This window comes from Gordionus sp. m RMFG-2023, chromosome 2, assembly GCF_954871325.1.
Source record: "Gordionus sp. m RMFG-2023 chromosome 2, tfGorSpeb1-WG-v2, whole genome shotgun sequence".
Classification (NCBI taxonomy): Eukaryota; Metazoa; Nematomorpha; class Gordioida; order Chordodea; family Parachordodidae; genus Gordionus; species Gordionus sp. m RMFG-2023.
This window is the reverse complement of record NC_088776.1, coordinates 37,206,055-37,278,143: the sequence shown is the minus strand read 5'-3', so window position 1 is coordinate 37,278,143 and position 72,089 is coordinate 37,206,055. Positions and strand designations below refer to the sequence as shown.

General features: G+C 26.1%; 1 protein-coding gene across 3 annotated transcripts; it reads right to left on the bottom strand.

The window, feature by feature from the left end:
- Positions 1–49,491: 49,491 nt before the first annotated feature.
- On the bottom strand, positions 49,492–62,096 carry LOC135923164 (probable serine/threonine-protein kinase clkA). 3 transcript variants are annotated; one of them, XM_065457762.1, is made up of 6 exons: positions 61,945–62,076; positions 56,609–57,323; positions 55,703–56,172; positions 51,265–51,769; positions 50,040–50,283; positions 49,492–49,816 (listed from the first exon to the last, which is right to left on the bottom strand). In XM_065457762.1, the coding sequence occupies exons 1-5, from the start codon at positions 61,984–61,986 to the stop codon at positions 50,051–50,053; spliced, it is 1,965 nt and encodes a 654-aa protein (XP_065313834.1). In that variant the 5' UTR covers positions 61,987–62,076; the 3' UTR covers positions 49,492–49,816; positions 50,040–50,050. The 3 variants fall into 3 exon arrangements, with proteins under 3 accessions (XP_065313834.1, XP_065313832.1, XP_065313833.1); XM_065457760.1 differs by having other exon boundaries at positions 49,496–49,816; positions 61,856–62,096; XM_065457761.1 differs by having other exon boundaries at positions 49,501–49,816; positions 55,703–56,169; positions 61,856–62,095.
- Positions 62,097–72,089: the final 9,993 nt, after the last annotated feature.

Sequence of the window (72,089 nt, the reverse complement as noted above, 5' to 3'; positions counted from 1 at the left end):
TCCTCTCACTATATTTTATAATTCAATTAATAAAGTTTTTCCACTATTCAGTTAAAGATCAGTAGCGTCCATTGGCGTACGCAGCGGGGGGGGGCAGGGGGATAAATCCCCCCCCCCCCAAAAGCAAAAATGCAGATGCCGGACATATTTTTCAAAAATATTATTTTTTATATTTTTATATTTTATTATAATTATTCATATCTATTTCTTTTTAAATTTTCATATTATTACCTTACTAATTTACTTTATCAATTAATTTCATTTTCAAGTTTTCCCTGTGGCGTAATATTTATCTATTATTTTTAAATTTCCCGGTATTATAATATTTCTAGTCATGGATATTAGACTTTTTTTAAAAAACGCTGAAGGTGAAAATCATGCCAAAAAGCAAAAAAGTATAGTATGATAATTTAATAAACAAAAGCTGTGAACTGATGATTTCCTCAAAAGAATCAATTCAAAAGGAGATATGATTCCCATTTCATCAATAATTGATAAAAATAGGGTTAAAATTGCAAAAGAAAATAGAGGCAAGATAAAACTAACTATTGAGGCTATTTTATATTGTGGCTTGCAAGGCCTAGCACTTCGTGGCCACAAGGATTCAGGAAGCTTAAATTTTCATAATAATAATAACGAAGGTAATTTCCGTGGACTTTTAAAATTTAAAGCATTAGGAGATCCTGTATTAATGGAGAGCCTCATTAGTACCAATAAAAATGCTACTTATCTTAGCCCTAGGATATAAAATGAGATAATTGATATTTGCAACAATATCATTTTAGAAAAATTGATTGTTGAAATCAATTCTGCCCCATGCTTCTCAATTTTGGCAGATGAGACCACGGACATTGCTGGTATTGAGCAGATGTCGTTGTGTGCGCGATATGTAGATACTCATAAAAACATTATCAAGGAAATGTTTCTCCAATTTATTCCTGTTTCAAGCATGACTGGGTCTGCTTTAGCTGATGTAATATTTGTGAATCTTAAAAAATTAAAAGTAATAATTAATCTTATTATATAATTATTTTAAAAAATATAGCTAAATATAAATATGATACGTGGGCAAGGGTATGATGGAGCACGTGCAATGAGTGGACAATTCAATGGGCTTCAGGTATTTATTAAAAAAAATGCCCAACAGCTATATATGTCCACTGTGCTGCCCATTCACTCAACTTAGCAATATCGGATTCATGTTCTTTACCATTGATATCAAATTGCTTAGGTTTTTAATTATTAAATTAAATTTTTTACATTTATATCAGGTAAAATATCTAGCATCTATGAGATGTTTAGATACCCCAAGCGTCAAAATATTTTGAACAAAATTATATCTGAAACTCCTTGCCCAACAAGGAGAAAAAAATTGCAAAAAGCTTGTCCAACAAGATGGAGTCTTCGACATCAAGCAGTAACAGCTTTTATCGAGTTAGAAGAGCCGATTATTAATGCTCTTATAGAAATATCACAATGTCTGAAAAAGATATTTCTTCAGAAGCAAGCAAGTTACTGGATTCAATACTTATACCAAATTTTTTTTTCGCATTAGAATGTATTAATAAATTATTTAATTATACAACTATTTTATGTAATACTTTTCAAAAACCTGATATTGATTTGATTGAGATGATGAGAATAGCATAGACAATTTTATTAGAACTCAAAGAAATTAGAGCTAATGCTGATGAGATTTCATATTTTATATGTTAATGTTGAATCAAAAGCAGAGCTATACGAGTTCAATATTTGTCTTCCTCGACTTACAGTAAGGCAAACTTATCGTCCAAATATTAATATAGGGTCAATAGAAGAATATTAAAAAATAAATGTCTTTATACCTCTTTTGGATACATTTATAACCCAAGTAAATGAAAGGTTTTTAATTTATCAAGAAACACTTATCAATCTGCAGATATTACTTCCGCAAAAGCCCTCTGAACCTTTTTCAGATGGTGATAGAAAAAAAATAAAATATTTGGAAGATTTTTATCATGAAGACATTAATGTATCTCATGATGCTTTATTAGCTGAATGCCAACTATGGTATAAAAGATTAACTATGGTTGATATAGTCCCAAAAAATGCTATGAAGCTTTGCATCATTTCAAACATCTTTTAGATTATTTTCCCAATATATTGAAATTATTATATATATTAGCAACTCTTTCCATTAGTACTGCAACTAATGATAGAACATTCTCTTCTTTAAGAAGATTAAAAACGTACCTAAGAAGTACAACTTCTGAAAGTAGGTTGAATGGTCTGGCCCTTTTGAATATTCATAGGCATTTGACGCCAAACACGGATGAGATAATTGAAAAATTAGCTCCCTCCCAACGAAAATTGGATTTTACATTATAAAAATATAATGTTTCTATAATATTTTTTGTGCTATCATTTTTTAATGTCATATATTTTTCTTTTACATAAAAAATATAATTATTCATATTTCCAACATTTAGATTTTTTATACTTTATATATAAATTTTAAAAGCTCAAAAAAATTTAAATTTCTATTATGGATTATTTATTTTATAGTCATCATATCCTGGTTATATCCACTTAATATTTTATAATTCAGATTTATTTAAAGTATTTATATGCCGCCGGTTATATTCGTTTAATATTTTTTAAATCAAATTTATTTTTATATTAATTTAAATTTGTATATTAGAAATAGTTATTAATCCTAATAAATTTATGCTTTATATTTTTAAATAACAATAATTTTATTTAAAAAATTTTTAATTATCCCCCCCCCCCACACCAAATTCCTGCGTACGCTACTGGTAGCGTCAATAGTCGCACAGGAGCTTGATCTCCCTGATAACTACCCTGAATAATATAGATTTGATATTAATTTTATAAGTCTTATTAATTTATTCACCAAGGTAAGTATTAATTTCAAAACTTAAAAATATGTATTAAACACAAACAGGTTCAAAATCGATCTTCATATTAAACAATTGACATCAAGATATTACAGAATAAATGACTATCAATACCTTAGCATCAAATATAACTCTTTAAACGATCCCACTATCTACCCCAATATAAAAATTTTGCCCATTATATATGTTTATGGTTCGCTAACCACGCTTTAAGTGTATACTTCAAGTTTGCTCTAGACCCAACAGTTTAAAAGATTATCATCAAAACGATAAATCAATTCAAAGAGATATTAGAAGACGATTTATCTAAAAGATGAATTATTTACAAATAAAACCCATTAATTCAAAAAGGTCATAATTTATAAGAATATAAAAGATAGATAAATATAAGTTAAATTTAGTAAATATATATTATAGTTATAATTTGCTCGTGTAGATTATTCATTCTGATTACTATTGACAAGAGGGGGGGGGGAATCTTGTCTTGAGAATGGAATTGCTAGTAGTGGGGAAACTCTTGCCCTAAGAATGGACTCGATAGTAGTCTGTCTTGTCGTCGGTAATATGATAATAATATTTTAGAATGTGAATAAAGTTTTTTATTAAATAACAAATTTTTATTATGTAAAATTAACTGATTCTATTTTATAATATAAAATCTCTTTTTATATTCAAAGTAAATCAATATCACATAAAATAACGTTTTCTATAAAAATTAATATAATGTAAATTAATTTAATATATCACACGATAGCCTTAAATTTTCATTATCTAAAATAAAAAAGTGTATTAACACAATAAAAAATAAATCGTTACGAATATGTAACAATTACAGAGTTTTCTTTTTTAAAATTTTAAGATATCTATTAAATGAATATTAATTTGTTTCTAATCAATGAATTTGACATAGTTTTGGAAGACATCATTTAATTATTCTATACCTCTAACACACAATAATATCAGTTCTTGTTAATATAATCAAAAAATTTGCAGCATATTCCTAATAATACCATAAAATTAACAAGAATATAAAACCACTCCTATTTTGGCACATGATATACATTATAACCATTTTATTGTATAATAAAAATTAATGAGCATGCATAATTTAATTATAACCAATATTATTTTTAATGTCAAATTAATATATTTATGATTTGTGCTTATAGTATTTATATATTTTCACATCATTTATTAAAAAGTTAAAAATTATTTATTTTATAAACTATTTTTTTCATAAATTAATCTATTTTTATGTAAAAATTATAATATCAATACTAGAGGTATGCAATAGGTGGGTGCCCGTCCGTCCACTCGTTGCTTTGAAAAACTTAACCCGCTAGTCCGTCTACCCATGATTTTAAAATATTAGCCTGCCTATATTGATAAAATTTTATTTAGCCTCCCCGTGCCCGCCCAATGCTTAAAAGGATTAGATTGGTTGGTTGCTCTTTATTTTATTTTAATAAATTTTTATTTAAACTTATAAAATGTGCAATAATAAAAAAATAATTTTACTTTTTGCTAATTATTCTCAAAAATAATCTCTCAATTTACCCGCCCCGTTGTTTTAAATATATTTTTAACCAACCACTCTAGTATTTAAATTTGTTAACCTCAATAAAAAGCATTTTGCTACAAACCTCTAACCAATCAAATATATAAATATAAATTATGTATAAATAGTATAATATATTTAATATTTTTTTATTTGCTAATTATAAAAGTATATTTATTAATTGTGCTTTTAAATTGAAATTATTAATCCATTTTTTTTGGAAGGGGGGGGGGAATCTTATTCTTATATTTCCAATATAAAACTGGAATTTTGAAAAATGAAACATATATATGTTGTATTCCATATTAAATCAACTGAAGATTCAACCAGACCCTCTTCGATTTTTTTTTAAAATTTGTATGATGGTATTATATACAATAACTAGTAAAAATATAAAATTTTAATTCTCAACTCAGCTTACTTCAGGAGATATGGCCATCTTTAGAAACGCGGAAAATCCAAAATAGACTATATTTAATTTTAAATATCTCAAAAAGTAATTAAGCTAAAGACATAATTTAAATTTTATTGAATAGCTCTAGAATAGCCATTTAATATGATATTATTTATTATATTAAAAATAGATCTATTACCAAAAACCGGAAATAGAAAACCGGAAATGGCTCTATAATAAAAAATCCTCTTTTTTATCTTTCAAATTTTTTTACAGATGGATATTATATTTCTAAGTCTTTGTGCAAATTCCTAGATTGGGGCGAGTACTGGGCCAAAAGTTATTACACTTTAAATATAAGTAGTATGGCTCTTATATTATACTAAATATAGAGTCATTTTTTTAAAAAAAAGTAGGCAATATATGTAAATAATAGCATAAAAACTAAAATCCTAAAAAATCTAATTATTTTGCGTTTTTTAATATTTAAAAACGCAAAATAACAATTTTATAATTCTGACGAAAACAGTACTTATATGCCAGGTTTGAATAATTTTATATCAATGAAGTTAATGGAGAACCAAGTGCATAAGAGATTAGTTTTATGTTATATAAAAGAATTATTTACCAATTTGAAATTAAGTGTTTGTTATCATGAGACCCAAAACTGTATTTTAGCAGAGGGTCTGGAACGCATACAATGTGCATCTTCACATTTCATCAAAATTTTAAATTAATTATAATTGGTGGTAAATTATATAAGTTAACTGCACACCAGCATGACTATCCATTTTCTCCCTTAAAAGAATATAAATACTACATTGCACAAAGTCTAAGCAGCCCAGCCTTGCTGTTACTTAAGGAAATGTCAAATGTATGTCGGTACTTTGAAGAAAGACTACAATTATTGTTTGATAATAATGCCATAGATTATATATCATTTAAACAATGGTTGGCGGCAAACCGTACCATCCTCGAAACGTTAACTAAGTCCGCCAGCGAATTTGTAGTATTTGATTAAAAAATCAAATATTATAATTCTTCATGCATTTATTTCTTCGGAACAATCTTCATTTTTTAAGTAATAAAATCGAATTTGAAGGATGGGGAATCTAATAATATCCGATTTTGCAGAGAACTACGCTTTTGTAGTACAAGATCAGGCTCAAGGTTACCATTGGACTAATATTCAGGCCTTCATCCATTTATGATTTATTACCACGAAAGCGATATCATCAATCATGTAAGTTACGTGGTTATATCAGATTGTCTAAAACACAATACTTGTTACTTTTATTTATTTCAAATAAAATTAATTCTATTCTTGAAAGAAAGATTTGATAAGATTTCAATAATTTTTTATTTTTATGATAAAGCACCCATTATAAAAAACAAAAAAACTTTGTAAACCTCTACAACCATTATAATGATTTTGGGATCAGGCAGAATGGCATTTTTTTGCAACTGCACATGGCAAAACTCCTTGTGATAGTTTAGGGGGAATTACTAAGAGGTTGGCGGCTAGAACAAGGCTGCAAAGTCCTTATGAATATGATATACTAACTCATATGGATTTGTATAATTCTGCGAAATTTAATATCCCGGGGATTAATTACATATTTATTAGCAACATTAATTTAAGAATGGAACCAATCTTGAAAATAGATTTTTAACGGCCAAACGAATTACCGGAGACACAAAAATATCATTCATTTATTCCAATGGAAGGAAAAATCAAAGTCAAATTTTATTCTAATTCATTAGATTATTTAATGTAATATTATTTAATAAATATGTTTATCACAATATTAATTTCCCATTGATATTCATGTATTATAAAAAATTAGCTAAATAAAGTTATAAGTATTTACAATTATTTTCTTTCTAAAATAAAATATCTAAACTTATGTGTTAAATATGACATACTGTCTATAAGTGATCTGCATAGGGCCTAATTTATCTAACACGGCCCGAAAGATTTATAAAAAATATATCAGACCCTCAAACGATTTTTCTTTTTATTATTTTCGCAAATTACTATACATTTGATATTAGCATTTAAGCCATACTACTTATATTTAAAGTGTAATAACTTTGACCCAGTACTCGTCCCAATCTAGGATTTTATACAAATATTAAGAGGTATAATGTCTATCTGTAAAAAAATTTTTGGACCATTTCCGGTTTTCTATTTCCGGTATTTAGTAGAAGACTTTTTTTCAATAAAATAAATTTTGTATTATATTAAAGGACTACTCTAGAGCTATTTAATAAGATTTAAATAGTGTTTCTAGCTTAATTATTTTTTGAGATATTTAAAAATAAATATAGTGCATTTTGGAATTTTGCGTTTCTAAAGATGGTCATATCTCATGAAGTAAGCCGATTTGAAAAGAATTTTATATTTTTATTAGTTAGCAACCAACATACAAATTTTTAAAAAAAATCGAAGGAGGTAGGATTGAGAATCGACTTTTTTTGGTTGATTTAATATGGAATACAACATATATAATTTTAATACACTTTCTTGCATATTAGCTTTTTGATTCACATATTCTTAAATACTATGCGATTTAGATTTTATAGAGAACACATTTTATTATATTAATATAAATGTAAACCAGATCAGATTAGCCAGGAACGTTTACTTGTTATAAACAAAATTCTGTGATTTGAAAATCGTCATTTTTAATTTCGCTAAAAATTTTTTTAGAATAAATGCTATTTTTATAAGGGTATGAGATCCAAAACGCGACATTTAAAAGAAGAAAGGAAATTTTTTACATGCTAGAAAATCACAAATATTGATCGATGTTATTGAGTTTTTAAAAAAATCACTGAAAATAAGGAAAGTTTTTTCACAATTAAAAAATATGTTTAATAGAAAAATCTAAGAAATCTCCAATTTATAAATTTTTAATAAACTTAATTGAGATATAAGTATAACATTCCCTAGCATCTATCAATATTATTTTCGGGATTTTCTAGATTATATATAAGACATATTCCTCAACGTTTTCGTTCTCCGCTATTCTGTACTGAGACTAATCTACAAAACTGCTAGAAACCATAATTTGTATATTTTAATTATAATTTTCATAAAAAGTATAAAAAAATAATATTTAAATTAAAGGTAGGAGTGTGTCCTAAAAATTTCTAATTGGGAAATAGTTTATCTTTCAAGTCATAACTGTGAATTATACAATAAATGATATAATACTCTAAATAAAAATTTAGATATTATATCAGCTTGGAAAATGATGGAAGATGCTTTTACGTATTATAACTTTCACAACCATCCAAATAAAATTGACTAACAAATTTAAAAAAAAAATATTCCTGATTTAAAGCTACCAGATAGCATTTGGATACAAAATGACATGCTAAAAATAAAATAAGTCAAACAAAGGATGTACAGCGATGAGTGCAAAAATATACCCATGGATTCGATTGGCTATATACTGTTGAAGTATTTTTTCCTATAATTTATTAAATTATAAATAGTTTGACTGAACGGCCTCAAAAATAAAGGTCAACAATATGTTACCATTATTTAGAGCGTGTAATGGTTACAAAAAGCTCTTTGTTACATAATTAAAATAGAATAAATAAAAATTAAAGAATATGGTGGAAAAGTCCAAAAAAAATTGTGTAATTTAATAACAATCAAAATAAAAAGACTAATTTTTTTTAATAAAATTTCAATTCTATTTTTTTATTCTATAAATCATATTTGCAAAAAAAATAGCAACAAATAGTAAACCCATTATTTTAAACATGTTTTATCCAAAAATATAAGAAATAATAAAATTCATGAGGGGAAACCAGGGCTTGTCGGCGCAAGGGGCTTGTCGGTTCAAAGGATTTTATTCTAAAACCAATAACGATTAAAAGTTGAAATTTTGTTCTAAAATAGAAATCTATAATATACATATTTGGGGATGAAAATAATTTATAATATTTAGCTATTTAAATTTTTATTTGCTATGACATGTTTTTGACGTAAAAATTACATATTTTCACTTAATATTATTAGGTTGTATTAAAAAATTAAACATGACAAAATGGACATCATATAAAAGTTAAATATATATTTTAATATTTGGGAAAGTTTCAGATTGATATATAATGCTAAAATATATGTTAAGATCAAATTAGTAATAATACCACCATAGAGGTTAGTAGAATCGTGGCTAGTCGGCGCAATCAATCAATTTTTATTATATTATTATGGTACCCAAATATATATGCAAAATTCATAATATGAAAATTTTTACTAAAAAAGATTATGAAGAAGCTATAAAACTATATGAAAATGATATCTCATTAAGAAAAATATTATCTATTACAGGTTAAAAAATAATATTTTATAAATGTAATATACAAAATAATAATTATTATATAAATTTATTAATAATGTGATTCCATAATACATTTCAATTTTAATATAATATCAGACCTAAGTAAATATCTTGCAAACTAAAATCTTCATATATATATTGTGATATATTTATATATTGTCATAATATAATATATATTGTCACAGATATTATATATATTGAATATATAAATTTTAGGCTGATAATAAGATCAATTATTTAAAATTAATTATATCTAGCAAACAAATATTTATATATATATCTAATTTAATTGACAATATGATATATCAAATTAATACATTTTATTAGATATGAACATTTTAGCATATAAATTATAATTTTGGCTTGATAATAAAATCAAATGATGTTATATATTTATTTAAATATAGAATTAAATAAATTTTGAGTAAATTTAATATTAATAAAAAATAGAAAAAAAACATTATTAAAAATTTTATAAAAGAGGTGTGCATTATATGTAAACAGGATTATAAAAATTTTCATAATTTTAAAGATTGGTTTCAATGTTGAGTTTTTAAAGGTTGAGCGCATGGGTCCTCTGCCAAAAAAAATGTTATTATATTTGTTATAATTGTGAATTGAATATTATATAATAAATAAAGCATCATAGTTATTTATTATAATCTGATAAAAAAAATTTTTTTATCTCATAAGAAGCCTAATAAACCACTTGATTCGACTAGCCCCATCGATAATCCGGCTAACCTGGGGCTACTAGGCTCAAAAAATGACTTTTACTAAAAAAAATTTAGAGAAAAAATTATTAAATATTTAAAAAAATATAAAAGTATATATTTATAGGTAGATGTTTAAGGTAACAATTGGTATTTTGTAAGATCTTATACGATCATTAGTTTCGGAGCTATGATGTTTGGCAAAAATTGCGCCGACTAGCCCTGGTCTTCCCTATATTCATAATAAACCATTAAAGAAGACCAGTCAAAGGCAGAGTAAAGGCAAGCTGAAGGCCCGCAGAATGAGAAGTTTGAAAGGAGAGGAACTCCCATAAAATGACACCGCTAGAAAAGTTACCCGTGAGGTCGCAGCATCGCCAGTTTGCTCTGGGTATGATTTTGGAGTTAAGCCTCTCTTTAGAATCATTACCAAGATGTTGCAATCAATATAAGACAATGTCACATCCTAGTCTTAAACTTATGGCTACTCTTGATTGTTAAAATATCTTAGTAACATCTCTGTCATCTAGTCTATCAAGGAACGGTTCCTGTGTTAATATACGAAATGCAAAACTCTGGTTTCTTGTATATTCTAGATTTTGAAATCATTTTTAAGAGATCTCCTAATTTTTATGATTTTCTTAATGACTTATTTAAAATTTAGGTATTATTTTTCCTAACTAGCCATCTATGAATATCATATCAATATTATCCTTAATATTTTATAGAATATATAAATAATATATATAATTTTCCCTTTTTTTAATTTTGCGTTTTATACCTCATATCAAGTTTTAATTTCTTTCACCAAAAAATAGTTTGTAATTCTATTCTCCAAATTATTTAAATATAGAAATTATATAATTTTTATTAACTTTTAAATAATTTTTTTGCTATTGGATTATATTTATTGTTTTTGCTATTGGATTATATTTAAATCTTAATGTTTATTAAATAGTGCATATCATATTAATGTTATATAAATGAAGTTTATGTTTCTTAGGTATATTTATTATATTATGCAGGATTTTTCTGTTTTCAAATAGAAACTCAAACTAACGCGTTCATTTATTTGAAAAAAAGCATGAACGGCGTTCCTTTTATTTTTGACGAATTTTGTACCGCGTTCCTTCTTTTAAAGGTGGCATTCAATTTTTGTTAATGAATGTTGAATGTTAAACAAGAACGCATTCGATTTTTTAAAAATTTACAGCACTACAAAATTTCTATTTTTCGTTCTCTGAACAAAGTCTATTTTAAAACGGGTAATTTTAAAATTTAATTCTTAGTTTTTAAAGAAAGATTTCTTATGAATTTATTTGAATAAAAAAACCTGTTTACGTATTTTATGCTATCATAATGTTAGTATTGTACGGAAAACCTTGTATATCAATCAATCAATCTTTTAATTTATTCATGTTTAATCAGTAATTAATTTAATTAACTTTATTAATGTAGATTATAGTTATCTTGCATTTCAAAGAACAACTAATTAAAATTATTGAATTAATTTTATTAATTGTTGTTAAGAAAAATATTGTTAAGAAAAATTTAGGTCGTAGGTGTTCGAGAATGTAAATAGTTTCGTCCTATTGTAGGGGAGATCAGGGCTAGTCGGTGTAAGGGGCTTCTCGGTTTGGTGGATTTTATTTAAAAACTAGACATGTTTAGAAATTCAAATTTAATTATATAATAGCGTTGTATAATATGTATATATGAGGCGAAAACAGTTATTAAAAAATTTTATGATAAAATGTGTTTTTTAGGTATAAAAATCAAAATGTTCATGCACCACAATATTAGGTGCCATTAAAATATGAAGGGTTTAAAAATAATAAAATTGACATTATATGAAATTTATAACCCTCTTTTCGCGTTTCAGTAAGTTTTATAATTATATCATGTTTAAATATATTTTTAGAAGGTATTACTTACATTTGTAACTAGGGGCTAGTAGACTCAGGCTAGTCAGATAATCAAATTTTGCTCACAAATATGATATATTATAATATATTTATATAATAAAAGGAAATAAGTGTCTATTGGCCACTATTATATATTTCAATAAGTATCTATTGGCCACTATTTTATATTTAAATCAATTCTATATGATAATACAATAGAATTTTTAAAAAATAAAATAAACTTATTAAAAATTTTACACATTTATTATAATTCAATTAATATCATATTTTGTCATTTTTATGTGATATTTTTATGTAAATGGTATATTTATATCATTAAAACATTGTCCTTAAAAATAATGTTATTCTATAGGAGACTTAATAATATAATTGAATCTACAAATCCCGGGTTTGGGGCTTGTTGGCGCAAAAATATACTTTTACTAGAATCAATCTTGAGAAAAAGGTATATAATATTTAAAAAATATATCAATGTAGAATTATTTTCAAACCTATGATGATTTTGACAAAAATTGGGCCGACTAGCCCTGGTCTCTACTGCTCATGACATCAGATATGTGTAAATTAAACTTGTTATTTTTAAATAAGTTTTTATCAATATCTATCAGGCGCATAGCCAGAGATGCCCCCCCCCCCCACCGTGCGAAAATATTTGAAAAATTAACAACGGTTTCATGAATTGTGAAATGTAAAGTATTTTATTTCAAATAAAATAGGTTATATTATGTTTCAAATACGTTTATTTTAAATATTAGCAAAAAGTTAATATATTTATCTTTTTTCACAAAAATTTGAAGCATATTGTCTTACATTTTTTTAAACCTTAAATACTGATGGATATAAGAAAATTTTATCAACCAAAAACCTAAGAGTATTATAATTTGATATAAAATATATATAACCCAAACCAAATAATTGTTCCAGAAATAATAATAATTGATTATTTATCTTCACAATCTGATGCACAATGATTGCAAATAATATTGAACAAACTGTAGAATTTAAAAAAATAGATAAAAAAAGAAATAAGGTCTTCATTAGGTTAGCAATTTTTAAACAGAATTTGCTGAATAGAATTATTTTTAAGACTTCTTGTTTAACGAGAAGAAATAAACTGCAAAAAGAATGCCCAACACAATGGAACCCTCAACATCCAGCTATTGCAGTATTTTTGGATCTAAAAGAACCTTTTGATTGCCCATTGGAGATGGCAGAATGACCTGAACTAAAAATTTGATCTGAAGCATACATTATTAAATTCAATATTTTTTTTTTCGCATTGAGATGCATTAATAAAATATTTAATTACACAATAATTTTATACAATAAAAAAAATATAATGGATTTGGATATGGTTACACGAATATTATTATATGGCAACTAAGAAAACTAAGAGATAATATTGACCAATAATTTCAAGAGATTTAAGTGAATGTCGAGCTAAAGCAAGATTATATGATTTCGAGATTTGCAAGCCTCAATTGCAGTCAGGTAAATATCGTTTTATTAACGTGGATTCAATTGAGGATTATTATAGAATAACCGTTTTTATTCCATTTTTAGATAAATTTTTGACGTGATATATCAAATAGCTCTATCAAATTTAAAAATATATTACCTAGAAATCCGTCTTAGTATATATTAAATCTTGATATTGCAATTAAATATTTCCTCAATTTTATTCAGATATAAGTGTATCTAAGGGCTATATCCGGTGGCCAATTAATTTCAGAATTTAAATCCTTGGCATGAAAGATTCATTTTAATAAATAATCCTCCAAAAAACGCCATAGAAACATTGCATAGAGGGGTGAACTGGCCAGTAAGCCTAGCAGGAAAAAGTTAGATGGGGCCATCATTAATTTGGAACTTTTAGGTAAGAAAAAATTTTCTTTTTAATTGGTATAAAATCTAACTTTTTTAGACAAAATAAATTTTTATTATTTACAATTTTTTAAATATAAATTTAATGGTGAGATTATTAGCACTTAAACACTACTATAAAGGAAATAAAAATGGATCTAAAGGTTTGTCCCTAATAGTAGAAAAATAAAATCATTTTTTAATTTGATTGGTTCTTGAGATGGGGATCCAATAGTAATTAAATAGGGAAGAATAATTTTCCTATTATTATTGTCTTAATATAAGTAGCCTCAGGTAAATATTTAATTTATTTATATAACAATATACTTGCAATATTTACGGTTTATATATACATAGTAATAGGACATTATTATTATAGTTGTACATAAATATTTAATGGGAATGGACCAAAAGGAAATTAATGACTAGCACAAAACAAAAACTCCTAAAATAAATATTTTAAATATATATATATAGTTTTAAATAAATGAAGTTTCTTTAGTATTCATTATAATTTTGGAATAAAAATAAAATATTTAAAATTTTGAGGCATACAAACAGGAATTTTAAAATAAAAATTATCCTGTCTAGTCCCAGAAACTTTTTCCCGTCTCTGATTTGAAATACTAATTTGTAGGAGTATTTTTTCTTGTGCATTAAGTATTAAGAAAATTTATAACTCCCTCCTCCTAACTATAATGAACTATATTTTTTTTTAATTAAAAATATGGCTTAATACTCTATGTTTTTAGAATTTAAGTGAACTGATTTGAAATTTAATTTATATTAAATCAATTTAATCAGCTTTACTTGTTATTGGTAATTAATTTACCTTGTACAACCTATAGCATAACCCAATAAAAATTTTTAGGATTTTCCAGGGCCAGATTGGGGAGATTGGGGACTCCATTATATCATTTGTCCATTAATCTTTTTACTGAAAATGTATTGAATATTAATAATTTTTTCATTTAAACATAACAACTAGATATGTTTCTGACTTTAAACTTAAATATAAAGAAAAAAATGGAAAAAATATTAAATTGTTGATATCCAACTAATAGCTATTTTTAAAATAATAACCAATTTTATATTAAAATCCATATTTTTTATATTATCAAGCATACAATATATATAGTAAAAACAAAGAAAATACAAAAGTGGAGCAGAAAAATTGATTATAAATCTCGTAAAGAACTTAGATAACTAGTGAAAATCAACAACTAAAGTTATCTTTTTTCAACATAACAAGTACACCATCATCAAAATATCTTAATTTTTTCAAGAGACTTCTTCGGACTCTTCTTTATGTTTACATCTAAAAAATCCATATTTATTTATTATATTACATTATAGGTATCTAACCCATGATTAGTTTTAGTTTATTTTCTAATATAATATCTGATTCTCCTATATACAAGCCACAAATTTAAAAACGCACACATTGGCATATTTAACAACAAGAGATATAGCATCTACAACTAAATCAACAAACTGTTAATTTATGTCCGGCTGGGACTTATACTATTTTATTTGAAACCTACTACACTATACATTTAAAAGAAAGTTAGATATAAAATTGGAATGCTATGATCATTTGACTTGGATGAAATTGTATCATCATAGGTAAAGGGAGTGAGGGGGTCTCTTGAATAAATTAACAGTTTGTTGATTTAGTTGTAGATGCTATATCTCTTGTTGTTAAATATGCCAATGTGTGCGTTTTTAAAAACACCCCAACTATGGGGCTTATTTTAGAAATGTTCTAAGGGGCTTTTGGCCTCCCAGTCCGCTCCAGATTGCATACTTTAAAATATATTCTATAATTTTTTCCAAATTTATTATTTTATAGTTTGGCAACATTACCCATTAATATGGGAGGACCTTTTCTTCATTACAGAGAATAAAAACCTATCTCAGAAGTAGGAAATCAGAAAATCGATGGAATAGACTAACTTTACTTAATATAGATAATTATTGAAAAATTAGAGCAATCGCAAAAAGATTAAATTCCCATTTCTGAAAAAAATCATTTCAATAAATATAAAAGTTATCCCCCCTCCCTCCGTAACAAATTCCTTACTACACGCCTTCTGTCCATACATGGATATTATTAATAAAATTAAATCTTACTTTACTTACTAAAAAAAATCTATATATGCTAGATAAAAAAAAATTTAAATACCAGTTTTATGTCACCTCAATTTTTGTCTATTTCGTACCGTCGTTAGGGAATGTTTCCAACTTAGGTAAGCCATAACGGTGCATTGCTCCGAACCGTTATAATACATACGCCTTACCCAATAATCTATGCCTTTTTTCTTTCTATTTTGTTTCCAACAGGCATGCAATGCAAATGTTAAGTTGGCCAAAACCGATATACTTAAATTTTAAGTCGTGATCCTTAATTCACACCCAATCTTATTTTCTAACAATGCAGATAAACACTGAACAAATCGCTTAAGGGGAGCTATAATATTTTTATTCGGTTAATTACCGCATTATTATTTTTTGTTAGACAAACATAAACCTTAATATTTAATTTAATATATTCAATTAGTTTATGAATATATTTACTTAAAATTTTACAGAGTATGTGTTCAACCATAACTTTGATTGTTGAAAATATAAGATATTGTTAAAGTTGATTGAAAATAGTTTTTCTATAATCATTATTGTAAATTTAAATTTAAAAAAATGACTTTAAAAAAAGTAAATTTTAAAAATTTTGACACTATTTTTTATTATGAAAAAGAAAATAATATCAAACTCTTTCAACAAAAACTTCCAAGAGTTGGAGACTTTAAAGAAATATATAAATCATATTATAAACTTTATAATGATTTGGATTATAACCTTAAGAAACGATATGAAAATTTCAACGCATTTTATTACAAAAACTTTTATAGCTATTATTATCATTACGCCAATTCCTATTTTATTTATTACAAAACTTACTGCAAAAATTCTATGAAGCTTTTAAGGAATAAAAAAGAATCAAGAAAATTTGCTTTTTTCGAAAATTATTCAAAATATATTGATGATTACAAGTCCGCACACAATTCATGGCTCTGTGAGTATTTTGAGGAATGGTGGGCTTGTCATGAGGCTCACAGAAAGTCGATATAAATATTGATTTATAAGAATTCACTATTCTTGAATATTGTTCATACTCAATATATCCAAATATCGCTATTAAATAAAATTAATTATCAATAATATTTAGTACTGGCCAACATTTGTATGTGAGGAACTAATTTGAAAGTAACAGGTCGAGATTTAACTCTACCCACATTCTATTTTTTTTATTCCCCACCTCTATAGAAGCCTGTGTACTTTACCCTCTGAACAGTGGCGTAAAAGAAAGGGGTTTGGGATTGAATCTCCTTGCCACATGGAAAATATAAATAGCTCAAATTGTGTTTTCAAAATATACTTGTATAATTATCTCTTTTTTTAAATTGGCTTCTTAATTTTTACTTATATAAAATCATCTCAGAAATATTTATCAATTTGAAAAAGTGCGTGAAAAAATATTTTGCATTAAATTTTCACATAAAAATTTTGATAAAAATTATATACAATTGAAAAAAGGAACGCTCTCCAAAGATACTAATTTCCTATTTTCCAAAGATGCCGGAAGTTATTTATTAAATTTTATGCTATCACTACTAAATTAATCAAAGCTACAGCCAGAGTCATTTTTTTTAATGATAGTAACTTTTTATATTTATTTTGTTAATTTGATTTATTTATTACAATTGCTTTAGTGTTTTCTATATTTTCTATTCAAGCTGAATCCTGATTGCAATTTTAGAAATTTTCATATTTTGCTAATAACTTTTTTATTTCTATTTTTCACCAAAAGGAAGCATTAAACTAAAATGTATACTAGTTAAGCATTAAGGGAGATTGGGGTTAGGTAAACCCCGGTGCTTGGCAAACCACTTATCTCATTTTAATATTAAATATACCAGAAGGTTAAAATTTTATCCTAATCTAGTTTTATTAGTTTGCATTTATAGATAAAAAAAATTTTGAAATATTTAATTATTAAAAATTTTCTAAAGATTTTTACATTACAGAATTTATTTTTATTAAAATATATAATCATTTGTATATAAATTAAATTTTATAGCAAAGTTTAAACACTCCTCTATAATTTGGGAAAGTTTTATAAGTATTTATTAATATCTAGATATTATTTCAATCATAATTTGTCAATTTAGAGCTAGCAGGGCTTGCCAAACCATACACGTCAATTATGGCAGTTAATAATGAAAAAAATTTCAAAATCTTGTTGTAAGGAGTTGGCGCAAATCGAGACTTGCGAATCAAAATCATATAATTTCACTTCCTCAACAATTACATAAATCTCGTGATATTCTTGGTCGATATTATCTCTTAGTTTCTAAAATGATAATATTCGCGATTCTCATAACCTCAACCATTATTATTTTTTTGAAAAATATTGCATAAAATTGTTGATTAATAAATAATTTATTAATATATTCCATTGCAAAAAAAATCCCCTGTCATATTGTATCTAATAACGTATCAGCTTCTACGGTCAGGGCTTCAGGCCATTCTGATATTTCTCCGAAGGCACTCAAGATAGGCTCTTCTATATCCAAATATTCTGTAAAGGTTTTATATCAAAGGCTATATATTGTCGCACATGCTTTTTGAATCTTTCTTTTTGTATAGTTAGAAGTCTTAGTAATAATTCTATTGAGTAAATCCCAGCGCTTTAGATATCGGAACTAATACATTTTAGAAAATTTGCCTAATAATATTTAATAGAAGAGATAAATTAAATTGAATATATTTGGTGATAAAATTTCCTTATATCTATAGTTTTTAAGGTTTAAAAAATAGTAAAAATATATACTTTAAATTTTCGTGGGATAAAATATTATTAATACATAAGAAAGAAATATTTTAATTATAACTTTTTACTAAAACTAAAATAGAATACCTTGTAATTCACAATTCATAAAAACCATTATAAAATGCACTAAATAAGCACTACTTAATGCCTTTGTATAAGTTTCAGAATTAATGTTTCCAAAATCTTGGCTCAATTATGCTTAAAGCGCGACGTAATCTTTTTCATTTTGTTTATAACCTGTTTCAATTTTGTGCTTCTGATTGAGGTATTAATAGGTATAGTCAGATTTGCTAGTAACATTTTTTTTATACTGTTAGTGTCTACTAAAGATCTGCAAAAGTAGGCCGGGCCTATTTTTTTTTAAAATATCGGGTTCGGGCTGAGTCGGGCCTATTTTAAAAAAATCGGGTTCGGACTGGGTCAGGCCTAATATTTTTTAAAAAACTCGGACCGGGTCGGCTCGGGCCTTGAAAATTTTAAATATATCTAAATTTATCAATTTTATGTTGAATTTTCTATGTAAAATAAAAATATTTTATTTTATTTATAGAAACCAGACGCCAAACATATATCTTTTATTTTGAGTAATTACAAAAATTAATTTCTATATTTGAATAAATTCGGGCCGAGCGAGGCTGGAAAAACTTTTTATAAAAAATTTCGGGTTCGGGCCGGGCCGGCAAAACTTTTTTAAAAAAATTTTGGGCCGAGCCGGACTTGAAACTTTAAGCCCACTAGTGTCTACCACACATATTAAAATAGTATAAATTAAACACTAAACATTAATAAAATTTTCAAAATAAATGCTTTCCGTCTCTTTTTAATCGTAAGATTGACCAGTAGTTTGTTGCTCCTAATTTTTTTGGCTACGATACTGATTATAACACTTATAGGTACTAATTAAGCATAAATAATTGACATAGATTATAAACTCATTAAATATTTAAAAAATAACCACGGAGAAATCATAAATACATAATCAGAATTAATCATAAGGAGAACCTGGTCGAAGGCGAAAATGGGATCTAGGGAAAACGCTACACCACTACTCTTGGAAGATATGGAATTGCTCCCAACTACCTTATATATGTAAATACTAGCATTAGCTATATATTTTTTCAAAACAGATTTATAACAATATAATCATAGATGTAGCCAAGAGAGGAAAAGGAGGTCAAGACCCTCTACTTATCATTCAAAATAATCCCCTTCCCTGAAAGAAATATGCCTTAAAATTTTAATGAGAAATATAAAAAGAGACCTTTTTTATTATTTATATTTTTTTTCTGGGGAAAATAAAACTAAGGCGTGGTAAATCATAATAGCTTCTTTCACTTTGAGTTGTTTAGAGGAAGCTATATAGACTGCTAAATAAACATCTGTTTAGAAATAATCCGAGCGTTGAAACGGCCTAAATGTTGATTTATCGGAAATCTGACAATTAATACATGAATATGAATTAAGGTGGATAGAACCTTTATTTTAATACCTATAAAAAAGATTTTTTTTTGATACAATGATTACTCAATCCCTTATTTTATATTTTAAATCTAGTTTTTTTTATACAAGGACACTATGTGTAACAAAAACTATATTTTAGTACTATGATAACTGTTTAAAAAAAATTCAAGGATTCTCAAATAAAACTTTACCATTTAAAATCTTTATAATTCTAAAACGAATGGCCTTATTATTAATATTAAGGAATATATGAAACCTAATATCCTCAAAATTTTATACTATTTGATTCAGTCGATATACAAAAAATGGAGATAAAAAAAATATTAAATTTGGCAAAAATAAACTCAAGACCTCAAATTTTAAAACGCCTGGATGGGTTCTCACCCATTATGTTAAACTATAGCCAAAGGCTTGCTTTTTTTAAAAAAAAATTCCTTATTATATATATTATAATGTAAAATACAAGCATATACTATGATATCTATTATATATATAAATATAATTAACGAAATATACTTTGAATCGGTCCCTTATATGCTGCATGATATCTAAGAATTTTATCTGCAACTTATCGAACGCTAACTAAATTAAGGGTCATACTTTAGGAATTTTTATTTCATGTTAATCCAGAGATCCAAAGGGTTATTTTTATAAGCCATTCACACTTAACAACATGGTAAATTTTGATCATGGATCTTTTTCAGAATATGAATGTGCATTCCAATTTTTCTCTTCATGGCATAATTTTATCAGTAAAAGATCTTCCTCTAATGACATTTTTAATTTATAAAATTATCGTTTGATATTATTGAATGTTCAAAATGCAAACCTAAATATTTTTTGTTATAATTTATGAAAAAATTTCGGAAAAGGGCGAACTTCCACACTCTATTACAAAATTAATTTTTGAGGGTCTTGAGTTATTTTTAACCAAATTTTAGCATATTCTATCACAATTTTCTAAAGAATAACTTTATCAAATTCTAAAAAAAATGAATAATATACTCGTTATGTTCCTTAGGCTGTGTCCAAAGTATCAAAAAAATTTAATCGCGCAATTTGCGCAAATCTAGCGAAAAAAAAATATAAGCCATTTTTAATGGAAAATTAAAATGTTGACCTAAATGATTTTTTCAAATTTCTATAAATACCAAAAAATGATTTAGGCCAAAATTTTAATTTTCCATTAAAAATGGCTTATAATTTTTTTTTCGTTAGATTTGCGCAAATTGCGCTATTAAATTTTTTTGATACTTTGGACACAGCCTTAATAAAATATCAAATTTTATAAAAAAATTTAAAAAAGATTTCAAAACGTGTTTTTTTTGAGCCATCCGGTAAAAATTTAAAAAAATAAAATAGCCTCTATCTAAAGACTGAATACATAATAATGCAACTCGAGTGATACATCCTAAGAATAAGAGCTAACTAAGTAAAATCCTTAAAATAAATTTCAAAAAAATAAAAAATAATAGATAGTTAATTATTTTTTAAAATATAAAATGGTTCAAAACCATTTTTTTATATTCTAGAGGGAGTGATGAATTTCGTTTCACATTATCTACTTACATAAATAAATACCCATTAAAAATATCATAGTATCTCTTTTCAATACCGTAATCCTATTATCAAACATAAAACAAAAAATAATAAAATATCGATAAAATTTAATAAATAAAAAATTGTATATATAAATTTCATAAAAAATATGTTATACCACTCTATGAATTTTAGTTCTTGTGAGATGTTGGGTGGTTATCTCGATTATCGATATAGTCTAATTAATAAACAAGATGACAATCCTTTAACCTCAATAAAAAATCTATCCCAAATATTACTTAATTGTAAAACGGATAAACTTTTCGCGTATTGGATTATTACTTATCCGCCAATTCCACCTTGGGTACATTTTATATTGGGTTATTTTATGATTTTTATCATGCTAACCGGTGTGTCTGGAAACATTCTAGCACTTTGGATATTTTCTAGGTAAAAGTTAAATTTTAGTTTTTACAGTACTAGAAGTGTTGTTAGAAACCTAGATTTAGGTATTTTATTAATTACGGATTAATCAAGATTAATCAAGATTTTAGCCAAAAAAGTATTACCGAAACCTTAAGATTTCACCACAAATGAGATACTTCTTGACATGTTTTGGTGAAATCTAAAGTCGGTTAATTGTTTATCTAAAATCTTGATTTCGCGCTTTCTTTAAATCATCTTTTTTAACAACACTAGTAGCTAGGGATAAAAATGGTTAGCTCAGCTCATTTTTACCTGTTATATAAATTTCAAGTAAACATTTTCTCGGATATTTGATTTATAACTAATATCAGAGCTATAAGCCCAGTCCAAAAAAACTATAAACCCGGGGTAAGCCTATTTTCTTTTTTACGAAACCCACCGATTAAAAAAAATGAAATCTATAATCAGGTAGAAGTTGATATAATATATCAATCAAGATTCATTTTTTGCTCATATTTTCAATTTCCCTTTGAAACACATTACAAAATAGAGCAAAATTATTTTAAACTAAATTTTAAAAAATGAAAGGCTGGCTCGACATAAAATGATGCGGATTTAAAAATAAAGAGGCCAGGCCAAAAAAAATTTTAAATTCGAGCGCGCTTGTAAATGAGAAAGAAAAATATTCAATTCGAGTTAGGCGTAAAAATTTAACCATATAGACTAATAATATGCATAAGTTAAATTATTAACAGAGACCTGCAAATGTAACATTTGCACGGCCCGTCCCAGATTTGGGAAAAAAAAGATTTCAACCCATTCCGGATTATTTTTAAGATAATTTTGACTCGGCTCGGGTTTTCTATTTTTCTCCGATCCCGATTTTATTTTAAAAAATTTCTTTGCCGGCTCGGTCCTAATTTTTTTTTTTTTTTATATTCGGTCAGGGTATGCAAATACAGATTTTATCGATATGATATCCACATATAATAACTTTTTAAATTATTTTATCTCCCCATTTATCGTAAAACCAGTTAGTTTGAATCACCACACTTATTCGTAGGGTGGATGGTAATTCCAATGGCATTTAATGATACCTAGACTGACGATGCATTCAATAAAAGTGTTCATCAAATGAAAACAGCTAGGGGGACCTTTAGATTACCCATATCATTATTAAAAAATTTTAACGAGAGGCCAATTTATTCCTATGTCTGACGCAAATTTTATAAAAGAATTGCCTAATCATCGAGATAACAAGGAAGCAAGTTATTAATTTAATAGTAGTTTTTAACATGAGAATAATTACTATATGGGTTACCAAAATGGCGTGCCCAGCTGATTTGCATTCAACGACGTTTTCAAATGCATTATTATGAATGCATCGTCAGTCTAAGTATTATTATATGTCTTTGGGTAATTCTTTTTCCTGTTTCTCTTGTAATTTAAAATAGTCTTTTATATAAGTATCAGATGCTCTATCCCTGGCAATTACGTAATTGATTGAAATTAAGACAGAAAAAAGGAGATAAATGGATACAAAATAAATTTTTCCTTTAAAAAATATTTATAAATATTGAGTATATTTTTGTTGCTTTTAAATTTGATTGAATATCACCTAAAATAATGATTAGTTGAATAATTAATATGAATAATATATAACTAGAATTATTTTCTAGGGAGGATAAAATGTAAATAGTAAATATGATAGGTAAATGAATGTGATATATTGTTCTATAATACATAATTTTTAAATATTTATATTTTATTTATTTTTAATTTTTATAAATAATAATGGCGATTTCGAATATTCGGCTCTAAAATATCCTATCCGGTCCTGGTATTTAAGGAAATTTTTTTTAGGCTCTACTCGGCTTAGGTATATTGAAAATTAAAAAAATACACGGGCAGTAAGGGGCAGACTTGTAGGTCTCTGATTAATATTAATTAATATATTCAAAATTAATTAATATTCGGATGATTTGATCAACTAAATTTATTATAAAACATTTATTCAAACATACATTTTTTTGAATGGTTAAATATGTAATGTTTCTCTTTATTAATTTTTTTTTTTTTTTTTTTAAATGTTAAATCTCTATTTATTTAATTTCTTTCTTTTAAATTTATATAAAGCGTAATATAAAATGTATGATATAATAACGATCAATATAATAGTAAATTTCATTAATATGTCAATTTAAAAAATAATCACATTTGTTAGTATATCTTTTAAGGATAAATAATAATATATTTAAATAATATAAATAAATATATAGTAGATTAATATAATAAATTGAGCATATGATTTAAAAAATTTATGAGTTTTCATAGTTTGCCCTTCAGTTTTTCTTCTTCTGAATATTCCTCTCTTGTTCTTAATTGCTTTTCTCATCGTCGATTCTGTGATTAGGGTTTGGTTCTTTTGTTGACTTACATCTGAATATCCCTCTCTTGTTCTTAATTGCTCTTCTCATCGCCGATTCTGTGATTAGGGGGTATCAGTCATTGAGAATATGAAGCTGAGGTAATTGGATTTTATTATATTGAGGGCTAATCTTTGGCGTAGGTAGTAACCCTCGTTGGGATCTTCGGTCCTAGTAGAGATCCGTTTCCCCAGCTCTTTAAAGAAGACCAGGGCATGAGAGCCGAACGACGTTTTATTTCCATATATTCTTAAAGTATAAAATTTTTCGTATCACGTCAATACCGCGAAACTTTTTCCGCAAAATGCATTATCGCGAATGTATTACCGCGAATGTTGATTATCGCGAAAGATATTATAACGAATGGATTACCACGAATGCATTATCGCGAAAAGATATTATAGCGAATGGATTACCGCGAATGCATTATCGCGAATGCATCATAGCGAAAAATTATCGCGAATGCGTTATAGCGAATGCATTACCGCGAAAACATTATTAAGAATGCATTACAGCGAATATATTACCGTAAATGCATTATCGCGAAAGCATCATAGTGAATGTATTAAGGTGAAGACATTAGAGCAAATGCATTATAGCGAATAAATTATAGCGAAGAAATTATAGAGAATAAATTATAGTGAAAATATTATCGCGAATGCATTATAGCGAATGTATTATCGCGAATGCATTACCGCAAAATTATTATCGCGAATGCACTACAGCCGATGTATTATCGCGAATGAAATTACTTAAATTCGGCTAAGCCGTTTTGGAATTGGGAAATAACCGATCTATACTTATTGGAGTGCATTTCTGGCAAAATCACATTTTTAAATTTAATAAAATGCACTCAATCAATAATTTTAAATGCAAATAAAACAAAAAATAAAATAATACCCATCAAACTATTCCCTTACCAAAAATAAGTTTAGTTAAAAGATCACTAGAATATCCAATATTCACATGGCTGATATGATCAATATCTGTCAAAATCATCATAAGTCCAAAAATTTGTATCTGAATTTACAAAATACGAAATGATAGTTCAAACCCTTACCTATAAATTATACATAGGCAAAATTTAATATAGTATACTTTTTTCTCAAATTTGATTTTGTTGCATGTGCGCATGTGCGCTATTATTTTATTAATTATATTAAAAATGTCAGTTACACTTAATAATATATTATTGAATTTTTATATACGAAGCCTTTAGCCACAATTTATTTTACCATAAATTTTATATTACGATATATATATTGAGATTTGGTTAAAATAGTATAAAAAATAAAATAATCACTTGCTTTTCTTATATTTTAATACAATCACTCAATTCGAATATAATAAATTATTCTGGATTAGCACTTTCAAATAAAGTTATTCACAAATTGAACCTTTTTCTTATTGTTCAATAGATTTTAGTAAAAAGAAAATTTCTTATCCCTGTAAACTCCTTATCAGTGTAGGGAAAGATAATTCAAAAGGTTTAAAAATGAGTTTATGGGGATTTTCAAATTTTGAAACATTTAAGTATTTATAATATGATTAAAAATATTTCCTGCCTTTTGGACCTCGATTAAAATTCGAAATTTAAAATATGGATCTAAAATCAAATTCAATTAATATAGCGGATGCATGATAAGTCTTTGTTTTATAAGTGACCTTGTTTTTTATAGGTTTTATTGCATTTGTATAAACTTCTGAAGTTGACAAAATTTTATTAATTTTAGGTTCTATAGACCAAATTTTATCATATCAGACTTTGAATAATTGATAAGAAAATATTTATTTGCATATAGGAATTTTATTTATTGATACCAATTTGTTTAAATATGGTTGTTCATAGACATATAGTTTATTTCATCATATGATTATAAGAAACTTTGTATCATGATATACACTGATTTCCATAGCATTGTAATGTTTCTTGTCTAAGCTTGATATTTGCAGCAGATTGCATACAATATTTTAGAAACTCTTTTACACATAATCGGAAAATATTATCAATAGATTTTACATCATATATTATAATACTACCCTCTTCTTACTCCTATCCTCTTCCTCTTCATACCCCCTTCTTCCCCCACCCTTCATTCTCTAGCATATCAAAATTAGAATAAAGGAATACCAAATACAAACTTTTTAATTTCAATGCCAATCTTCAGTTTTAACCTTTTTCCCCTATGGTAAAAGGGCCTGTTCGCGAACAACACTATTTGAATGGTTAAGCGTCCTTTCATTATTGTTGTTAGTGTTGTTGAAAGTTTCGATTTGAGCCGATTTCTAAAAATGACTAATTCAATATTATAGCCTGGAAAATATTGCCTAAGCCTCAAAATTTCACTAATAGATGTCCAAATCCTTTTGCCATCTATGAGCAAAATTATATGGTTTGAAATTTTAGAGGTATATTGAGTTAGCCGTTTTTAAAAATCGGCTAAAATTAATATTTTAATTTCGTATTATTATGGCTAATTATTTATTCGAGCTTTCCTGTTAGGAAGGGGGGGGGGGTACTTCTTAATCAAAAAATTTCATGATTAAGGCAATATTTCTATTTTCCAGCATAACATAAGGATTCTCATGACCTACGCTTCCTGAGAAAGATATCTTAGTTTGCTAATATATTTTTTTACAGGACCTTGCTTTCTACTGTAAAAAGAGTCAAAAAAATCAAAAGCCTTAGCCCTATTTTCAAAAAAAAATGTTTTTAGACCCAAGCACAACCTTAACTTAATTTCCAAGTTCAACTAAGTCTGTCTAAAGACCGATAAATATAAAATTGTAATTTTATATTCATTCGCTATAATGCATTAGCGGTAAAACTTTTGCTGCAGTGCATTTGCTATTCGCGGTAATACATTCGTGATAATGCATTCGCGATAATTCGCTGTAATGTATTCGCTATAATATCGATAATTCGCTGTAATGTACGGAAAATACTAAAAATCTAAAACTGTTTCATCTAATAAAAGTAAATTGAATAAAATTTTAAATAAAAATATATATTTAAATTATATAAATGGTCCTACTTACCCAAGTTCTACTTGCCTCTAGTACTCAGTTGCGATTAAATATCAGATATAAAATGCGAATTTATTATCTTATACTTGCACATGTGATAGAGGAGGATTTATGCTTTTTGACATATTATTTGATACTAAATCTTATAGTTTAACAACAGATGAAATTAATCGAACAAAAATTCTTGACATTTTCGTGATTAAACACATTTCTGAGTATAAAATTTTAATGAGTTATCATCATAAAACTAGTATTTATTATTGAGAGGTATATTTCATAATATTATAGTTTTATATTTCAAATCTTGGGCTAAATTTTTTAAATAAAATATTATTGGACTTATGTTTCCCTTGGTTCGCTGAGCCCCGGTTTCCCCTAAACCTATTTAAGGGTATAAATTAACATTAGTCACACTATGACGTTTTCGTGATATAATTTAAAATACTTAACAAGGTTGTAATTTTTATGGATCTACTGGCAGCTTTTTTGGGCTCTTATCAATCAATACCATAGCTTCGATAGCTTACGATCGAGCATTCGTCATTGGGAATAGCATGAAATTCAAAAAAATAAACTACATACAGGCCAGATATATAATCATCTTCATTTGGTTGTATTGTCTTTTTTGGTGTTTTTTGCCATTAATGGGTTGGAGTAATTACGTCTTCGAAGGTCCGCTCACATCTTGTAGCATAGATTACATCAGTAGGGTTAGCTATTATCAGTATTATTAGATGAACAGTAAAACCTCGCTATAGTTAACTCGGTTATAGTTCATTCTGGCTTTAAGTTCTTGTTATGGTAAAACAAAATTTAGTAACTCTACCTATCTCATAATGTTTGATTATATTTCTTTCTTTTTTTAAATTTATAATTGTGCAAAAAAAATTAAAATTGCATTCAAGTAAAGGATTTAAAATATGTATAAGTCTTTAGTCAATACTCCGATTATGTTATTTTAATTTTTTTTATTATTTTCTTAATTTATTACATTGAGAAAAATAACTTTAATATAATAAAGTGATATTTTTGTTATAACATAATTATTCCGATATGGAAAGTCAACTCTCTATCTGGCATAGGTATAATAGTTAATTAATTAACTCTATCAAGGTATCGGACATAGACAGTGAATTTACTCTATGGTTATTTTACTGTCCCTTTAAAGCATAGATTTATTATATAGTATTTGGATCAGATTTAGATAGATTGATTAACAAACAGAAAAAAATCACGCCTAAATATAACCTCCATTTTAATGTAATATATATTTACTTGCCTGTAAATTTACATTGATAATATGGTTGTTATAGTTTACTGATATTTTAAAATAATATATTAAAAGTTATAAAAAAATATATAAAATTTATAATATTTTTCAGGGTTGGCAAGTTGGTCAATTGACCGGAGGAGTATTTGACCTGGATATGGTCAAATACTCTAAAATATCTAAAGAAAAAAATTAAAAATATGTTTGAAAAAAGAAAAAAATGATATAAATACATGTAATCAAATCTTTCTTATTTGTTAGGCCCCCACAAGGGGAGCATCTTATTAGGAATTTATATACAAAAATTGGCGTTTCCAAGGTGATGATGATCAAATTATTTCAATTGATTGATAATAAATTTCCGAAGTAAAAGCGGCATGCAAATTATGTGGAAGGAAGTAACTTCCAACAATCAGATGCCAGTCTCAAGTAGTGAAATGGGTTTTGCTCACCATGCCCATTCAAAGGAGTGGCATTTTACTTGCAATTCCAGAAAAAAACTAGTCGATTTGGGTTAATATTCTTACTAAAACAAATATCGATTGAAGATCTAAACAGGAAAATGATAATATTGAATATGTATAAAAACAAGACTGTCCCCGAATGGTATTTGACCGGTCAAATACACAACCCTGCATTATACTAAATAATGGGTAATAATATTGTTATGTGAGCCTAGAAAAAGAAAATAAAAAAATATTTATGATTATGAATAAGCAATTAATAATTATATAAAAATTTAAATTTTAATACTATTTTTCGGAAGGATTCAGAACAGTTCGGGGCGCTTCTAAGATTGTCGTTCCTATTCCTTTCACATCCCATAATTTTTCCCAAGTTCCGTTTCCTGGAACGTGTCCAGAATGCTCCATTCCATGTCACTGCTTATAAAATATTTATCAATTTAATTAAAAAACTTCCTACAATAGAAAGAAGGGGGAATACTTAAAACTTTATTGGTTTTGGTGATAAATCTTATTTATGCTTGTTAATAAATTATTTATCAGTATATGTTTATTAACTTAAAACTTTATTGGTTTTGGTGATAAATCTTATTTATGCTTGTTAATAAATTATTTATCAGTATATGTTTATTAAAAGAGGTTAACCTATAACGAGGGTTTACTGTCATTTTTCATATAGTCGAAGTTATGACGTGACGTATTATATTTTAGAATAGATTTTAAATATGAAAGTAAAATACATAAATGATGATATTTTGTTGGCCTAAGTGTCGATGGGTTGATTAAATTTTATTTTTTTAATTTCTAGGATAACAATATCAGTATAAATTGGATTCTATATTAAATCAACCAAAAAAACTCGATTCTCAACCTGACCCCCTTCGATTTTCAAAATTTTATATGTTGGTAACAAGCATATACACTAACTAATAAAAATGTAAAATTTTACTTTCCAAATCAACTTACTTTTTGATATATCATATTTAAAGAAGTCAAAATTTGAAAATACATTTAATTTTAAATATCTCAAAAAATAATTAAGCTAAAATTTAAATTTTATTATATAGCTCTATAGTCTTTTAATATGACTTATTTATACAATGAAAATCAGCTTATTATCAAAAACCGGAAATGGCCATATAAATGATATTTTTTTCTTTCACATTTATTTCACAGTTAAATTATAATCCCTAATATTTATGCAAAATCGAGTACTGGGCCAATATAAGTTGTAGAACTTAAATCCTATATTATACCAATTTATTTTTTTTAAAGTGGTCAATATAAAAAAAAATATTATTAAAGCTAAAATCCTAAAAATTCAGATTATTTTTCGTTTTTTAAGTATTAAAAAAAAAACCTTTTACCAGATTATGCTAATTATTTTAAAAACGCAAAACTATAATTTGGAAAAGAAATAAATAATAATAATTTTGTAAAGAGTATTAAAGTAACAACTATAATAAAAAGTGAGCCAGCGCCAAATAATCTCTTCATCCCGCCTAAGGCTGGACCTTTGTCTTGCAAAAAAAAGTTTCTTTTTCCATTCGAAACTTTTGCTGGCAATTCTGTGAGTGATTTATTTTTCATTGCCTGTTGATTGAATATCTGTTATCGTCAGAAATATATTTTTATTTTAAATATTATTTTAAAAATGTTAGTTTGTTTATAACTATAAATTATATTAACATAGACTGCTCAACGCCCAACTTTATTATGTTATAAAAACATCGTTCATTTGGCAGCCATTTGCAAAGATACCACATTCATTTTAATAAGTCTATGTTTATAATGATTTTAACGTTAAATATTTCATTTTATTTATAAAAAAAAATTTAAATATAAATTACAAGATATAACATTTTTCAAAAATATATAATATAAAAATAATTAATTAACTTTTATATATTCTTATTTTAATGAATGTAGAAAATTAAATATATATAAACAATTTTTATAATAATAATATATAAAGCAGGGATGTGAACCCTTCAACAAAAAAAAAGGGTCCGGGTCCGGGTTCGGGTCCTGTTATAAATTTTTAAAGGACCCGGGTCCAGGGTTCAGGTCCGAGTCCAGGGAACATAAAAATATGACTCAAAATAAGACTTTTTTTCATTCATTTTTATTATACTTCAATATATATACACATTCATAATTCAAAATGAAATAATTTAAATTTTAAATATTTTATTCAATTGAACGATCATAATATCTTCTAAAATATCATCCTTGAGATTTCCACGTAAATTAGACAATATGTATTTCAAAGAAGAAAATCCACGTTCTACGCTGACTTAAAATAGATAGTTATCTTTATAATATATAAATTATTGTACCTGTGTCGCCGGTACAGCCATGACGAATCTAGACAAGGTATACAATTCAGGATATATTAGAGAATTTTCCTCCCAGAATGTTAAAATATTTTTATCCCTATTAATTCTCTTAACTTCTGAGAATTTTTCAATTAAAGATACAATCGATATTTTTTTCACCTTTCTATCTGATCCTGATGATAATTTTATTTTTTTTTCTCTATCTAATAATAAAATTTCGAGATCGTCAATATTACTATCATCATTACTATCGCTACAACCATTAGATGTTGAAGCCTCCAATATATTGTTAATAATAGAGTTATGGTTATGCCATGAATCGTCGAGATGGTCTATTGCCATTTGCTTTTGCTCAATACTTAATAGAACTTGATATCGAGGATCTAAATATATTGAGGCATACACAACACTATTTTTCAAATATTGTTGCTCTCGTATTTTCATGTTTTCTAATATTTCGTATGAAAAGGAACTTGTAAATTTTTCTAATTCTAATCGACATCTCACCCATATGCCATAAAAATCGGATAAACACAACTGTTCTGACTGCAATCGTAATGTAGTAATTTTCAAAGGAACCAACACCCTAGTAAGGTCTTTGATTTGATTCCAATCATCCTCTGACAAAATGATTTCACATGATCCTATAATAAAATCATCACAGAAATCTTTTAAACATTTTAATCGCTCTAGCATCATACAGATAGAGGGCCAACGGGTTGTGCAATCTAATATTGCCATTTGCCTTTTCATGGATTTTAATATTCGTACAATTGTAGGAGTTCTTAAATATTTAGCAACATCCCTTGCTTTGTCAATTATAGTTTTAAAGATATTATTTTTGAGGGAATCATTCATAGCTAATTGTAGTGTGTGGGCTGCACATCTGATACAGTATATCTTCGTGGAAAAATCTTTTATTATCTCCGGTATGTCAAATTCACTTATGTCCTCAAAATTATTATCATCATTATTTATATCTATATCATCCATTTCGTCCAATGAACATTCATTTAATAATTTAATAGATTTGACTAGATTAGCACCATTATCCGTAGTAATGGTATAAACGTTTCTTAAAGGAATATGGAATTTATTTAAAGTTTCTATTATCATTCTTTTTATATTTTCAGAAGTTGAACTTTCTTTAATCTCCTTCATTGCTAAATTTCTTAAGATTATATCATTTCCTTTAATATATTGTATATTTATTCCTAAAATATTTCTCCCTAATCTTTGGGCGGAATCTATTTTTAATGAAATTAATTTGTTTTTTGTTTCTTTTATAATTTTTGCTTGTATTTTTTTCGATTCATCAACCACTAAGTCCTTAATTTTAAAACGGTTAATTGATGTTCCAATTGCCTTACTAATAGGATCAATAATTTTTTTTAAACCAGAATCCTCAATAATATTGAAAGGTCTTCCATTTATTGTAACAAGCTCAACTAAAGCATTCATCAAATTCTCCTCAGACATTTGAATATGAATGCTTTTTTTTAGGCAAAAAGCATATTAATAAATTTACATAATAAAATATTATTACTTACACTAGAAAATAATTTATGGTATCAATCTCTAAATAAAATGAAATGAAGTCCAGGAAGAAAATCAAAAGAAAAGCGCGAATATAAAATAAATGATTCCACGAAAAAAATTAATAAAATTATAAAAATTTTATATTATTTTTTAAAAATAAATAAAATTATAAAAATTTTATATTATTTTTTAAAAATAATATTTTTACATTATTTTAAAAAAAAATTTATATGTTAAAATTTTTACCCTGAACCCTTGAACCCTCCCCTTTTTAAAAGGGTTCGGGTCCGGGTTCGGGTTCAGCCAAAATACGAGGGTTCAGAGGGTTCAGGGTCCGGGTCCGGGTCCGGGTTCACATCCCTGAAAGTAACAAAAAAATTTCTGCGCATTTTTAAAAAATTTGGTGTATAAATATTTTGTTTTAACAAAATTAGCGCGGCTTAATTTACAACAGAATATGAATATATATTTTATAATATAAAATGACATAAATTTAAAATTCATGTAAAAGTTTTTTTTTGTTCAGCTAAAATAAAGATATCTCTTCTATCAGAGTTGTTAAAGGATCGAATCAAAAGATCGCCGATCCTGGATTCGATCCTAAATTTGTCAATTTTCCCGGATTTATGATCCTGACTTAAATTGAGAATCGTGATCGAGATTATTTTTTTTAACATTCGATCCCTATCCTTTTAAAAATTAATTTTTTACTTAAAAAGCAATAAATAAAATAAAAATTGTGAAAATTAAATTATGATATTATTTTTTAAAAAAATATCTATCTACATTACATTTTATCAACCTCCATTTAGTGTTGTTAAAACGCCGCGAGTCGCGACCCCGACCCAAAGCTCGGGTCGTTTTATTCGACTCCGACTCAATGTTTGGGTCGTTTTTTTCGACTTCGACCCGAGTTCAAGCCGAAAAAAACGACTTCGACCCAAAATATGGGTCGTTTTTTTCGACTCCGACCTAAGTCCAAGCCGAAAAAAACGACCTCGACCCAAAATATGGGTCGTTTTTTACGACTCCGACTCAAAATTTGGGTCGTATTTTTCGACTCAAACTTGAAATTTGGGTCGTATTTTTCGACTTAAACTTGAAGTTTGGGTCATATTTTTCGACTAAAACTTGAAGTTTGGGTCGTATTTTTCGACTCAAACTTGAAGTTTGGGTCGTATTTTTCGACTCCAACTCAAAGTTTGGGTCGTTTTTCTGACTCAGACTCAAACATCGGGTCGTTTTATTCAATCCGACCCAAAATATGGATCTTTCATTTTAAAGACGACTTAAAGTTAGGGTTGCTTTTTTTCACTCCTAACCCAATATCTAGATCATTTTTTTCGACCAAAAGTCAAATAACATTTAGTATATATTAATATTATAGGCGGGAAAGTTACTTAAAGCTTCTTTAAATTATAATGCTCTGATTAACTATTCATCATAGTTATATTTTAAAATTTTTAAGTGATGCACCATAGAAAAGTGCCATTTGTCATGATAATTATTTTTGAACTTTTTTAAATGAAATAGATAAAAATATATATTGTAGACATGTTAAATCAAAATTTCAGTGATGATGTACCATAGATAAGTGGTAATTGTCATAATCGCTATTTTAGAACTTTTTTGAGTTTTTTTAAAGCAAATTGCTAAAAATATATATTCTAAACATGTTAAATTAAAAATTCAGTGAGGATGTATCATAGATAGGTGACAATTGTCATAATCGCTATTTTTGAACTTTTTTCAATTTTTTTAAAGGAAATAGCAAAAAATATATATTCTAACCATGTTAAATTAAAAATTCAGTGAGGATGTATCATAGATATGTGACAATTGTCATAATCGCTATTTTTGAACTTTTTCAAATTTTTTTAAAGGAAACATCTTAAAATATATATTCTAAACATGTTAAATTTAAAATTCAGTGAGGATGTATCATATATAGGTGACAATTGTCATAATCGCTATTTTTGAACTTTTTCAAATTTTTTTAAAGGAAATATCTAAAAATATATATTCTAAACATGTTAAATTAAAAATTCAGTGAGGATGTATCATATATAGGTGACAATTGTCATAATCGCTATTTTTGAACTTTTTCAAATTTTTTTAAAGGAAATAGCTAAAAATATATATTCTAAACATGTTAAATTAAAATTTCAGTGAGGATGTATCATAGATAGGTGACAATTGTCATAATCGCTATTTTTAAACTTTTTCAAATTTTTTTAAAGGAAATATCTAAAAATATATATTCTAAACATGTTAAATTAAAAATTCAGTGAGGATGTATCATAGATAGGTGACAATTGTCATAATCGCTATTTTTGAACTTTTTCAAATTTTTTTAAAGGAAATATCTAAAAACATATATTCTAAACATGTTAAATTAAAAATTCAGTGAGGATGTATCATATATAGGTGACAATTGTCATAATCGCTATTTTTGAACTTTTTCAAATTTTTTTAAAGGAAATAGCTAAAAATATATATTGTAAAGATGTTAAAATAAAATTTCAGTGAAGATGTACCATAGAAAAGTGACAATTGTCATAATCGCTATTTTTGAACTTTTTTCAATTATTTTAAAGGAAATAGCAAAAAATATATATTCTAAAAATGTTAAATTAAAAATTCAGTGAGGATGTATCATAGATATGTGACAATTGTCATAATCGCTATTTTTGAACTTTTTCAAATTTTTTTAAAGGAAATATCTAAAAACATATATTCTAAACATGTTAAATTAAAAATTCAGTGAGGATGTATCATAGATAGGTGACTTTAACATGTTTAGAATATATATTTTTAGCTATCTCCTTTAAAAAAAATTGAAAAAGTTCAAAAATAGCGATTATGGCAATTGTCACCTATCTATGATACATCCTCACTGAATTTTAAATTTAACATGTTTAGAATATATATTTTTAGATATTTCCTTTAAAAAAAGTTCAAAAATAGCGATTATGACAATTGTCACCTATCTATGATCTAGATAATTGGGTTAGGGGTGAAAAAAAAGCAACCCTAACTTTAAGTCGTCTTTAAAAAAAAGATCCATATTTTGGGTCGGATTGAATAAAACGACCCGATGTTTGAGTCTGAGTCAGAAAAACGACCCAAACTTTGAGTTGGAGTCGAAAAATACGACCCAAACTTCAAGTTTTAGTCGAAAAATACGACCCAAATTTCAAGTTTGAGTCGAAAAATACGACCCAAATTTTGAGTCGGAGTCGTAAAAAACGACCCAAATTTTGAGTCGGAGTCGTAAAAAACGACCCATATTTTGGGTCGAGGTCGTTTTTTTCGGCTTGGACTTGGGTCGGAGTCGAAAAAAACGACCCATATTTTGGGTCGAAGTCGTTTTTTTCGGCTTGAACTCTGGTCGAAGTCGTAAAAAACGACCAAAACTTTGAGTTGGAGTCGAAAAAAACGACCCAAAATTTGGGTGAGCTCTGTTCGAGCCGACTCGGCTAAGCCGATTAACAACACTACCTCCATTCAACCATATTTTATATTTCAACAATTTCCTAAATTTTATCTAGAACGAGATTTAGATCTTACAAGTTTCATTTATTTAATTATATTATATATAATATAAATAAATTCTAGGTAATACATCTACTGTTAATGTGACAGCATATATAAGTGAAAATGAGAATATTTTACCATTTCATATTTAGGTAAGTATTTTACTTTATGTGAAACGGATGGAAGTAACTATTCAATGATCAGTGCAAAATGCTATTTATATAAGAACAAAATATCTTCTTCAAGGATTAATAGTTCAAACCTCAACTAAATATAATATTAAATTTTATCAATATTCATGATATGCTCACAAATACGATATAGATGATGGGCCAGGCCTGACTGTTAAATTTGAAAGGGCTAAGTTTTGCAGATACCCGATTTATATGAATGAACAATTATTCAATAATAAATTAATTATCATTTCTTATAGATTTCTTTAACTGTATGATAACAGTAACATATTGGCAGAAAAAATTCGCCCAAAATTTAAGCTAAATTGACCTTATTAATCTGCCACAAAATCTGTTGGTAAAAGAAAGGTCATTTGGAAAATATGCAGGATAAACCACATGCAGATGCTTCAAATGAATGTATGGATGAAATATACTTTTTTGGAAAAAATTCTTCACAAAATGTTCTTTCTATTAATAATTTTTTTTATTCAAAATGATTCAATGAATATTTTTAATACTAATGTTAATTTAAAAAAATATTTATTGAATCTTACACACCATCAAGCGCTCCTGTGGAGCGCTTGCTTAGTAAAGCTAAACATGTGCTTAATGAAAGACGTGGATATTTTAATGATAATAACTTAGAAAATTTTTTATTATTAAAGGCTAATTTTAATTATAAATAAATATATTCTAATTGTTTTACTTATATTATATTATTCAATTCAATAAATTTATACAATATTTAATTTATTTCTATATTAGTTAATTTTGCATCGATCAGAAATTTAAATAAGAAAAGGATGTGATCGCGATCCTTTTTTTAAGGTCGATCCTTATATTTCGATCCTCCTTTTTTGAAAAGATCGTGATCGGAGTTCGATCTTTTTAAAAGGATCGATTAACAAGCATGTCTTCTATTATGTATAAGCATTTATTTATATATTTTTTGTTCTAATAATTACATTCTTAAATTTTCTTAACCTTTTATATAATGAAAATTAAATTAAATCTGAATTATAATGTATAATATCATGAGTAAAAATATAATTCTATAATTTTAATTAATATTTATTTTTACTATTTTTTAATTTACTGAAAATGTTAATATCTCTGACTTTTCTATTATTTTTATTCCTGATCACTTAATTATATGGAATAGGATGTGGCTTTGAATCAAAAAGTTTATTATTTTTTTAAATTATTTAGATTCTAATTAACAAAAAGCTCTTTTAAGTAAATGGGCCCATGCAGTTAAAAGAGAATTATTTTAAAATCAAACAAATACTCATGTTTCTGCTTTGCACATTTTTCAAATGTATCTTTTTATCCAACATATACAAATTATCATATTTTAATTAATTAATTAAATAAATGTGTTTATGCAGAATTTTTAAATTCTTCCATTAACAAAATATTTACAAGCTAAATCTAAATGGCCTTATGTGGCAATTTCAATGGAAGAAATAGGTTTAATTTAATCGTACCCTTTATTGATTCAAAATGCAATACTATCTTAAAATAACAATTAATTGTAAGTATATATGGCAATGTGTTATTTTTTCAACTTAACATTTTTTTGAGTGCGTTTTTTAAATTTAAAAATCTGATTTTATTGTAAATGTATTCCAGCATACTTAGAATACCTATCTTATGAATTCCAGACAATTTTGCCATTAACCTTTGAGTCGTTTATAATTTATATAATGCTAATATGGTGGTGGAAACGTAAAATTTTATTATATTATTTTTAAAATATTATATCTGTCTACAACTAACCAAGTAAAAAATATCATCGGTATATATAGAAAATTTAATATAATATATTTGAATAACATAAAGGCTTTTCCAAAATAAAATATAAAATTAGTTTTACAAAAATAAAGAATAAGAATAAGAGTATAAAAATATTATAAATAAAACTTAAGGTCAAGCGAATAATTATTCAACATTCTCCCTCTTCTAAGAAGCTTTCCTATAATTTCATCTAATTGAGAGCTTGTAGTCCAAATGTTCATTGTTTTGGCTGTTCTATATCGCATTTGATTTTATACGTTGGTTTGTTCAAATCGTTTTTGAGTTTGTACGTTGGTTTGTCCAAATCATTTTTGAGTTTGTACATTGGTTTGTCCAAATCGTTTTTGTTATCCTTATAGTAAGTTGTCTTCATCAATCGGAATTTTGTCATAAGCTTGCTTATGATACTCCGTTGTTATTATTATCAATTATCAAAATTGTTATCATCATCAATTAGTTATGAATATTAGGAATAATAATTGATCGAATTGTACATTGGGATAAGTTATCGGAATAATATATGAAATAAGGATAATTGAATAATCGAATATTGAATGATAAATCAATAAGATTATTATATCATATTTTTAATGTGTAATTTATTTTCGCTTTTTAGTGTTAAATATTTATGTATTTTTTTTATACGCCGATTTTTATTTATGTTTATATTAATAATAATTTGAGTCCATGAGGTTAAAATATGCAAATAAAATATTATTATGCACATTTCCCTCTCTTCTAAAAAAAGGTTTGATTCCACACCCTTGTTTTTCAATTTAAAAAGTGTCTTAATATAATAAATCTTCCTCAGATCATCATTGCTTTTTGTAAAAATAATTTTAGATAATAATCATCGCATTTTAAAATTTTCTGAAATTAAGATGTTTAGTTTTGACATTGTCTTTTTTTGTAATACTTTTATTCTTAAACGTATTCCTTTAAGTATGATTTAAGTTTTATTATCTTCAAAGTGTTATGTTTCCTAAATTTTTATTTACTTTTAATATTAATTATAAGAGTTTCTTTGTATATTAACATTTTATCTTCATATATGAATTGTCTTGAAATTACTTAAAAATTTTTAGTTATAATTTTTAAATTAGTTTAGTACGATATATGCCCATAATATTTGGTATTTTAAGTTCACTAAAAGTTTTCCTATTTACCCAATTAACGCTTTTCCAGAATTCATAAGGATCAGAATCAAAATCAGTTATAAATAAACCCGGTATTTTTTTTAAATCAATTGGTTTTTTTATCTTTTATTTCCATAATTTTATTACAAATTCTATTTTGTTTATGATAATTTTCATTGGAAATTTTTATGATTATGAATTTTATTATTACAAAAATTATATTCATTTTAATTTTAATATTGATTACTCTTATAAATATATACCTATTATTTCTATTATGACAATTACTATTGAAACTTTTATATTGATTATTCTTATATTTACTTGGATTATTTCTATTGTGGTAATTACTATTATAACTTTTTTATAATGAGTTTTAGACTGAAAATTGTCAATATTATGACTTTTATAATGATTATGTAGTTGATCTAAAGATGGTTTCTATTCAAAACCCTTTTATTATGTCTATGAATTCATCATTAGTTAATTTCAACATTTGGTCATAATACAAGAAATCAAAAATATGATAAATTTAATCAGGTAAGTTATTAAGAAAATCAACTGTTATTTCATTGTTTAATAAATATTCTATAAGGTTTTTTTCTATGCATTCATTTATTATGATTTATCAATATTTACGTTATAAGTTATTTTAGGTTAAAAGTTATGACTTTATTTTGGAATGGTATTTTAATTTATAATATTCTTCTTACGTGCATTTGGAATTGTTTGCAAATCTTCATTGATTTTACTATATAGAATTCAGAGCTTATTTTCCAACTCCCATACTGCTTCATCATCACATTGAGTTGCATATTTGCACGAATTATCATATGAGTTTTTCTTTTCATATTTTAACGTATTAATTTCCCCATTACAACAAGATGGAATAGTCAAAGAAAAATTTATCCGGAGAGTCTTTTTTCCCCGGGGCACCTTGTTAAAATGGTGGAGGAAAGTAAAATTTATTATATTATTTCTAAAATATTATATTTGTCTACAACTAACCAAATAAAAAAATATCGTCGGTATATATATAAAAAATTTAATATAATATATTTGAATAACACAAATACTTTTCCAAAATAAAATATAAAATTAGTTTTACGAAAATAAGAATAAGAGTATAAAAATAATAAAAATAAAAGTTAAGGTCAAGCGAATTTAAATATTCAACATATAAAAAATCTATGAAAAACGATAGTAAGTTCAAAAGTTGATTTCAAAATTATCTGGAATTTATAAAGTAGGTATTCCAAACATTATGCAATATATTTCCGGTAAAATCAGATATTTAAATTCAAAAATACGGGCTCAAAAAATGATATAATGATAAAAAAAATACCATATTGCCATAAAAATACATTAACGTTAACATATACTTATAAATTATCTTTAGTTATTAATTTGAATGAATTAAAGCATTAATAAACAATCTGGATTATTTTTATGATATCATGAGTAAAAATATAATTTTAACTTTTTTTTTAACATAAATATTTTTTACCATTTTTTAATTTACAAATATAATGTTAATATCTCCGATTTCTTTTTTTCTATTATTTTTAATCCTGATCACTTTATTATTATATAAAATAGGATGTGGCTTTGATCAAAATGATTATTTTTTTTTTAAATTATCTAGGTTTGCAATTAATAATAAAAAGTAAAGAATTAGGATCCCTTAGTAATTTGCAAATATTAATTACACTCATAGTTCCAAGATTGAAGAGAACAAGAATTATGGTGAGCGTAAGTAAAAATATATTTTATTATTGTTATTCTTTTATCTTCGTACACACACCATATATATATTGTCTAAAAATATAAATTAGAATACATATAATCAAAACGAAAAACAAAAAGTAATAATAGGTAAGGTTATAAAAATTAGATTAAAAATATAAATTTCTAAACGAAAAACAAAAAGTAATAATAGGTCAGGTTACAAAAATTAGATTAAAAATATTATAAATTTTGAATATATAACAAAGATTAAAAAACATTTTTATTTTGTGATTTATAAATTTCTCTATTCCTCCATATTAATTTTAAATTTATATCATTTTATATTAAAATATATATTCATATTCTGTTGAAAATTAAACCTTATATTTTTGTTATATACACAAATTAAATTTTTTTTAGATGTTCCAATATGCAGAAATTTTCTTATTACTTTATTTTCTTATCATATATATTATTATAAAAATTGTTTAATATATAATTTATTTTTTACATTCATTTATATATGAATTTTTAAATAATAGTTAATTATTTTTATATTGAAAAATTTTATAATTAAATAAATTCATAAATACATACTAGTGTTGTGTTAAAAGGCTCAATTTGAGTCGATTTTTAAAAACGGCTAACTCAATATTTTAGCCAAAAAATATTGCCTAAGCCTCGTAATTTCACTGACAAATGTCCAAATCCTTGTGCTATCTCTGAACAAAGTTTTTAGGCTAGCTTAATATTTCACTGGGTAAAATAACGAATTAGCCGTTCTAAAAATCGACTCAAATCGAACCGTTTAACAACACTAATAAATACAATGAAATATTTAACGTTTAAAATCATTATAAACATAAACTTTATCTTTGCAAATGGCGATTATTTTAAAGACTTTTTTTTAATCGTTGCAGTCTATATTAATATTAGTCTATAGTTATAACATATAAATCTTATATTTGAAAATAAATCTTTCAAAATTTAATTTTCTAAAAATTATAAGGTAAATATTTATATTTTACATTTAGTTATCTTGAATTGATTCCAACAGCAACAGTCGTTATTTTTATAAATAAATTTTATATAATTATTTTTCTGCGAAATTAAATTTCGTATTCATTATTCAATTTATATATTAATTTCAATGACTGTTATAATTTTATAAAATTAATAAACATCTTTTATTTCTCACCAAAATGCAAACAAAGAGTAAAGAGTTATTTCAATTCCAGTAGTACTGTAACCCCTTTCGATTAAATCACAATTAATACGTTATGATTTAGACCAAAAAGCCCCAAAATTTTTTGTTCCCCGAATTTATTTAGATATATAAATTTATTTATTCTAATAGAGTTTTGTATTACACTGGCCAAACCTGTGTTTATAATCATTCTACAAACGAACAAAAAATATTGGCTACTTGTTTCTTGAAAATATTTTAAAATATATTTATTTTATTTGAAAATTAAAGCCGGATCCAGTCCAAATTTTTTTAAAAATATTGGGCCTGCCCTTGATATCTCCAATGTCTACCTTCCTATTTTTTTTTACTTATCTAAATTTTAAGTTTTCCTTTTTATATTGAAAATTTGTAAAAATTACTACGTATTTAAATATAAAATATAGTTATTTACGATTTCAGCCATATAAATGACATATATTTACGGTGCGAGAACTCTTGAGCCAGTATCTATCCCACCCAGTATACGATTTTGCAGAAATATAAGGATATAATGTCTATCTTTAAAAAATATTTGAAAGAAAAAAAATTTAGTTTTCTTTTTATAGTTATTTCCGTTTGGTAATAAACTTATTTCTAATATAATATATTTTATATCATATTAAATGGCTATTATTAGTACTATTTAATAAAATTTAAATTATGTTTTTAGATTAATTATTTCTTGAGAAATTTTAAAAGCATGAGATATTTTGGAAATTTAACGTTTCTAAAGATGGTCATATCTCAAGAAGTAAGCTGAGTTGGGAATTAAAATTTTATATACTAGTTAGTGTGTATATTAACCAAATTTTTAAAAAAATTAAAGGGGGTCGGGCTGAATCTTCGGTTGATTTAATATGGAATAGATAAAAATCAATAATAATTAAATATGCAAAAGTTTATTTTATTAAATTATGCTTTTATTTTTATTATGTAAAAAAAGTAAAATTATTTAGAAATAAAAATATAACCGCAATTAAACTAATCAAACACATCGTGCCCTAATCGTTTTATTTAATGATCATATTTAAAATATGAATAAAATGTAATCGTTAAGACATCGATCTAGCCGGGTCGAATCGAAGCTCTTAACACAAATTAATAAAAAGTGCTTAATTTTTTTCAAACCATGTTTATGCAACATATAATTGATGCTAAAGGTTTTTAGATTTATAAAAATATATTTATTTCAGGATGTGAACAAAACTTCGCTTTTAAAATTTATATCAATAGGTGCCATATCTCATTAAGATTAAATATATTTTAAATATATACATTATAACTTAGGACAAATCAACGATTTCCTATGCTCTATGCTCTATGCTCTATGTCTATTCCTATTTTGTTTTGTTATTCCACTTTTGATCATTACGATTTCGTACAGTATGATATTTGGTACAATCTTCAAAAACAATAAGCAAATGACGCAGCTATTGGAGATTTCATCTTCTAGACGCCTCATATATCATCGTGGGATAACATTAGATATCAAAATCGCAAAAATGTCCATATATCTAGTGATTGGGTAAGAAAGGAAATAATAACAATTACTTTCAGTATATAACATAACTAAAGACCTAATAAGTGAGTCAAAAGAATTCCAATAAAAATGATTTGAGAAAAACCTATCTAATAGCAACCCCCTCCCCTTAGCATATTCCTTACTATGCCTATGCAATCAGGATTTTCTAAAGAGAAAGTTAAGGGTGTCTACCTCTCTTGTCCCCTTTTGGTATGTCTTCGGTCGGTTACATATATATCTTTTAGATTATATTGATTTTACATTAATAATAAATGTTTTTTTCAAGAAAATATTACATGGGGGAAGGGAGTGATGGACCGAAGTGTGGGAAGAGGTGTGTGTAAAACTATTAACTCTTATTTTATTAAAATGTTATTTTTCAAAAATTACAAATTTCCGATGTAAATTTTCCTATCGCACTACTTCATCAGAGAAAATCTAAAAATTTTGAATAAAACTTATCTTATATAGAGGCAGAATTGTTTAATTATTATTTTTATTTTAAAGGTCTAATAAGCAAACTTTTCTAAATCTAACATTTAGGGAAAGAACACTCCATTAATACAACGATCTATTTCTATATAATAAACTATTCATAAATATAGTTTTTTAGTGGCTTGGGGTCCTTATGCAAGCTTATTCGTAATATCTTTGATTGGCAAGACGTCAATTATCACACCGATACTAACTTTGTTTCCAGCTATGTTTGCAAAAACATCTGCTTTGTATAATCCATTCATTTATGCAATATTTTACCAAAAATACAAAAAAGTATAATCAATTTTTTTAATTTTAAGATTTGATTTATGAATTTGAGTTAGTGCTAATAAAGTTACCTTTAAAAAATAACCAGTTATCGTTATAAGTTACATTATAAAGAAGATCTACCACCGCTTTTACAGTTACTTTATAATTTGATTAAAACTAGTAATTTTAACGAATATTCGATGATATAAAAATTTAATAATAAAATGAAATGATAATTTTGTTTTTGTATTATGAATGCATGATGGACAAGCATTAATTATTTTTTCTACAAAATAAAATATGTTAAAATGTTTTTGTTTAAATTGATAATGTTTATATTTATTAAAATATGTTAGCGGATCTACAAATATATATTTTTACCTGCCCATTTTTAAAAAAAAATTTTGCCCGTCCATCATTTACAAAAATCTTAAACCCGCCCACCCGTTTGCCGTTTAAAATAACTTACCCCCCGCCAGCCAATATTAAATAGGCGGATCGGACTGTTAAGATTTCTAGTAGGGAATAAATAATATTAGGGTTCATCTAGGCTATCATATATCTTATTCATATTTTTTAAACTCAGTTTATTATTTACTAGGTTTTGCTTAGAAAATTTACATCTACCTGGTTTAAAAATTATCTAGCAAATTGCGATCTAATAGGGTTTCGGTTAGAAAAATCATACAGTGGCAGTAAGATGACAACACGTAAAAATGCGATTATAAGTGACAAAAGCTCTTATAAATAACAATAAAACAAGAATGAAGAATAATGTTTAACTTTACTTTTATATACAATCTTATTTTTATATAATCCAAAATTAATATATTACTCCTGTATCTAACATTTCTTACTATCTAAATTTTACTACAAGAATTATTTTCAATTAAAATTTTTAAATCCCAAGATAATTGCATAATAATTTAAGAATTTTTATATTAATGATAGAAAACTTTACATCATCGAAAAAAAAATCTTTTCATATCATAAAAATCATATTATTTCTTATTATTATTTAATTCCAACCAATCAACAATATACGGTTGCCTTATAATTATCTGTTAAAAATTATGCAAGGCTACGACAGTTTTGTACATTTATTTTTGATTTATAATTAATGTTTGAATAGTTATTTTAAGTGTATATGAATAAATTGTGTCTAAACATATTTAAATATAGTACATCTATTATAATATTTCAGTGAGTGACGAAACGACCTTAGAAGCAATTTTAATTTTTCTTAAAAAAAGCTTTAAATAAAATTAATATAATCTTTATGCTACTTTAAAATAAGTCAACACCATTCTTTATTACTCTGTTGATATTTTTATGTATTTTTATTACGATGAAAAAAATAAACATTGGGGAACCAATTTAAAATTGCTTATCTTTTAATTAAAAAAAAATCAAGCAAAAGTAATGTGTAATTTTACATTTAAAAAAAAAGTGTTGGGGAAGTAAATAAAAAAATGCTTATTTATTTTAATATTATGCTTTTCGAACAACACCAACTTTACAAAACTGAAAAAGAAAAATTTTTTCTATAAAACTTTCGCTCAACAATCGCAAGTTCAGACGGGATTTTAATATAAAAAATCGTAAATTTCAGCTATCCTATCTATTTCAATTGAAAAAAAAATGTTAAAAGGTTTAAAATCTAACAATTTTAGTTCCTGAGAATACTCTAAAACAAAGACGAATTCCGCTCATTTATAAATCTTAATATTTTGTATGGTTTGGTTAATAAATATAAAACCAATTGCTAGTAAACTTCGTCACTGGTATTCCATTATTCATATAATTTGAATATTAAAGCGGGTTTTTATACAAATCAATTTGATATTTTATTTATCTTTTATTTATAGAACTTCTTTCAAGTTATGTGTTTAAGGGTCTCGGTACAGAGACTTAATCACCCTCATTGTCAAAGATGCTCCGATCCGGTGACTTTTTGTTATCATTTGCTGAGGCGATTTTAATTAGGATTTTGTCTAAACAATTAGATAGCTGGTGCGACGACTTCAATGAGAATCCACACCAGATAAAGGAACACCAAGAAAAGACAGAACAAGTACAACTACATCTAAGATGATATTAACCAGATAAAGGAATCCAAAAGAAAAGAGAACACTTAGTACAATAATTCAAGCACCAGGTGGCGGAACACAAAATGATCTAAATCAAAATAACCTTATTTTAATAAATAAAACAAGAAAAGGCAAAATAAAATAAAAATATAATAATATTGAATTTAATTATAATTATAATAATTCAAGGTGTATGTTAAGAGTTACCATAGGTACCGTTTATCAGAGTATTTTATATAGTATTTATCAAAGCATTAATTGACCTTTTAAGAAATAAAATAATAAATGAAAGTAAAGTTTAATTTAGTCATAATATGAAAGGAACGGGGTTGTACAAAGCTATACGAATAATCCACGCTCATCGGGATTTTGGAAAGAGGAGGGAACAACGATTGTTATTGGGGGGGGGGGGGGGTATCTGGGGCAAAGGATACTTGTGTTAGTTAGAGCCTAGAATCTAGATAATAATTGTAAAAAATCGGCGATTTTTGGTATTTTAAATGTTACTTTAAAGCTCAATGTGCTTTTAACCCGGTAATCACATTGAACAGTGACAAAAAAATTATTTTACGTTACGGTTAAATAAATAAAATAATCGTTAGGATGAAATCTATGGGGAGATTCGTCCCCTTGTAATTGATTAAAGCCAAAAGAGAAAATTATAAGGAAAAAAGGGAGCCGCCGCTCCCTACCTCGTGAACTATGGAAAGTTCTAGTGCCTGAGAGGACTTATTTTCAAAAACAATTTTAAATTACCGACAAAAATTTTATCGAATCTTTTATTAAAAATTTTTTCAAAAGATATGTATAAAAAGATTTTATATATCAAAAAATAATAATAAAGATATTTAAATGATAATCATTATTCAAAGTTCACGAATTCTGAGTTTGAAATGTTCTTTAAAATAAAAAATAATATTGATCTCTGAAGATTTTTTTTAAAGAAGATTTTTAAACAGAATTTTTGATCAAATTGTAAAAAATATTTTATAAGTAAATTTATTGCGATTTTATGCATAAAAATATTTTCATGATGAAATAACAAATTAGAAAAAAAAATTTAATCTCTAAATATAATCTTCAATTTTGTGATATAAAATATTTTGCTCAAAATTTTGGCATAAAAAATGTTCAATTAATCTGTTTCAAACTCCGCAAGGATTTCATTGCAAAATTAAAATAATTTGTTAGGTCAGTTAATAAAATATTTCGCAGTTAATAAAATATTTCGGGTACTTAAAATTGTGACACATCTTTAGTTAATTTATAAAAAAAATAAAAATTAAAACAAATTTGAATATTTTTTAAATAATAAATGAATTAGAGTGTTTCATGCATTTGATAAACGATAATTATCTTCTTTCTTATAAATATCTAATGTCTTTTTAATTCCGATTGATTCCCTAATCAAATTTTTGGATTTGGTTCATTTGTAAAAGTTTTTATTATCGTTGATAGTTAAAATTTACAAAACTATTGGAGTGAAAATAAAGTTATTGCGCTTATAAGTTTATGTTAATGAGTTTCTAGTATTTTATAAGTTTCAAATAAAAAATTTGCTAGGGGCCCAAGGGAATATATTTTAACCAAAAATTTTACCTAAATTTAGAGATTTCGCCAAAAATCAAACCATTCTGCCAGTTTGAGACGAAATTTAGAGGCTTGGGCAACATTTTTTTTGACTAAAACCTTGATTTAGCTTTTTTCTTGAAGCGTCGAGGTTTTTAACAAGCCTATTCCTTAGAGGAAACCAACAAGTAACAATATGCCCATTAATGCGATATTCGATCCTAGCCATAAACCTATAGTAACCTTTATTGGGAAAGGATCTCCAAAAATTTATTTCCACCTAGCCTTTTATCAGATTAGAGTTGTATCAAATTTGGTGAAAGCGGGGGGGGGGGGGTGATGGCTGATCTTAATTTAATGAATGAAAGTTTTGTATTGATGCAGAACTGAAGATAAAGAAATATATACATGAATTTTCTTGTTTTATAATACAATTTAATAATTGAACATCATTAATTTGGAGGCGATAAGGGATTGATGCTATGGTTATGCGATAAAGAAGATAAATTTAATAGATTAAATTTGGTTGGCAATTGGGAAGAGCGTGACTTAAATCTGATAATTTTATATTTCAATGTTTTTATAACTATGTCGAAGTTTTAAAAATGGCATTTTCTTTGGCATATATAAACATTTTAAGATTAGAATTATACTTTGTTGCAATTTTGTACGTAGTAATAGTAATGCACATTAACGAGCGCTGGCACTGATTTTGCATCTTTATATTAATTGAACTCAACTCAAATTAATATAAATACTAATAATATTTCTATTTTATTTTGTCATTGATGATTGTCGTTTATTTATATTATAATAAATACATTTAAAAAATATGATTTAAACACACTAAATCTTGATAGACTTAAATTAAATATTACAAATTGAATCAAAATCAAATGAGTAAATTGATCGTGGAGAATGGAAGAGCCATATTTGTAGTTAAGTATTTATATATTGTTCAAACAAATAAATATATTACACTATGAAAATATATAAGCTATCAATAAACGCATCTTAAAAAATTTAAAAACAAGTATTTTAAGGATATGTATATATTATGCTTGATCTTGTGATTATTTGTTAAGGAATTTATCTAAGAAAAGAATGTTTCTAATGATTGCATATTTCATCAATTGTGTGTATTATTTGATGTTGATAAAGCTAGTGCGATTTGACACAATATAACTGCTAGGCTAATTTTATATAATAAATAAAAGATAATTTATTAGTTGAAGATAACCTGAATATCCCAACCATAGTTATTTTAATAATTCGTTTTAAAGACGACATCCATAACATCTTAATAAAAAAAATTATGCTATATAAAAATTTAAAATAATTTTAAAAAATTGATATTTTGAATCTATAAAGATTTAATAATTAAGAGGATGTAAATTCATTATTTTAATTATATACATTGGTCACAATCAACTTTTTCCTAAAGCCGTCACAGCGATCTTATGTTTGGTAGTTTGTTGGCCTGCATCGGAATCGGAGACGAGAGATGCTTTGAGAATCGACGAATTATTATGAGATGATATAAAAATACTCGCTTTTTCGTGAGAAAAATTATGGCAATTGTTTTTAGAAATATATTCCTTGTGAATGGCCTGTGGAGGTGAAGAGTGATTTAGAGGGGCGGAATTTCGGAAAGGCGAGGCTATGTGTAATAGATTTTTTTAAGGTAAATCATTGTTTTAATTGGCATAGTTATTTTAAAAATAGTGATTGTAAAAAATATGATATAGAAATCTCACTTTTAACATAGCAAATGATTTAAACGAAGCGTTAACTAAGCTAACTACTAGGACCAGGCGACTAATATAGTAAAATCCCAAAATTCAGTCGTTTTTATAGGTAACCAATCTAAATTAGAGGTCTAATATGAACGGATTTTTAACCCGGCGTTGCCCATTGTTTTAAAAATTAACCCGCTAGCTAACCCATAGTTTTTTATAATTCACCCACACTCAAGCCTATTTATCTAAAATTTTATATTTTATTGGTTGGTTTAGCTTTTTATTTATTTTATTTTAATATATTACTTAAATTTATAAAATGTACATTAAGAAATAAAAAAAAATATTCACTAAATATAAGTCTGTTCTGCTCATTTAGTCCAAAAAATATATTTTAAATTCACTCGCCCCCTCATTATTTTTAAAATATTTTTAACCAGCCTATTCACCGGCCCGATGTTTAACATTTTTTTGTCAGCCAGCCCAAACCCGCCCATATCGTATTGTCATATATATCACGAAGATATAACAATAATTTTTAATCATCTATACTTTTTGAACGGAATAAACTCAAGCTAGAAAAACCAACCAAAATCATGTATACTATGTTAGAAACCTGCAGACTGGGCTCTTGTTGGCCCAGTTTAACTCCGATAGTCTATAAATTAGTTTTTTGCACCATGATGTCGAAAAAAACATTAACGAATATAAAACCAGAACCGGACCAATAAAAGGGGTGAGGAACTATTTTAAAAAAAATATTGAAAAGTAAAAATTATTTAACTTTTTGTCATAAATCTAACATTCTATAAAAACGCTAATATAGTGTGGGATGAATTTTAAAAGTTTAAAAATTAACCAAAATAGAATAGAAATAATAATCTAAATTTTCTAATATTTACCATTAAACCCATTTTTAACAGTTTTGAGAGGCATGATTTCATACTTGTCAACCAAATCCTTTTCATCTGCTCTTAAATTAAACCCATTATTCGGATTTCTTGTAGGATAATTGTTATTGGAAGTTATTAGACTTCTTTGATTTAGAGAAGAATCGTTTCTTTTTAGGTGGATATTTATATTGGAATCCTTTCTTTGATTATTTAGGCGAGTTTTATTAGTAGATTCATCGTGGTTATTATTTAAGGCTTCCCGTCGATAATTATTGTGGGAAATGTCTAGGCGATTATTTAAGGTTGTGCTGTCTGAGTTGTATTTGTGGTTATTGGAACCTTTAATAGCACCAGAGAGAGCGTCTTCCATACGAGCGTCAAAAGGCGTAATATTATTTAAGTTGAGGTGTGAATCGTTAGTATTACTATTGAAAGAAATGCCTAAATCGGATAAGAGCGATTCTCTGGAGTCCAATAAGTGTTCGCGAGCGAATAAATTTTGGTCGTGAGAATTCTACGCGAAGAAAAAAAAAATTAAATAATATTGTGCAAATTTACATTTATGAAAATAATTCCAACCATGTACATATCTTTATAATTTAGTGGACAAGGTCTTGATTTTTTATACCTGATTTATAATATTTTCGATAAAATTAAAACAGAAAATTATTGTGAGCTTGGGGTGAGATTAATTTAACATGTAAACATTAAAACTTTTTAAAATATATTAAAAATGTGTAGTATCGCTAGAGACGGGCAAATGTGCTCAGCAAGCCGTAATATAATTTAAAGTCGAAATCAAGAAAATTGACTATATGTTCAAATAACTATCAACTAAACATAATTAAAGCTCCTACTCTAAATAAATTAAGTAATTTATAGAATATTGTTTATGAGTTTTTTTGTCACATTAAATATATTTCAAAAACAAAGGTATGATATCTAATGTTTTTTTGACTGCTGTATCTATTAAAATTGAAATTTTAATGGACAGGATTTCTTTTGAAAGAATTACTTTATTAGAATAGAAAGCACATATTGATTAATTTTTTATTTCAAAATAAAACCTTCACATTTTTTTAACCAAATTAATTAGTTTATTCCATATGTTTCCAATTTGTTTTTTTTTCTAATAAATTCTATATTATATTTGAATTATAGATATTATATACAAGTAACAATATCATCTATGATTCGAATTCAGGTTTTTCAATGTATTTATTTATAAATAAATTTGTTTTCTTAATAAAATTTAGGTTTTTTTAAAAAAACAGTGGTAAAGCACCACGCTATTGTCAAATTAAAATGAAGTGGGAAAAGTATATTAAATGCCGACCACCAACATAATTAATGCAATATAGACCATAACCAGCCTAACCGAAAATTTAATTTTATATTTCCTTACTAAACTTTTTTTCCCCCCGATTAAATATTGCAATTATAAAATCAATTTTTTTTTCATAGGTCTGGGTCCTTTCAAATTTTATATTACTGAACTATTAAAAAAAACAGGATATTTGAATAAAATCGGAAAAAAGTAAGCCTTGAGGCTAATATACAATTTTATAGTTGTTCTTAAAAATAATATAGTAGAAAAAAAATAGTCTAAAATTTTTTGTCAGGGTCCTACTCCGGTCCGAAATAAATTAACGAGTCCAAAAAGATGTCTTACTAAATCCAGCAGATCAAACATGAAAATATATAGATCAATAAAATAAAAAATAATAATAACAATTCCGGTTACAATAGAATTAATTTTTTTAATATTTAAGGTCATTATATTTATTATATTACTATAAAAATATGGATTATGCTTTCATAGTAGATTTAAAAAAAATATATTTCCTAAATTAATTTTTGAAAGTGTGGCTGTCAGCTGTTGCCATTTATATATTTTTTTTAATTTAAATCTCTTTTCAATTATATTAGAGTAAAAAAAAATATTGCTAATAAATTTATTAGCAAAAAATACTATCGTGTATCTCTATAGTTTCTCAGGTGACCATAAGTTTAAAACGTTAAAAGTAGATAACGTCAAAAATAAACCAAAAAAATATAAGACTTCTGGAACTGAAGGAAACTATACGAGGTTTGTTGCAGTAATGTCCCAATTCAATCCTTCTAATAGAAAAAAAATTAAAAGTTAAATGTGGGGAAACACCGAAAATATTTTAATCAAAATATATATAAGTTGTCTAGAAGCATAAAAATGGCAAAGGGAAAAAGTTAATAGGTAAGCATCAGAGGTTTTATTGTTGTATAAACTGTTGTAGATAAATATTGTCAAATATATTTTTTTAAATTTTTTCTTATTTATATTATAATTATTTTTATTTATTTGAGAAAATGCAACTATTTTCAAATAATTCCGAAAGAAGAATATTTAATTGAAAAAATACAAATTATGGATTTTTATTTTTTAGCTTGCATCTGTTAAATGGAAAAAACGATGAAATTAAAAATAAACATAACTTTATAGATACAAAATAGTAATAACAATTAATAATGACTTTTTAGTCCTATCAAATATTTATTTTAGACTTAAATGTTTTTAATTAATTGAATTTTTATGTTATGAATCAGATCCATTTAACTAATCCCTCCTATACCCTTAAAAAAATGAAATATTTTTCAATGTTTTTTCGTACAGGGCCCTCTATCTCCCTTAAACTAATGATGCTTAGACCCCACAAAGTGTCCAGTGATGCAGTCACTCCCTCCTAAAAAAGTTATACCAGATATTTTAAATGACGGGAGAAAGGAGGTAGGAGTAGAATTCATTTGCTTCCATATCTATTTTAGAGAGAGGGGAGGGTTTCCTAAAAGGTAGGGTGTAAAAAATATTTTAAGGAAGGGGGTGGAGGGTAAAGCGTGTTGCCTCAATTTTTCTCTCTTTATGAAGACGCGACAAATTGCACTAAATAAACTAATATGCTTGAATTAGGTGTCTAAAACATATGCCTTAGCCTATACCCTGGCTCTGTTGTTTACTGCTATAACTCCATACTTTTACCTAATAACTTTAAAGATTTAGCGAAATTTTTTGCACAATCAAAAATATCCGCTTATCATAAATATTTTTTTTGGAAATTATTTTGGCCATAATGATAAGGGAAATAAATAAAAAATATAATGGGCAAAGGCGGCAACATAAAAAAATTTATGAGGGTTGTAAATTTTTTTAAAAAAATTTAACGTTAATTAAAATATAGATTAGATATCTAGAAATCACGGCCCGGCCCATTTTAAAAATAATTTCGGCTCCAGCTGGGTCTATTTCTCGGGTCAGGTTTAAATTAAATATGATATCATTGCATTTTGTCAAGTTGATATATTTTAAAATTCGTTAATATATTTTATTTGTATTTATTAAATAAATTCGGGCCGGGCCAGGCGGACAAATAATTTTAATTTCTGTCGGGCTTTTCGGGGCAAATAAAAAAAATTCGTTCGGAATAGGGCAGAGCAGGACAAATTTTTTAAAAAAATTTCGGGATGGGCCGGGCTTGAAAAATTAAACCCGATGCAGATCACTAATAAAGATTAATGGTTCAAAATTATTTACTTAGTAGAGTATTTCAATGGGGGCGAGAGCCCCATTGACCCCATGAAGTCGTCGCTTGTGATGAGAGTAAGGGGTATAATTATATTCTAAAAAATGGGGGGGGGGGGGTATCATGCTATATACCATAAAACCCGACCTTCCTACGATTTAAAACACGTTATTGCGTCACCCCCCCCCCCCCCCCCACGGCAGACGGCATCATTGTTTTCATAAAGGTATCTCAAAATCTTTTAATTTCTTGATCATTTGTTACTCCGTATTATTCTAGTAAACGAATCATATATAAAAAAAACTATAAATTGCCGATTTCGCCTTTTAACATAGACTAATTTGGGAGATTAGCGAATAAAATTTTTTTTAATCATAGATCATGTTTTGATTTTCCTAAATATTAATTCTGAGATATAAGCTCTGTTTATAATTCCAATTTAAATGCGAGCAAGATATCTCTAATAAGTAAAAATATTGTTGTTTTTAGATTAATTTGGGCGGCGAATAAAATTTTTTTTATTATGGATCATGTTTTTGATTTTTCTAAATATCAATTCTGAATTCTGAGATGTAAGCTCTGTTTACAATCCAATTTAAATGCTAGCAAGATATCTCAATAAGTAAAAATATAGTTTTTTTTTAAATTCTTTCATTAGAATGAATATAGAGCCCAACAAATTGATAAAGAATTGTGGGATACTTTTATGAAACATAAAAATTTTATAAAAAGTATTTAAACTTCGGTCTTTTGATGTTGGTCCAAGGTTCGAAATTTAATATTAGGAAAATATCGGTGTCATATGGCAATATTATTATTTTTATATAGGGACTCTGCCTTTCACTACTAGTAAGAAATGTATCATGAACAAAATGATAATTGAAAATAATTACCTTGAATTTGAGTTTAGATTTATCGTCGGAATTTGTTAGAAATCTGTTGGGGATTATGGAACGCGATATCTTTATTCTCTTGTGATTTTTGTTGATTTGCGATTGTTGAACTTGTTGCAAATTTCCGCGTCCAAAAAACTTGGCTTGTCGAAGGTCTTCGTTGTAGAAAGTATCGTTGACTTTATTGCGTTGGTTTTTAATAGTTTGGATGAAATTATTAGGGTGGTAATCGGTATTTTTAAACCGTTTAGGACTTTTCGTTATATTATTGCCAGAGTTAGAATTCATGCTTAATGATATATTTGAGTTATCGCTATTTTTTATATATCCAGTTTTGGGATGATTGATAGAAAAATATCTACGAGATATAACACCATCTACGTCGTTCAGTCCTTTCAGGTGGATTCCCATATCTTCCTCATAATCTCCATACATATCGTCTGCTTCATCTTCTTCTTCCTCATCTTCTTCTTGTTATAGAGTGATGTCAAAACAAGTTTAAAAAAAATATTATTTTATAAATGCTCGAAAGAAAAGACTATTTTATAGTGAAATCTATTATTTCTATAAATAAATCAAATAAATTATTTCTTTGATTTTAAAAATCAATTACAAATCAAGTACTACTAATGTAATGACCCCCTATCTTAAATGTCTCGATAAATGAACAACCCTGGAAAGTTCTATCTTTTAGTCATGTTTTAATATTAACTCTTTAATTAATTATATTATGATTTTATTTTAATAGTTTTTAAAAAATAATGACGGAAAAGATTTTATTATTTACCGCCAATATTATAAGGCATTATCTCTTTTTTCTATTACCTTATTTTATGGATAAATAATAATAAAATTTCAAAAATAGAGCTTTTATACGTTGATTTTAATAATGCATCACAAACTAACCTTCTTGTTCAAATTCATCGTTAATATCGTCTGCCAGGTATAGCGGTCCAGAATAGTCCGCTTCGTCTGCGTAATAATGTAATTCCGTTTCCTCATATCCCTCCTCGCACATTCGAGGATCGTTGTTTTCTTCCTCCTTCCCGCCTAATAACATTTTGTCATTTTGGTTCATTCCGATATCGTTTTGGTTTAAGTTTCGAAAACGAGGGTAAATAATATTATTATTATTAGTGGTAGTAGTAGGAACATTATTAGTGGATATGTGATTGAGGTGCGCTATATATAATTGCGTGTCCATCGTGGTAGAAGGTATTCTGGAAGTCAACACGTTATTATTATTATTTTCATTATTCTTTTCCAACTCAACCATTTCCCGTTCGATTTTTGATTCTCTGTCGTTATTTTCATCTATTTTAATATGTAAATCATCGTTAGAATTATTTGTAAACATGTTATTTCCATGGTTCGGTCCAATAGTATGAAGTAAGGGAATATCGTTCTCTATTAAAACATTCGAATTTGAAGATACTGTATGGGTAAATGTTAAAGGAGGAGGATTGTCAGGTGAATTGAGGCAGGTTTGTATAAGAGCCTTCCCGCTCTCACTAGTTATCATGGGTTGCAATTTGCGGGTTGCAAATGTGTAAACGTGGCCAGTCTCGCTGGCTACGAGCAACATAACTTGTGTACCTGTTAGAGTGGATAGCTCATAGGCCTACATTTGTATAATATTTTAATATATAAATATATTATAAAAATTTGACTGCAAAGTATTTTATATTTAACATGCACGGGTTCGATTTCAAGACTCGGCCAGTTATAAATTCAACGTTGGCATGGTTAAAAATAAATTGTAAAAAATAATATTTAAAGCGCAGTGAATTTTATTGTCATTATACCAAGGTTTATTCAGTGCTGTAGTACTAAAATTGGGGAAAGGGAAGGCTTATTTTTTAGGGGCATATAAAAATAGGCAATTTTTTTTGTAAAAATTTGAATTTTAAGTCATAAAAAAATCTTTACGTTTTCTTGTAAAAATTAATAGACAAAAAATTTAATTTTTTATAATTTATAACGTAAATAGAACCTTTTTACTAAATTGCCAAAAGGAACGAATTAAAGCTTTTTAATTTACTAAACTAATTTTAAAACCGTTTTCTTTTAAATCTTTTGATTAATGTCTATTTGTTAAAAAATTTTATTATTATAAACAAATTTAATCTACTGATTTACGTATCTTAACTTTATAACACTAATTTTTTTTAAAAATTTGGAGAAAACTCGAAAATTTAAATTATATTTTAAAAATTATAAACAATGAGTCGTACCCTTTATAATATTTTGCACTTGAACTGTAATCTTTATAAAATTTCCCCTTAATCACGACCTATATACTCTAAATCTAAATCAAATTAGATCACCATAAATTTTATTTTCTTTACTATTTAATTCAAAATAAAATTTCGAAAGGTTTAGAAATCTTACCTATATATTCTGGTTTAAATTCTAGAGAATACAAATCAAAATGAAATTTACTTAACATTCGTGAATCAAATTGGATGTCATTTACTTAAATAAGAATTCATCAGAAAGATAAGTTAAAGGTGTGTATCTTTTACATGTTTAATATTATCGTTTCCTATTGTTTTATGTTTAAAATATATTTTAAAGTTACATTTAAATAAAATGATGCCCAGTTATCCGACTCAATTTTTAAAAAATTAAATTTCATAAACATAAGATCCTATGACGAAATTCTAAAATATTGATGATTAGTGGTAAACTATTCAAAATACTTAATCTAACAGTCCCCGAAAAAAAGTGGAAAATAAATATGAGATGTTTGAAAAATCTATTGATATAAAATAGATATTCGTGTACCAGTAGTATTATTTTTAATTGAAATCCATTGCTCGAAATGAATCATTCTTTATAAGAATATTCATTTTATGGGTTTTTATTTTATACGATATTCATTTGATATCTTAAAAAATCTTTATCAAATTCCGCCATTTTAAGGTAAAAAAATATACTTAGATGACATGCCAGTAAATCAAAAAGAGACTCCGAATTGCGTTTATGAGTAAAGGGAAGATTTAGAGAGCGCCTTAACCCTTATGATTTTATTTTATTAATTCTAGGATGAATGAAATCATATATACACTTGATTAATTACATTTGAATTTTGTGGTACGAAAGTTCGATAAAGCCTAAATCTTAATGTTTTAAAGGGCTATCAAATTCCCCCAAAATATTTGTGTTATAGGATTGTATGTAGTAATGTGATGAAGGAATTATTAATTCAAACAAATAAAGATATTTATAGATAAATCTTATTGATTTGACGCATATTTGGTTTCCGCAAGGGGATTTATTTTTTCAACAAGATAATGTGCCATGTCATCGGAGTGTCGAACCGTAAAGTATAACGGTTCAGTTTCTTTGCGGTTCTTAAATTTTTTAACCAATTTAGTTCCATTCCAGTTATTTTTTATATAAAGGTTCGTTCCAGTTTTTTTATAAGCTTTAAATTTTTTGAATTAACTAGAATACCCATACTAATATAATAAAGATATTTTTAAAATTATAAAAACAAACAAAAAATTAAAGAAAAGTTGGGTATGTATGTATCTTTATTTTATTATAAAACATGATTAAAAAATAATAAAACATAATATAACCAGATATAAATTTGTAACATTTATTTTTCGAAATTGAATTAGAACGAATTAATATTGAAAAATAATATATCAAATTATGCCAGTTAGCTATGAACCGGTTTAAATCGGTTCGAAAATATTTATAATATTTAGGTTCTCTCCTTTTGGAATTATATTATGTTCAGTTATGCTTATGGTACAGAAAATAATAATGGGTTTTTTTATTTCGCGGTTCGGTTTGACCCTTGTATGTCATACATCAAAAATGACTAGATAGCAGTTTAGTTTTGCTGGAATTGCCTGTATCCAAATCTAAATCAAGTAAAAAGCTAGACAAATATAGACCTAAAAACAAATGAGTTGAAAGAAAGGTGTGAAACTTTATTAGAACTCTCTGCCTAATGGTATGAGTAGTCTTAAAAACAAATGGGATGTTATAGAAATGTGTAAAACCTTATAAAAACTCACTGCCAAAAAGAATTAGGCTAAAAATAGTGTTAAAGGTGGAAGTTTTAAATATGGGGGGAGGGGGGTTGAAATGTATGTCTTTACTTAAGAAAAGGGAGGAGAATCTCATACCTTCATTCTCACTCTTTATCTTCCCAAACTTTTGGAATCGGCAAGACGTCTGAGTTTGTTTCCAATAAAGATGTTAATCTTTACTATTTGTCATAATATCTGATTAGATGGGGTTTCTTATATCTGTAGCACCTGTTCAAACACTGCTATCAACACCAAGAGTCTTAATGCGACAGATTCCAACTTCAGCATTCTGGGAAATCCTTTGAATCCTCTAAAAAAACATTTGCCCTTAACTAAAAATGTTAGTTCATTCTCTTTGGAGGGAAAGGGGAACTTATACACTCGTTAAAATAGAATACTATCTGCTATCAATATAATATCTTCTTCCCATAAGCAGCAGCAGGCTAGAGTTTAAAAGATTGCTCAAGGCGAAGATCAGTTTTAACGTGCTTTGACAGTGAACATAAAGTAGTATTGGCGGTGAATGTCTATGCGAAAGGAGTGAGCGGATTTACATATATATAAGATGGAGTTAAAACCCGAGATTGTTTTTAGAAAACTTTTACGGGTTAAAAAACTTATTTTATAATTGATAGAAAGTTCTAGCTATGAATTTTAGGAACAAATTGTTTTGAATATTTTTGAGGTGAAGTTTTTGGTTCATACTGAATACAATATATAACCCACTTTTATACTAGTTAGAGAAACTGGCTTTTTTTTATTAAAGATGCTTAAAAGCTGTTTTTTTTAATTATGAGGAATTTTTTGTTTTTAAAAACCCCTTTTGCTCATCCATTCTCATGCTAATGTCAAGTAAATAAGGGGCTAAGTAAAGATAGTTTTATTGGAGACGATTAGTTTAAAGATAGATGAAATTCTATAAAAACTTTAATAGACACGGTTTCTTAAAGTTTCTGCATTGGATAATTAAGTATGTTGCATGGTGTAAACTAACTCAGGAAAGAGTATGTGAAGATTTTTTTAGGTAGGAGGTTTAAAAAAAATTTGTACTTCATTAATTAAAAAAACCAATAATGAGAAAAATGTTTGTTTTATTACAATAATTTATAAATAAAAAAAGAAGGGGGTGAGAGGGTTTCAAACAAATTGCAAAATTGTATTTACATTTATATGATGTATAGAAGATCTTTATAAATGATTCTTCAAGAAGTTATGACCCCTAAAGCCCTCCCTGATGCAACTGGCCATGGTATTACTTGTATTTATCACTTTTTAGAAGTAATTAGAGTATGGCCAAAAAATATTAATGTTATATTTCCTTCCTATTCTTCAATCTTTGCTTGATTGAACATCACATTTATAAAATGAAATTTAAAAAAGGAGTTGAGAACATTTACTATTCATTTTAATATCATATCCCGTAATAGAATAAAATTGATAAACATCATTAAATTATCAAGGGTCATTCTACTTTTAAATAAAACAAAGATTAGTCTTCTAGGATTAGAAAAGAATTAGTGATTTTTATTTTATTTACAGGCCAAAAAATAGAAATTGGTGAAACAAAAAATAAATACAAAACCAGATCAAGTTCTGTTTGGGCCAAAAATAATTGTGTATGTCTTGTGATTGCTAAATTGACATGTGATTAATCTCCCCGTTCCAGATACTAGACCTACTAATGAGGTAATTAGAAACTGTTTGATAGAAAGCATTAAGGGGAGGTGGGAATCAGCCAAAAAAAAGTGAAAAGTTAATAAAATAATCTTGTCAATAAATGAGAATATTTATGCCTTTAGGGTATATTAATTTAACACATATGAATGATTTAATATATTTAAAATTATTTTTCTTATTATTAGTATGTAGATTTTTAATTTTTTTAAAACTATTTTACTAAATAATACAAAAGGTTTGAATTATAAAAGTAAATTGTTAACAAGTATAAACCTAAATAATATCTTATTAAAATAATCTTTATTTGATATTCTATAGAGATTATAACAAAACTTAGGGTACTATCTTTTGATAAATATTAAATAAACGTTTTATAAGCTTTATGTAAATGTTTGTATGGTAAACAATATAAAGAAAAACAAAATACCTTTTTCATAATTCCAGTCTTTCTTTTACTGAAGGTTGTATAACGCCTCAGTTTATTATCTATAAATTCCATCTTAATTTTAACTCTACCTTTAGTTTTTTTGGCAGGAATTCCATTTGGTATAATATCATCTTCTGAACTATTTGATTCCATATTTGAAAATATAATTTTGAGGAATACCAAAACTAGGATATTTAATATCTTTACGGTTATAATTACAATTCATTTTTCATTTATTTATTATCTATCATTCCCACTATAATCCAATCCTAATATGATATGTTAATAACAGCTGAATTTCTTCCATATGAATAGGATAATTGATATTGAGTTTATTTAAAAAAGGCATGTGTTATATTTAACAAATATAGTTCAAGGATTGCATAATTTATAAACAGATTTAAATCTATATTGTGCATGATATTTTAGAATGCAAATTTATATATTAAATTGTATAATGCTTCTAATGATTTTCAATTTTTATTGTAATAAATAAGTTTATTTTATTTTTTTAACTGTAGAAGAAGTTTAAGAAGATATCAAAAAGTATCAAACAAAATATAGGTCATAGAAAAAGATAATATTGGAAGAAGCTTGGTAAATTATTCTATAGAAGAGATAGAGATTAGGTAATTAGAGCGTATAATTTCTGTAGAAATGTTGTTAAAATACCCAATAAGGGTCGATTTTTAAAACGGCCGATTAAGATTTTAGACAAAATAATATTGTATAAACCTCAATATTTGGTAAGTAGAAGCCCAAATCTTTCTGCTATCAGTAAAATCACAAGGCTTATACAATATTATTTTGGTTATCTTAATCGAGCTGTTTTAGAAATACCCGAATTAGGCTTTTTAACAAAACTAGCAGCAATCCGAGATTTAGCAAGGGCTAGGCCATCGGAAATTTGTTTGATGTTGAATAATTATGGATTGAGCTTAACTTTTATTTTTATTATTTTTTATAATTCTATTTTTGTGAAGCATTCAAATTGTACGAAGATTTTTTCTACCGATGTTTTTTTACTTAAGTAGATATATATTTTAGAAATAATAAAATAAAATTTATTTATCCACCACTATTTAGCGTCCATATGTGAGGACCGGAAAACCATGATAGTAGAAAAAATTTCTTCAGATCTTCTTTAAGGAAATCAAAATTCTTAAATTAAAATTAAATATAAACTAATTTAACATGATTTTAAAATAATTTTACTCAATTTAAAAAACAAAATTAAGATATGCAACTCAATGTGATCAAGAAGCAGTATAGAAGTTGAACAATAAGCTATATCTATATAGTAAAATCAATGGAGATTTACAATTCCAAACCCACGTAAGAAGAAAAGTTATAATAATTTAAAATACTATTCCAAAATAAAATCATAACTTATAACATAAAATAACTTATAACACAAATATTAATCAATTATAATGGATATAGATGAACACATAGAAAACCTTGAAGAATATTTATTAAACAATGAAATAACAGTAGATTTTCTTAATAACTTACCTGATTATATTTTTGATTTCTTAAATAATGATCAGATATTGAAATTAACTAATGATGAATTCACAGGCGCAATAAAAGGGTATTATGAATATAAATTATCCTTAGTTCAACCATATAATCAATATAAAAATCATAATATTGGCAATTTTCAGTCTAAAACTCATTATAAAAAAAGTATATATAATAGTAATTGCCATAATAGAATAATCCAGGAAATTATTATAAGAATAATCAATATAAAGACTATAATCATTATAATTAATATCGTAATAGAAATAATCCAGGTAATTATTATAAGAATAATCAATATATAAATTATAATGAATATAATTATTGTAATGATAAAATTCATAATCATATTTCCATAATAAAAATAATTATTACTATAACGAACAACCTTATATATAAGAATGGAAATGTTCGTAAACAAAATAATATTTGTAATAAAATTATGGAAATAAAAGATAAAAAACCAATTGATTTAGAAAATACCTGGTTTATTTATTTATAGCTGATTATGATTCTGATCCTTATGAATTCTGGAAAAGCGCTAATTAGTTAAATAAGAAAACTTTTTGTGAACTTAAAATACTAAATATTATGGACATATATCGTACTAAGCTTATTAAAAATTTGAAAATTATAACTAAAAATTTTAAAGTAATTTAAAGATAAATCATATATGAAGATAATAAAGTCCTATAAATTAAAATATATAAATCATATGATGAAATTTAAAGAAATACTTGTAATTTAAGAAATTAGTGTATGCTAAAGTAAATAATAAAATTATAATTTCAAAAGTTGACGTGAATCTTACAAATTGAAATCCATTATTCACATGTTAGTTTACAAAGAAACTCCTATAATTTAATATAAAAGTGATAAAAAATTTAGGAAACGTAACACTTTGAAGATAATAAACCTTAAATCGTACTAAAAGGATGGTACATTTAAGAATAAAAGTATTATAAAGAGAGACAATGTCAAAACTGTACATATTAATTTCAGAAATTTTTTTAAAGCTGCGATAAGAAGATCATTTTTTACAAATTTGAGGCAAAGAAATTATTTTTAATAAAGGCAATGATGATTTGAAGAATAATTATAATATTAAGACACTTTTTAAATTTAAAAAAACAAGGGTGTGAAATTCAAACTTTTTTAAAAGAGAGGGAAATGTGCATAATAATATTTTATTTAACCCAGGCGCGTACGCAGATGGGGGGGGGCAGGGGGACAAATCCCCCCCCCCCCCCCAGCCCCCCAAAGCCAAAAAATGCAGATGCCGGATTATATTTTTCAAAAATATTATTGTTAATATTAATTTATATTTGTTAATATTTATTCTTATCTCATATATACATATATATATATATATATATATTTAATTACATTTATTTATCACATTCATCTACTAAGTTATTTTATCAATCAATTTCGATTTCAACTTTTCCTTGGTGTAATTTACCTATTATTTTCAAATTTTAGTGGCGTAATATTTATATAAATTTCTAATAAAATAATAATTATCTCTGAAACTCCTTGTCCAACAGGGAGAAAAAAATTGCAAGCTTGTCCAACGAGATCGAGTCTCCGCACAGTAACAGCTATTTTGGAGTTAGAAGAGCTGATTATTAATGTTATTACTGAAATATCACAATGGCTTGAAAAAAATATTTCCTCAGAAGCAAGAAAATTATTGGATTCAATACTTATTCCAAATTTTTTTTCTCATTAGAATGTATTATTTAATTATACAACTATTTTATGTAATACTTTTCAAAAACATAACATTGACTTGATTAAGAAGATGAGAATAGCGGAGAGCATTTTATTAGAACTCAAGGAAATAGAGCTAGTGTTGTTGAAAAATTTCATATTTTATATGTTATTGTTGAGTCAAAAGCAGAGCTATACGTGTTAAATATTTGTCCCCCTCGACTTGCAGCAAGCAAGCTCATCATCAAAACATTAATATAGGATCAGTAGAAGAGTATTATAAAACAAATGTCCCCTCTCCCAACCTTTTTCATATGGTGATAGAAAAAAAATATAAATATTTGTTATATTTTTATCATGAAGATGTTAAAATATCTTATGATGCCTTATTAGCTGAATAACTATGATTAAAAGATTAACTATGGTTGATACAGTCCCAAAAAATGCTATGGATGCTTTTATTTCAAACACATTTTAGATTATACTCCCAATTATTAAAATGGTTATATATATATTAGCAGATTTTTAGTAAACTAATGAGAGAACCTTCACTTTTTTAAGAAGAATAACAGAGCCTTGCAGAGGTACCATTTGCAGGACCAGGCCCAGATTTTTTTTAAAAATTTTTTCCGGCCCGGGTTTTTTTTAAAAAAATTTTCAGGCCCGGCCCGGCTGGCCCAGCCCGAATTTTTTAAAATAAATTATATTTATTTTTGATATTTATAGCTAACAATGGCGATTTCAAATATTTGGTTTTAAAATATACAACTCGGCTCGGATATTTTTTCTTAAAAAATTTTCAGGCCCAGCCCGGGTGTTTTTAAAAAAAAAAATACGAGCCCGGCCCGGGTATATTTAAAAAATTAAAATACGGTCCGGCTCGGGGGCCGGGCCTGCAAGTCTGTGAAAAACATACCTATGAAATACAACATCTGAAAGTAGATTGAATGATTTGGATCTTTTGAATATTCATAGACATTTAACGTCAAGCAAGGATTGATAATTGAAAAATTAGCTCAAAACATACAAAATACAATTATTCCTACGAAACTTTTTGTGTATTAATTTATATTTACAACATTTAAATTTTTTATACTTTATATATTTTAAAAGCTCAAAAAATTCAAATTTCAATTTTGGGTCATTTAAGTGATTCATATCGTGGGTTATATTCACTTTATATTTTATGATTCACATTTAAATGCCGGTTTATATATATAATTTTTTTAATTCACATTAGTTTAAAATTGTGTATTAGAAAAGTTATTAATCCTAATAAATTTATGCTTAGTATTTTTAATTAAAAATATTATTTCTTAAAAAAATTTATTATCCCTGCCCCAGACCAAATTCCTGCGTACGCGCCTGACTTAACCTCATAACTTCAAATTATTATTAACCCTCTATTGCGTATATCATATTTGAATACACATACCATAAAAATAAATTTTAATATAAATTTTTTTTTACAGTATAATACACATGATGTATAATACATACACATATATTTTATTTATTTCCATTGTTAATTTTGTCAAAAATGAAAGACAGCGATCAATTTTAAAATTCTAAAATACGTAGTATATTCGAATAGTTGTATTTTTTCCATTTTATAAATTAAGTCATTTCTCTTGTTCAAATTTAGGAACATGAAGTTAAAAACCTATTAAATAAAGGTTAAAGAAATGTTTTATATATAAATAGATTGTTATATTCATTAATAGTATTTAAATTTTAAGGTACGTGCACCCAGATACATAATGCGCACAAATGCAATATGAATTTGAGCTTTTTTGATTTTTTTTTTAGAATATTATTAAATGTTCTTTATTTACTATCTATAGTCAGAAGATAATCTGATTCTAACTTTAGTGGTTCATCAGATTAAGAAATTCTTGATTCATAATCAGCAGATGTTGATTTTAGCGGAAATGCGGTATTTCACTATTGGTACCACTACATTCCAATTTTAAATTGTGTTTGATAATTGGTTCTGTGGCATAGAACTTCAAGTAATACTCGCCCAGGCGAGTATTGCTACAACGAGAGATAATAGAATTAATAATTGTCAGTTTCCAACTGAGAAAGAATTTTAAAAGATGGAGCATGGATTCACATAAGATCAGTTAAATGGTATCACCATATAGTATTCCATATAATTGGTATGATGCTCATAAATCTTGGTTAAAGTATAGACGAGATTTTGTTGCTTTTAAGGTACCGGTAAAAGAACAGATGCCATTAATAACATATAAAATTTTAATAGCAGATACTCTGTAAATGTAAGCGCAAAAAAACAAATATCAATTGACAAATATAAAGAAAAATCTAGGGGCCGACAAAGAAATAAAACATAATAGTACATTGGCCAAAATATAGTTAAGAGACGTGATGCAAAAACCCTTAGTGTAAATTGGTTACGAAAGTGATTTGTACCATATATGGTATATCGTTATGTTTTGCTACAAAAAACGATTGTTTTAAATTATTTCATGAAAATTAATATATTTGTTTTATTACATTATTTATCAAACTAGTAGAAAGCCCGTCAAAAATGACGGGAAATGAGATTTTTATTCATTTTTTACGATAGATGTCATGCCAGATTTAAGCACACAATATTAGGAAGCATCCAAGATCTTATAATTTTAAAAAAGTTTATCAATCCCAGCTCAACTCTTAATAATTTGTAAAAGATATTCCCAAGTCAGGTGCAAGCTAATATTAATTTTGAGGTTCCGAGCCCAGTCCTACCCATTATAATTTTGAAAATTTTTTCCCGCCTCGGAGATAGTTAAATTTTTAATTGATATATCATCACACGAAGGGGAACTATCTGATTTACCAATTAGTCGAATATGCAAAATATAAAATATTCCGTATTAAGGGATTTTGGGAAGCCCTGGGCAAACCACTTATTAGAGAATCATGACAAATAAAATAAAAATAACCGACTCTTATACTTTTTTGTAATATGATCAATTAAAATTATATCTAAAAAATATATTGTTGTTTATTTTATAGGGTTATTGTTGTTTTTCAGATAAATTTAATGTATGTTTTGCATTTGCGAAATTATTTGTCAAAGAATTTGATAAAGGATATATATTTTTATGTTAAGTAAAAAAAAAAATACTATCTATAAATTACAAAGATGCCATTAAACACTAATGATACTTATATGCAAATTATTTATATATTTTTTAAGATATTTTTTTTTATTGACATATAAATTTAGGATAATTTTTTAAAAAAATAATGAAGATTAATTATTATGTATTTGATAAAATTATGAGCAAATCCTTGTTGACATTTTAATTTTTGATGGAAAAAGCGACAAAATAAATCTGGGCGGTCGTCTGGAGAGGAAATAATTAATGTATAATTTTATATCATTTAGGGTTGTAGATGAAAGCAATGACGGATTAACAAAGCAGTGTACAAAACACATTACGTCCTGATAAAGATGATATGTCTATGCCTTGGGATACTGGTAAAAGAAGAACGCAAAACGATATTTCTGTCAATGTCAGCATTGGTATCCCCCTCTAAAATAGAATCATGAACAACAATGTTAACTCAACCATAAAACGGTCGTAAGTATTGTTATAAAGGCCACGACAGAACTACTGCATATTTTTCCAATTGATGAAATTGGCCGTACTGTACATTCAAGTTTGAACATTCCTCTAAATATTCATTAAAGTTTTTCAGAGAATCGGATAAAGTAATATTTATATTAACTCCTATTGAAGTGAATGCTAGTACGGAATTAAATGCTTATATTTGTTAAAAAATAGGCGGAGGTGGCATAGGGATTGTGGTAGTGGTGATAGAAATATCATTTGGAGACCTGGGTGAAAATAAAATAAACATAGATATAAAACATAAGATAAAAAAAAACAATATAAAGCTCCAGATGAGTTCATTTCAAGCGTAGTTCTTTATTATTTTGTCTACCAGTAACTCTAGAACGGGTAAGACGTTTGTTTAATTGTCCTTATTTTCTTTGCTTATCTTTATTCATCATGTTTTGTAGCAATGTGAGGGATTAGGGTTAGCCTAGACAAATAAAGAAATCAGGCAAAAATATAAATAAATTATTGTTGAAATTAAACAAACATTAAAATAATGTAAAGTAGATGGGTCAATATTAATTGCATATTTCTAGTCGTTGGAGGGCTATCATCAAAAATTTTTTTGGGGGACTTATCAAGCCTATTATGATATTCTAAAGGTTTATTTTGCATGTTCATTATTAATGGCTGATATATCAATATTTGAACAATTATAAAGAGAAAATAAGATAGGGATAGTTTTCTAAAAAAAAAAATTCTTAAGTTAATTTTATAAGGTAGGATTAAAATAAAATACCATTCGGAGAGACCAATTGGCAAACTTAAAAAAAAATAGGATCCTTGTGAATAGTTATAGAATAATTAAAATAATATATAAATACGGTAGGGCCTGGCATGACTCTATCGTAAAAAATGAATAAAAATCTCATTCCCCGTCATTTTTGATGGGCTTTCTTAATAATTTGTAATATTTAGTAAATAATGTATTACTTTCCTATGTATAAACATTGGTATAAACTCAAGACTTCATCAATGGACATGGGAATATTTTTACAAATTATTAAGGGTTGAGCTGGGCTTGATAAACTTTTTTATAATTATATGCTTCTTAATATTGTGCCTCCTACAGTTGCATTAATTATGAAAAAAATTTCCCAAGCCTAGAGATAAAAAATATTAATAATTTGTAATATTTAGTAAATAATGTATTACTTTTTGGTTTTAATATAGCCTCCTACAGTTGCATAGAAAATTTAAGTTATATGATCATCTGTTTGTATTAAATAAATATATAAAATCAACAATAGTAAATAACGTATTACTTTTTGGTTTTAATATGGCCTCCTAGAGTTGCATAGAAAATTTAAGTTATAGGATCATCTGTTTGTATAAAATAAATAAATAAAATCAACAAATAAAAAATAAATCGTACCGATGACATGACGTAACGATGACATGACGTAGAAATGACATGACGTCACGATGACGTAGTGAGGACATCGGAAAATTATAATATAGATAATAAAATTATATTTCTAAATTTTGTAATAGATTTGAAATTGAAAAAATATCATACTTTTTAAACGCATTGTATATTTAAACGCACACACTGAAATTTTCTTTGCAGTTTAAAAAATTATTTTAAGTTTATTAAGGGCCCTTTAATGACAAAAATAATTTTTTTTTAAAATTATAACATTTATTGATATGTCGCGCAAGAGAGGGTTAGTATAAACATAAATAAAAATTGACATATAAAAAAAATAGATATATATAATTAACATAAGACGCGAAAATATTAACATTAAAAATGTGATATAATAATCTTATTAATTTATCATTCCAATATTCGATTATTCAATTCAATTCTATACATTATTCCGTATTCCATATGTTATTCCAAATTTCATATATTATCTATATTATAATTCTCCGGTGCCCTCACTACGTCATCGTGACGTCATGTCATCGTTACGTCGTTATCGGTCTCTATTTATTTTATTATTTGTTAATTTATTTATTATTTTTATTTTTAATTATCTATACAAACAGATGAGCCTATAACTTCAGTTAACTATGCAACTGTAGGATGCCAAAGTGATTTGATTTATCTTTACAAAATTTTACAAATCATTTTAATTTATATTTACTAAATTTTAAAAATCATTTTGGGCAAATGCAGGTTATCAAACTAAGACAGTTATTATATACATATTATTTATAATCATCCTTTAACATTATATACTATTAAAGTTTCAATTTCCTATGCAAGTATTGGATGTTAAAGTATTACATTAAATATATCTTATTACAAAATATTACAATTTATTCATATTATCATAAATATTTTATAAAGCTACCATTCAAAAAAATACATTTACTCAATAAAATACCAACAGTCAAAACAATTATTCACCAATTTTGATGCTTAATATTTTTATTATTCATTTATAAGGCTATGCAAGGTGATATTACCACTCTCACTCAAGAAGCTGCTATCAGTGAAAATAATTATTCACCAATTCAATGTAAAATTCTATGATACATAATATTTTTATATCAATTATAAAGCTATTCAAGATGATTTTACCACTCACTCAAGAAGCTGTTATCAGTGGAAACAATTATTCACCAATTTAAAATACAATATGATACATAATATTTTCATTATATCAATTATATTATCAAAATTAATTTTCTTATTTATTTTATTTTCAAATATATCAATCATCATTGAAATTTAAAGATTATTTTTTTTAAAAAAAGCATATTATAAATTTCTAAAATCAAAATATAATACCTTTTATACTCTAATAATTATTTATATATTAATGATAAAGCTATACATCATAAATATCATTTACAACATTGTAAAGGGAGGGGAATTTTAAATATACATTTTATTAAGGGTGGCTCAATGTGTTGTTAGGAGGATTTCGCAACAAGGATGTGCCCTACTTTCCCTCCCCCTTAATGTTTATGAAAATAGTTTCATTAACATTAAATACAATAGAATAACCTCACTATTTTTTAAACAAAAATGTGGTATAAAACAAGGATGTACCTTATCACCACCCATTCGATATTTATAGTATAAAATGGGTTTAAATTTCCAAATAGTGGATATTAATCCACTACACTGTATATGCTCTCTAAAGGGTATTAATACTAGCTGACTCCTCTACACGTTTTATTTCAATAACAATAATAAGAAGTTGTATTGGTACTTTCCTTTTTCTTCCTTTTTCCCCCCTTTCCCTGTTCCTTTACTACCATTTTTCTTTACCTTTCAATTTTTATAGGATTTTTAAAATGCTGATTTGAGTCGATTTAAAAAAAATGGCCCTATTAACTTTAGACAAAATAATATTATATAAGCCTCAAGATTTGGCAAATTATATGTCCAAACATTTTTGCCT

What these genes read in the sequence shown, in the direction of transcription:
- LOC135923164 (XM_065457760.1), bottom strand. Translation starts at nt 62,008, where the DNA reads ATGGAATCAAATAGTTCAGAAGATGATATTATACCAAATGGAATTCCT. An exon ending in CGATGAATTTGAACAAGAAG is followed by an intron (nt 56,173 to 56,608) that starts GTTAGTTTGTGA and finishes CTCTATAACAAG; the next exon opens with AAGAAGATGAGGAAGAAGAA. An exon ending in AATCTAAACTCAAATTCAAG is followed by an intron (nt 51,770 to 55,702) that starts GTAATTATTTTC and finishes TTCTTCGCGTAG; the next exon opens with AATTCTCACGACCAAAATTT.